The sequence below is a fragment of the Helianthus annuus genome, chromosome 11 (assembly GCF_002127325.2).
Source record: "Helianthus annuus cultivar XRQ/B chromosome 11, HanXRQr2.0-SUNRISE, whole genome shotgun sequence".
Taxonomy (NCBI): Eukaryota; Viridiplantae; Streptophyta; class Magnoliopsida; order Asterales; family Asteraceae; genus Helianthus; species Helianthus annuus.
Genome location: NC_035443.2, coordinates 72,386,333 through 72,458,421, shown reverse-complemented (window position 1 = coordinate 72,458,421; position 72,089 = coordinate 72,386,333). Strand labels below are relative to the sequence as shown.

At 38.9% G+C, this 72,089-nt stretch overlaps 2 protein-coding genes across 2 annotated transcripts; both read right to left on the bottom strand.

Annotated features, from left to right (window-relative positions):
• Positions 1–40,684: 40,684 nt before the first annotated feature.
• LOC118483807 lies at positions 40,685–41,388 on the bottom strand. Its single transcript, XM_035979427.1, has 2 exons — positions 40,928–41,388; positions 40,685–40,800 (listed from the first exon to the last, which is right to left on the bottom strand). The coding sequence occupies exons 1-2, from the start codon at positions 41,283–41,285 to the stop codon at positions 40,772–40,774; spliced, it is 387 nt and encodes a 128-aa protein (XP_035835320.1). The 5' UTR covers positions 41,286–41,388; the 3' UTR covers positions 40,685–40,771.
• Positions 41,389–44,573: 3,185 nt separating this feature from the next.
• On the bottom strand, positions 44,574–47,285 carry LOC110890464 (40S ribosomal protein S21-2). The gene is made up of 4 exons (XM_022138071.2): positions 47,162–47,285; positions 45,952–46,026; positions 45,353–45,485; positions 44,574–44,811 (listed from the first exon to the last, which is right to left on the bottom strand). The coding sequence occupies exons 2-4, from the start codon at positions 45,999–46,001 to the stop codon at positions 44,749–44,751; spliced, it is 246 nt and encodes an 81-aa protein (XP_021993763.1). The 5' UTR covers positions 46,002–46,026; positions 47,162–47,285; the 3' UTR covers positions 44,574–44,748.
• Between the last annotated feature and the right edge of the window lie 24,804 nt (positions 47,286–72,089).

Genomic DNA, 72,089 nt, shown 5'->3' with positions numbered 1-72,089 from the left:
GTTATATCAATCTAAAAGGTGTTTAAAGTGAAGTACAAGCTGTTTCTAAGTCAGTTTCTTAGTTTCCGCCTCTGAAACTGATCAAAACTCCTCTGAACGACTCGTTCAGGTCAGCTACACGATCCTACAAGTGGTATCAGAGCTCAGGAGGAGGAGTTCTGCAGATTACAGCTGGATTTCATTGTGTTTTCTTACTTCTACACTTTCTTTCATCATTTGAACAAGTTTTCACGGTTAAAATCGGCCAAATTTCTCACAGATTGTGTAAAAGTGTGTTTTTACAAAGCCTTCAAAGAATCAGAACGAAATTCGCATTAAAAATGACAAAAATGGACCTTAGACTTGATTCCGCTCGAACGAACAACTTGTGATTCCGCTCAAAATTGTGATATCGCTTGACTGATTCCGCTCCAGAGTGCCTTATTTCGCTTCAAAGTTACTATTTCGCTTGAAAGGTTCAAGCGAAATCAGTGATCTTGTTTCAAACAGATTCCGTTTGAAAGTTTGCTAGTGATTCCGCTTCAACCGTTTATTCCGCTTGAAACAGTATTTTGGGTATTTCGCTTGAAAACAGTATTTTGGTATTTAACTTGAGTGGATTTTCTGTTGAAACTGATTATTTCGCTTGAACAGTGTTGTGTTGTTGAAAAACATGTTACCGAATCATGAGTGAAGAATTTTACAACGCATTTGCCACATCTCCGACTACTCCGGCTTCCATTGCTCAGAACATGAATTTGGAAAACGAGACCGGAACGTTACAAAAGCCCCCGAAACTAATGAGTATTGAGCAATATTACGGATGGAAAGATAGGTTTGAAAATTGGGTTCAAGCTAACCATCTAAGATCATGGGAGTGTATTTTAAAGAAATATGTTCTACCACGTACAGACCTGCAAGTTGAAAAAGAGATCTCGGAACTTAGTGACAAAGAATGTGATATGTAAAAAGCCGAAAAGATGATGATCAGTCTTCTTCAGCAAGCCATCAAGGAAGATATCTTTGTGTTGCTTCAGCATGACAAAACTTCAAAATCAATGTGGGATGCTCTTAGAATCAAGTTTGAGGGAAGTGAAAATATGATTAAGAGCAAAAAGGCATTACTTAAGAAAGAATTTGATATATTCACTAGTTTGCCTGGGGAAGATACAAAGAAGGTAATTGAATGATATTGCCACTTAGTGCGATCCATGTCAATGCTAAGCATAACCAAAGATCGTGAAGAATGGGTAGACAAGTTAGCTGACGCTTTACCTCAAAAAGAGTGGGGTAGTTACTTGATGATCTTGAAGAACACTGGAGTTTATGATGGTTTGACAATTTCTCAGTTTATAGAGAAGATTGAGGGTCAAGATCTGGAACAACAGAAGATTGCAAGGATGAATAATCCGAGTGGTCAACAAGACGTGAAAACGTACTACAAAGGTAATATTCCAGAAGTTGAAAGGAGCCCAAAGATTCAAACTGCTATTAGTGCTGGAGATTCATCTGAAAAATGTTGATCAAAGTTCAAACAAAAGCAGTGGATTCTCTTCATATCCAAGTGTTAATCCAAAAGATACAACATCAAGCTTTCAGCATCAAAATTCTAAAAGTGGAAATGGTTATGTGATACAATGCAACATTGCTTTGAATCTTCCTGATGGTCAAAGTTTCTCTGAAGAAGTTGCGAAAGATCACATGGCATTACTTGGTTCCGTGCTACTATCTTATGAAGGCTTGGTTGCAGGGACGATCGAAAATCCTATGCTAACAAAAGAGGATTATGATCAGATAGACGCTGAAGAAATGGAGCTCATGGACATCAAATGGTGTCTAGCTAGTGTCCTTAGACGAGTAGAAAAGTTCAAGCTGATTACTGGAAGAAATGACTTTCTTGATGCACATGTTTCAACTTTGGGTTTTGATAAATCTAAAGTTACTTGTTTTCGATGCAGGGAGAAAGGTCATTTCAAAAGAGAATGCAAGAATAGAGAAGCAAGTGAAGTAAAGAATTCATTCGGAAAAGATGACTACTATCGGAAAGCCATTTATCAACAGGTTGGTCAACAACAACACCAAGAACCACAAGTGGCTCATGGTAGAAAAGTGATAGAGGATTCAAAGAGAGCATGTTTGGTGAATCAAGAAAATTTTGACCGGGAAAAATACATTTCATCCGACAGCAAAGCATGCTTAATCAATCAGGATGACGAAAGGTTACCTGAAGGATTTAGCTGGGATATGTTTGTGGACGAGAAAGGAGAGTTCAAAGCTTTCATCGCTAAAATTGTGAAAGAACCAGATATGTTTACTGAGTGGATGAATTCCATTGGTGTTAGTATGAAGAATCAAGAAGAAAAGTCCGTTTCATCAGATGAAAGCTCACAGAGTTCAGATGAAAGTTCAGAAAAAGAAGCTGTTTTTGATCAAACACCATCTCATTCTGATATTTCAGATAATAGTTCTGACAAGGCAAAAGAGTTTGATCAATCACCAACTGATGACAGTAGTGATGATGAGGAAGAAAGACATATTAATGTTGCAAAATCTCATCTCTCTCCTGAAAGTTTTCATTTTTATTTTGCAGATCGCCTGGAGAAGCTGAAGGAGAGACAAGCAGCAAAAGAGCAAAAGAAAATGAAGACAGAAAGTATGGTTCAAAATGAAGAAGTTAAGATTGTTGCTGAGGAGATTAATGAACCAGAAAAGGTGATTGAAGTAGAAAAAGTTGTTGAAGTTGAGAAAATCATCGAAGTAGAAAAGATTGTAGAAGTCGTCAAGTCGTGCTTAAAGTGTTCAGAACCTTGTAAGCAGTGTGCAGCAAAAGACGAGAAGCTGGCTGAGCTTGAGAAGATGAAGGAACAATTACTGTTCAATCTCAACTACGTGAAAGAGTCTTATGATGTTTTGAACAAAACAGTAACTGGTCTTCAAAAGACAAACTCTGAAAGAGAACAAGCATTAACCATGATGAATGCTGTGATGATGACAAAACAGAAAGCTATAAATTTCTACATCGAAGAAAGTGCAAAGTGGAAACAAGAGTTGGAAACCGAGAAGATTGAGAATGAGAGAATCAGACGATTATTACAAAGTTATTCTAGTTCTGATTATCTTTTTGATCGAATTTATCCAACTGTTGCAGGTTTAGAAGCTTTTCAGGATGACAAGCCAAAAAAGAAGGATACTGGTAAGAAACCGACTGTTAGCTATAACAAGTGTCCGCCTCCGATCTGGGAAGGGTATTCTCCTAGAAAACCAAATGAGGAGCAACTCCAAAAAGCAGTCAATATAAAGTTAAAAACCGATACAACTGATGAATTGCCAGAAAACATTGACGTCACTTTCACATTGTCTGATACTAATCATGAGTCTGAGTTAATTAAAAAGGTGGTCGATCAGGTGTTGGATACAGATGAGGAGTCAGAGTCAAAGTCTGAGTCTGGAGGTTCAAGTTCATCAGTCAACAGTCCAAAGACATCGGTTAAACGGGCTTACAGTAAAGAATTTTTGTTATCAAAATCGAATTTGAATGATGAAACATTTGAAGTAGCATATACTTTAAATGATTCTGACAAATTATATTCTAACAAAGAGTTTCCAATAAGAAGTGTTAGATTTGAAATGATCAAAAAGGTTTTCAAAATGACAGAAATTAATATTTCTGAAATAAAAGATTTAAATCTTACTGGAAAACCTAAAAAATACACTTCAAGAGTACAACAACGGTTAAACAAGAAAAAAGGTTGCAGTTATGGTTCTGGTTTTCAAAAGAAACCAAACCATAACGGTAATTTCAAAAAGAAAGGACACGGTTTTATTCCACCTGAAAATTATAAAAATGAGAGAAATTCTAAAACAAAAATAGAATTTGTTTCAGAAGGAAGTGCTGAAGATGAACAGAAGAAACCTTTCGGGAGACAATCAAACCAGGAGTTTGTTGCTGAGAAGAAGAGAACAGGAACTGGAGTTTTTCATCCAAAAGAGACTAGAACCTGTTACAAGTGCAATGAAGTTGGTCACATTGCATGGAATTGTTCTAAAGCTTCAAAGACAAAACAGGGAGTTTCTGAAAAACTTAAAGGAAAAGTTGTTGATGTTGAACCACCAACTGAGAAATTCAAAATTTTTTAAAACTCAACTTATGAAGTTGGTGAATGTTCTAAGGAAAATTTTTACAAAAAGAAAGCCAAAGACAACCAAGTGTGGGTTGTTAAGAAGTTTTCTGAAAAAGTCGGCGATGAATCTGGTTTCACAAAGCCAGAAGAGCCAGAGGTTGAGGTAAAAGAAGTGAAAAAGTACCTTCAATGGATGATGTTAGTTTTCCATCATTGAAGAATGTTGGTAAAGTTGAAATCTCAGATCAATTTTACTCCAAGAAGAAAGAGTTTGATATCGAGAAAACATTCAATGAGAATGTTAAGAAAATTTTTGGGAAAATGGTCGAGGGAAAGGCCAAAGGGGTTAAAGATTTTTCTGCAACAAAGAAAGTAACTTATAACCCTACTGAACAAGAGTTAAAAACACCCAAGGTTGGTCAGACTTGGGTGGAAATTCTTTTCCCTTAAAAATCTGACTATGCCAGAGATCCCAAGTTTGTAATCGTGGATCAGGAATCGGCATCACTCTTGTTAAAATAGTTTTTGTAAAAGATTTTAAAATTGTTGAAATTTTTACAGGTTAAATGGACTATGCCGGAGCTTCCAGGTTGGCAAGTGTGAAGCAGGAATCGGCATTTTTATTGGTAACATGATTTAGTGTAGATGATTTATTCCTACCTTTGGTAACAGGTGATGTTGTTCTTACAAGTGGTACAGAGGTTTATTCTGACAAAATGATTCGTAAAGGTCATTAATTTGAACTTGATGTAATCTTCATACAAATGGTTGAATGAACAAGATGATGAATCCGTCCCTATAAGTGGTAAAATCAACAAAACTTATTTTCCAAAAAAATCATTTTGATTAAAACAAACTTAAGTGTTTTGAAATCAAATTGAGAAAATAGTTTATTGAAAAGGGGAGTTCTGATTGTTTATGCCAAGTAGATGGCGAATTGAAGCGATTCACAACAGTTGTCAACTTACTTGTACAGATTGTTTTCAAATTTCTTTAAATGTGTTTGAATTTTAGGGGGGAGTAAAAAATTTTCAGAAAATCCAAAAACATTAGAAAATTTGAAAAAGACAAAAACTTGATAAAATGGAAAAGAGTTTTTGTTGTAAAAAGAGGAAATGATAGTACATTAGTGGACTGTCACAACATGCTAAAGAAATGTAAAGATAAAATGTGATAAACAATCTCACTGTGGATATGCCAGTAGGTTTTTACACATTTAGTAGATTGTGACGAGATAAAAACCTAAATTTCAAACTTGCTTATATCGTGGGTAACATTTCTTGGATATATGGGTAACCCCCGAAATCTTGTTTGAACGGTCCCTCTTTCTGAGATACTAGGTTTTTATGCTTAGTGATATCTGGGGTATTATTCCGGGACTTCTGCTGAATGGAAATTCTGACCTAGTCCCCGTATAATACTTTCTGCAAATGCTTGAAATATAGCGCCACCCTCAGCATAAATAATGATGAAACATTGAAAAATGCTAATCATGTGCTGTTGAAGAAAAGATCCTCTAAAGGGGACACACCGAAAGTCGAGCCGTCATCTCTCTGCTGAACGGAAGTTCTGACCTGAGCTCTCACGGTATCGCATCTAACCCTTTACAGATATCATCTGTAGTATACTCACCTATAAGACTGAATATTGGGATCTGGATACGGGAGAATATTCAAGTAGTGGGACACGTGAATAAGTTTAAATTCTTAAGACATTAATCTCAGATCTCGAAGCAGTTGAATTTTGTGTGGAAATTTAAGTGGATCAATATACTGACAATCTAAGTGAATTGTTTAGAACTTAAAATGTAATGAAGCTTAACGGTGTTAGTGATATGTCTCATAAACTGATATGATCCTCTTACACAAACTCACAAAAATTATTGTTTGTAAATATTTCTTTACTGCATTTCATTTAAACTTAAAAATCCAAAAAGATTTTCGGAGTGTTTTAGCATAAAATTTTGAAAAATTCAAAAAGAGTTTTGACAACTGGTGTTGGAGAGCTGATTTTCAAAGTTCCAAGTGCTAAACATGATGATTTTTTTTTGTGAAAGGGAGTCTGTGTTTGAAAACAAATATGTTTTGATCAAATTTACAAGTGGTTCATCTGGAGTTTAGTTAAATTTGAGGAGGAATCTGATTACCTAAATATGAAATGTTTAAATGTGTGAAATTTATTTTAAGGTAGAGATTGTGCAAGTTTAAGTAGGAGCTGGGTTAAAAGATCCTAAGCTGGATGAGAGCCAGATCACAATCTTGAAATGGATTTTGAAGAGCCAGGTTAATCGATCCTGAGAAGCTTGTGTTTAAAGAGCCAGGTTCCGATACCTGAGGACTCTATGGACAAAGTTTGAGCCAGGAAACGATCTTGAACCTGTGAAAGCCAGATTATGATCCTGAAGTTGATGATGCTGATGAACTTAAGGAATGCCAGCACATCGTTAGGCGGAGTCTGTTGATGCTGATAGAAAGAGTGAAGCCCAAAGACTGATAAAGACTGAAGATGTGAAGACTCGACACGAAAGACTCGTCAACATCTTAGGGGGAGTCTGTTAGTGCATGCATCTGTCGACTTCGTCTTGTATCGAGTCTTGTACTAGATTTGTTAGATCAGGGCACGTTGTACGAGAAAATAGGAAGTTTAAGGTTGAAAAGAATGTGATTTCGCTTGAGAAGGTAATTCCGCTTGAAATGACATTGGTCAGTTTCAAGCGGAATCAGCTAACTCCTTATTTCGCTTGAACTGTTTCAAGCGGAATCTGAACAGTATATATAGGTGTGTTGGAGCGAAATCATTAGAACTTTTCTGATTTTCATACCGAGGTGCTGCCAATGTATTTTCTGAGTGTATTCGTTGTTATATCAATCTAAAAGGTGTTTAAAGTGAAGTACAAGCTGTTTCTAAGTCAGTTTCTTAGTTTCCGCCTCTGAAACTGATCAAAACTCCTCTGAACGACTCGTTCGGGTCCGCTACACGATCCTACACACGCAGAAACGAACTCATAAATTTCCTAAAAAATTATATTTAACCGAAAATGTGAGTTCGATTCTTTCGGGTGCACTTCCACCTAAGCTCCAAGATCCGGGTGCGCCTATCATTTCAATCCAAGTAGGCGATTTTAAAATCAACCGGGCACTTCTAGATCTTGGTGCTAGCGTGAGCATTCTACCGGGTAGTTTGTATGACCAATATGAGTTTGGTCCACTTCAGTCGTCAAACACCACTGTGGTGTTAGCCTATTTGACACCCAAACTACCCCGTGGAATTGTTTCAGATGTGATAGTAAAAATCGAGGATTTTTACTATCCGGTGGACTTTTTGGTACTTGATTATGTGGCCAAGGACCCAACCAAGCAACCTACGGTGATTTTGGGTCGACCGTTCTTAGCAACCGCAAATTCTCAAATTGATTGCAAAACAGGAACGGTTGATATGACATTTGGAAACCGAAGGTTAAGGTTGCATGTTTTTCTGGACTTATGAACCCTCCAGTTGATGATGAATGCTATATGGCAGACATTGTTGACACGACAGTCGTGGATGGGGAAAACACAATGGAGGATTGTTATATGTTTGATAGGTCACAGGTGGAGGTGGAAAGGAGCATAGACGAAGAAGTGAAAAGCTTGGAGGTGCTTGCGGTTCGAGAGGGAAAACCGACATGGACGCACCAAGTTGAGAGTTTACCGGAGAGCGTTGATACTAAATTGAAGCCGTCATTAGTAGAACCTCCGGAGGTCGAGTTGAAGGCATTGCCAAAGCATCTCAAGTATGCTTACGTTGGTAAAGGCAATACACTCCCGGTTATTATTGCATCAAATTTAACCGTGGAACAAGTGGAGAAATTGATGGATGTTTTGGTCACCAATCAGGCGGTGATTGGATGGACCATTGTGGATTTGAAGGGTATTAGCCCCTCGGTGGTGATGCACAAAATCATCACGGAAGAGAATGTGACTCCCGTTCGAGATGCACAACGAAGATTGAATCCGAATATGCGGGAGGTAGTGACGAAGGAAGTGCTGAAATGGCTCGATGCGGGTATCATTTACCCGATCTTGGATAACCAATGGGTGAGCCCAACACAGACGGTTCCCAAGAAAGCAGGAATACAAGTTGTCAAGAATGACACAGGTGAAGAGGTAGCCACTCGGCAGGTAACCGGGTGGCGAATTTGTATTGATTATAGGAAGTTGAATACCGCAACTTCCAAAGATCATTTTCCTTTACCGTTCATTGATCAAATAGTTGAGAAATTGTTGGGGCAAAAATTTTATTGCTTCTTAGATGGCTATTCTGGTTATAACCAAATTGCCATCCATCCGGAAGATCAATCAAAGACCACATTTACTTGTCCCTACGGCACCTTCGCATTTAGGCGAATGCCGTTTGGATTATGTAACGCCCCCGCCACCTTCCAAAGGTGCATGATGAGTATCTTTTCCGATATGGTGGGGAAGTCTTTGGAAATCTTCATGGATGATTTCTCAATTTTTGGGTCATCATTTGAGGCTTGTTTGGAACAACTAGATAAAGTGTTAAAAAGGTGTGTCGAAACTAGTTTGGTCCGAAGTTGGGAAAAGAGCCATTTTATGGTTCAAGAGGGAATTGTGTTGGGACACGTGGTGTCAAGTCGTGGAATAGAGGTTGATCATGCAAAGGTACAAGTTATATCTACTTTGCCGTATCCCATGACTGTTAAAGGTGTTAGGTCATTTCTGGGTCACGCGGGGTTTTATCAGCGGTTTATTAAGGGTTTTAGTGACATAACCAAACCTTTATGTAACTTGTTGTTAAAAGATCAACCGTTTGATTTTAACAAAAATTGTCAAAACGCTTTTAACAAATTGAAAGAAAAGTTAGTTGAAGCCCCAATCTTGCAATCGCCTAATTGGTCTTTTCCTTTTGAAATTATGTGCGATGCAAGTGATTATGCGGTGGGGGCCGTGTTGGGACAACGGGTTGATAAGAAACCCGTTGCCATATACTACGCGAGTAAGACTCTTTCGGATGCACAATTGAATTACACCACTACTGAAAAAGAGCTACTCGCGGTGGTATATGCATTGGATAAATTTCGGTCATATATATGGGGTAGTAAAGTGATTATTTATTCTGACTACAGTTAGGTACCTCATGGAGAAGAAGGATGCAAAACCGAGGTTGATCCGATGGGTGTTGTTGCTCCAAGAATTTGATTTGGAGATACGGGATAAAAAGGGTATTGAGAATGTGGTAGCGGACCACTTGTCCCAGTTGATGGTCGAAGAGGATCCTAAGTCATTAGAGATCAATGAGTCTTTTCCTGATGAGCATATTATGAAATTAGATAAATTATCATGGTATGCTAACATTGTAAATTATCTTGTTACAGGTGACATGCCAGCACATTGGGATAGAGGAAGTGGCAACACTTCATGTCTCAAATCAAGTATTATCGGTTGGAAGAACCGCACTTGTGGAAGGAATGTGCGGATCAAGTGATAAGAAGATGCATAGATGATGAGGAAATTCCAAGCGTGTTGCAGCATCTACACTTGTTTGCGTGTGGTGGCCATTTTAGTGGTCACAAAATGGGTCATAAAGTGTTGAATAGTGGTCTTTATTGGCCTACTATTTTTAAAGATGCAAATGAGTTTTCAAAGAATTGCATAGAGTGCCAAAAACTAGGGGGTATTTCAAAAAGGGATGAGATGCCCATGCAACCAATCCTCGTAGTCGATGTTTTCGATGTGTGGGGTATTGATTTCATGGGTCCATTCCCCAATTCTTATGGAACTTGTACATCTTGGTGGTCGTTGACTACGTGTCAAAGTGGGTCGAAGCAATAGCCACCAAGACAAACGACCATTCGATGGTTTGTAATTTTGTTCAAACCAGTATTTTTTCAAGGTTTGGGATTCCTCGTGTCATCATAAGTGATGGAGGATCTCATTTTAAAAAAATTTCGGTTTGGGAAACTTTTAAAATGGTTTGGTGTTGACCATAGAATTGCTACCCCTTATCACCCGCAAACAAGCGGGCAAGTTGAGGTGTCAAATAGGGAAATCAAAGAGATTTTGCAAAAGACCATGTGGGCGGACCGTAAGGATTGGTCAATTAAGTTGAACCATGCTTTATGGGCCTATCGTACGGCACATAAGACACCTATTGTCACTACACCTTACCGGTTGGTTTACGGTAAAAATTGTCATTTACCGGTTGAACTTGTGCACAAATCATTATGGGCTATTAAAGAGGTTAATGTTCAATATGATGATGCAGGTAAGGAAAGGAAACTCAAGCTATGTGAGTTGGAGGAGTTACGGGAAATGGCATATGAATGCGCGTCTAAGTACAAAGATGGGATGAAGAAGGCGCATGATGCCAAGTTGAGAAAGAAAGAGTTCGAGGTTGGGAAAAAGGTGTGGCTCTACAACTCGAAGCTTAAGTTCTTTCCTGGAAAGCTCCGGAGCAAATGGATGGGACCTTATGTGATCACCCGGGTCGGACAATTGGGTGATGTTACAATCGAGGACCCGAAGGATGGGATACGACAAATGGTAAATGGTCATCGGCTAAAACCGTTTTTCGATGGTAACGAAAAGATGGATGAAAACAAGGAATCGGTGAGCTTCGTGGTAAGCATCCCGGTTTATGAGGTCAAATGAAAAGGACTGGTAACGTTTTGTGTAAAGTTATGTATAATTATTTAATTGTTTGTGTGTTTCGGATATAATGGTTTTCATTCTATACTAACCCCGTGTAATTGTGTGAAGTCCAGACATCATAAACGGGTCTTGAAGACAAAAGGTATGTTTATAGACTTATTTGTGTGTATTAGGGACAATACACGACTTTTCAGGGGGTGGTAGGGCCGTTAACGGTTTCCGTGGTTTTAAAATTCAACTTATAAAAATTCACAAAAATATTTTTAATATTTTTTAGAAATTGTTAATGTACATAGTTCCTTTAGAAAAAGTTCACAAAATTCCTCCTATTTTGTCATATAAAAAAAAGAAAAAAAAAAAGAAAACTGACTTTTGGGGAACCGTCGCCGACAGCTACTCCCTTCGTCGCCCACGGTGCCTAAAATCATCCGTAGCCTATATTTCTCCGTAGACAGCAATATAAGCCGTTGCCAGATTTCCCCAATTCCACACACCGTCGCCGACGGTGATCAGGACCGTCGGCGACGCCCCCCCTAAACTCACCCGACGCAGATTCAAGTTTAAACTTATAACCCGAATTCAATTAGTCTCGTGGGTATCCAAACGTGACCCGACTCAGTTACTGACCACACAACTCACCCAAATTCGATCCCATATCCATCAAACACCTAAAAACCTCATCAAATCAGTATCTACATCACGTTCTCTCTCCTTAATCTCCATCTTCTTCCCCAACTCACCTTAAGAACCCTAATCCTTCTCCTTCTCATAACTCCTTCAAATCTCCACCAAATCGAGTGATTCTTGAGCCTAACTTGTGCAGTTTTTTGAGAGGAACAAAACCCCCTTAACAGTTTCCATCAATTCTTGCTCGTTTGCAAGATTTCTGGGTGTGAGTTTTTAGGGTTTTGAAGAGTGTTCATCCAAGTCTCTTGCTTTGCACTTTTCTTTAGTTCTTCTTGTTATTCAACATCGAAGGTATGAACTTTCAGTAAATTTATGTATGACTTGCATATGTATTAATGTCAATTTCTTTCGAAATTTTAAGCCTAGTGTTTAAGATTAGATTGTTTATCCTAATGTATGATGTTTTAGCATAAATTTAAGAATGTTTGCTTGATTTAGGTGGGATTTGAACATGCTCTAGTCCTTGTGATGTGATTACACTAGATAGTTGCATGATTGAACATAGTTGTGATGTTGAATCTTGTTAAATCCATGAAATTTTGAGAAATCTTATGAATAAACATGTTAAATTGATATGTAGATGTTAAAATGTGCGACTTTGGAAGTTTAAAAAGGCGATTTTACATCTAATTATTAATTGAAATTCAACATTGCATATCATGTTCAAAGTTTGAGATTATTTGAAGATTTGGGGTATACTAATTGTTATTTTCTTTGTCTTTTGATTGTAGCCATGTTTCAAGGAAGCAAGAAAGCAAAAACCTCCAGTCAAGGTTCATCTTCAGGAGCCGGTTCAGGCTCAGGGATATATCAAAGGCGTTGGGAGCAACTAAGCAACGTAGAAGAAGATGATGGGCAACTTTATAGACAAGATTGGGATTGGGAGGAGGCCAAGAATAGTAGGTCGGCCTCAGTATGGAAAGATGAAAAACTAAAGGCTCTTTCCCGGTACCAAAACAAGAGACTAGAAGCGAAGATGTGGAAAATGAAGATGGTCACGCGTATTTCAAAACCCGTACTCGACAGGGCGGTTTGTGAGCGTACGTTAAATGTCGATGAGTTCCGCAAGACGGCATAGTTCAAAGGTTTGAAAAGATTGGTTGGGAGCGAGTGATTGACTGGTGCGAGGATATCACCACCCGGGTATATTTGGGGGCTGTTTGTGAATGGCTATCTACTCTCCGTTTCGAACATTCTGATAGGCCGGCTCATATGTGGCAGTTGATCGGCAACATTGGCAAAAACCAAATGATCATGTCATTTGAGCATATTAATGCTATTGCGAGATTTGACTCGCTTGGGATTGACGCATATGACTACTACGGATATGATCAGTTTTTGGATAATAAAAGAAACGACGCTGATCCGTTGAGAATGTTAGAATACATACAGCCAGGTTCCGGGGGTGCAGGAGATTCGAGAAACGACTTGTCTTTGGAGGGCAAAATACTCCAAGGCATTTCGTTGGAGAATGTTTTGGTGCGGTATGGGGACCGCGGTAAAGTGAAGGCACCCGATTGCCGGGTTTTGCATGCGTTGTTGTATGGGACGCCAAAGTTATCATGGCGCCAAATTGTGATGATTAATACATGGGATACAAGGGAATCATTCAAGCGGAAGATGATCCCTTATGCGAGGTTTATTAGCGCAATGATTCTGCAGCAGAATGCATTGCCTCAGGAGTCACTGTGGGTGTCTAAGCCCATCGATCAGTTCAACTTCGCCACCATGAGGCGACATTGGAAGATAACTGTGAAGGCTTTTGGTCATCTTCACACGGTTGAAGATGAACAAGGAGATAGTTACCGATTCAATGAACAGAGAGAGGGTGATGAAGAAGAAGGCGATGAGGAGATGCCTGATGTTGAGGAGGAGACGGATCCTTCTGGTCCGCGGGGACCGAGGCAAAGGTATAGGAGGAAGCATCGGGAGATTTCTGCCGATGTAGTAGACTTTGTGAACCAAAGGCAGATACCGTCATACCGGTTGTGGACCCGCGGGCAACAAGCGGTTTACGATAATGTATCGGCAGGCATTTGTGAAGGGAGAGAGTACCATGCGAGCAGGAAGGCTTGGGAAGGGGCGTACTCGCAAGAACAATGGGGTTTCCAAGCATCTTTTCGCGAGAGGGTGGAAAAGCAGATGGAGGAACAACAACTACAACAGGCGTTACAACAGTCACAAATGGAACGCTTGTTACAGTTGCAAGAGGAAGAAAGGGCCTACAGACGGGCATGGAAGAAGAGGAGGCTAGGCGTCAAAATGCACAAAGGGAATTGGAGCAACGCCGATGGGGAGCGTTGGCTATCTCTAACCAAATGGCGATTAATAACACCAAGGTGCTCCACGATCAAGAGCGCCATCAAAGAGATTATCAAGCCGGTCTTCCTTTTGCCGAACATTCGGGGTGGACCGATTACCCCAAGCTTCCTCATCCACAAGGCCCATCCGATCCAACCCCTCATTGGCTCCAGGTAGTCGGCTCTAGTTTCATTCCGATTCCTTACCAACCGCCACCTCAGGGAGAGTCAAGCCCACTAGATAACTACAGGGATATGTTTGAGGCCCTCACTGGTTATCCATACCAGCCAAACCCGCCGGTGAACCCTAACGAGAGATATCAGCGGTAGAGGCAAGGTATGTTTTTTGTTGTTGTTGTTGTATATTATTTTTGTTTTCGTTATTTTTGTTTCGTTAATTTAAATTTTTGCCTAGTTAAATGAACGTTGTGGGTGTGTTCCCTATATAACCCTCACGAGACCTCTCGTCCTCCCAAGCTATTGGGGGGTTTAAAAGGGCTTGTTGCATAAGCTAAATGCAACCATGATTCCTACGAAAGTGAGTTAGGTTTGTTGTTGTTGTAAATTATTTTCCACATAAATCAAAGTAAAATAAAGTATGACTTGGTAATAATTTCATAAAAGTGGTAGAACTAGGTAACTAACAAATTTTAATGGTTGTGAGATGCATGCTTCTACACAAGGGTTAAGATTTGTAGGTACAGTGGGTTCATGGGACAACCACTTTCATGAAGAGAAGAGGAGCACACTAGGAATGAGCTCAGAAATCAGGTGCATACGTTTCTTTTTACTTCTGATTTTTAGTTAGCAAATAAGTGGAATGTAAATTGTATATTATTTTTTTTTCGGGGTGAAATTTTGGGGGAATTAGCCGTGTCACATCCCTTTGTGTTTAATACTCTAGTTCTTACACATTAAGGACAATATATACTTCAAGTGTGGGGATGGGGGAGTAGTAAAAATTTTCGTTTTTGACCCGTTCATTTAAACACTACACATTGAGGACAATGTTTACCTCAAGTGTGGGGATGGGGGAAAATTTCAAAAATTTTTCAAAATATCTTGTTTCAAAAGCGATCTTAAAAGCACAAGTAACTAAGTTAACAAGGGATGTCACAACCCATTTGGTCTTTTATCATGGTCAAGTTCAAGTTAATAGCATGACGAGTATTTAGCGGGTGGTTATTTGGGAATAATCCGCCTAAGAAACTAGTAGTTTATGCATGTCACATACCATACCCTTTTAGATATGTGAGGTTTCGAGCCACTTTTATATCATAGATTACATACCTATGTTTCTTTGTTTGAGTGGACCATTAGTCATATATTGTAGAACTTTCAACTTTTGATACGTTTGAGACTATAGACCGAATACAAGCACGAGAATGATTAAGGCATTAGGTAAACCTTTTCTCTTAAAACCATTTATCTATCCTTACCCAAATAAATCCCCTAGTCGCCCATTTTGAGCCTAAACCTTTCGTTTGATCACCCTATAGCCCATAACCGTTAAACCTTTTCTTTTAAACCCGTGTGATGAAAATTCGATTATAGGAATCATATTTGTATAGGTGTCCTTGATTGTTGTAAAAAAAATGTTATGAAAAAGAATTGAAAAAGTATTGAGAAAAACACAAAAAGATTTGTTAGTAGTTGATGAATAAAAGGGTGAAAGATTATTGCCCATAGTTGATGTTTATATTTAGTTTTGTTTAAGTTAGTGGTTTGTAATAAAAATCGAATTTTCATCACTTTAGCCACTTTAAAATATCCTATTTCCTACCCTTAGCCTAGCCCCGTTACAACCCTTATAAAGACCTTATGACTTGTGCTTAGTATTCGTGATCAATGATGGAGAATGATTGAGTTGCAAGCTTATGTGGGTATGTGTTCTAATCGGCTTTGAGTGAATATTCTTTGAAGTGCTAATACATTATAAACATTAGCCAATTTACAAGCCCAGTGGATAGAACATTGTGAGGGATGTGCATGAATTGTTGGTTTCACGGGCGGGTTAATCTTGGGTAACCATGTGTGTATGTGAAATCACATTACCGTTAAATATATTGAAAATTGTAAAGAATTTGAACTTTAGCATGACATCGGACCTTAACCTTAGTCTCAGGAATGGGGAGTGTATTCATTGTTCGACCTACGTGAAAGTGAAAAACAGATTTGCTTGAGGGCAAGCAAAAGACAAGTGTGGGGATGTGATACGTGGTCGAAAACCGGTGTTTGTTTAAGTCTAAGTTCATGTTTTTACTTAACTTTTGATCTCGAATAGCCTACTTGTAAAAGGATTTGTGTTTTGCAGGTCTTGTGAAGTTTAAGGAGCTAATTGGGAGCTAAACGGACCACCGGGACGAAAAACGAGCCACTAGGACGCGAAACGGGTCAACCGGACTCAAGAAATGAAAAAATGAAGAATCACACTTGGGGGCACCGTCGCCGACGCCCTTAAGGGCCGTCGTCGACGGTCAGTGCATTTCTCCGTCGCCAGAACTGCCGTAGACAGCAAAGCAAGCCATCGCCCAAAAAGTGAAAAACCATGCACCGTCACCGACGGACACATCCACAGTCGGCGACCGCTTCTCAATATTGCCGACATGTTTTGTTGACTTCCTGGCCTGTTTGACGAATAAAGAGGAGTTTTCATCATGGAATTCGGGAGTTACACTCTTGTTGGAGTTTGAAAAACATATCTTGGAGCCAATACTCATCATTATTCACCTACCAATTCCATATATCATCGATATACAACCCAAATCAAGAATCACCTACCATCACCATCTTCACAATCAATCCATCATCCACAAACCCTAATCCTTCTACCATCATCATCTTTCACCAAACATCATCATTCACCATTCTCAAGGCTTCAAGATATTCAATTTCGAGTTCTCAACATCCGGTGATCAAGCTTCTTCAACCATGAGCGGCTGATCATCTCGGTTTCACCCCAGTGTAGGTAGTTGTTAACTTTAGGGTTTCGAATTGTTCTTGTTTCAACTTAGTGACAATTTGTGTTTGATTTTTGAAACCTTTGACAATAGTTTGCATTTGTTTCGTATTCGTAAATTGTCGAACGATGTTAAAAGTTATGACTTTACGAAATGGTTATGTGTAGTATGCATTGTCTTGGTTAGGTTTTACTTGTGTTGATCATAAAGTGTATTCTTGTCCGTTTCTCAAAACGTTGATAGTTATTAGCACCTAAGTCACGGTACACTAAATCCGCTAATCATACACAATTGAGTAGGATCTAAAAACTTGTAGAAACCCTAGGTTGACAATTACCGAAACCGGGTGTGAACCCTTTTTCGCATTACTGTTTATTAATCAAATTTTTGTTCAATCGTTAATTTTTAGTTGTCAATCAATTACACCAATTTCTTTAGATTAAATTCACATCTCTCAATTAAACAAAAATACAAAAACATTCTAGTAAGCTTCATAAATTGTGACACTTTTGATAAGTCAAGCGAATCCATTCACAAACCACATACTCTTCATGGTTCGACCCCTTGCTACCACTAACTATTTGTTAAGGGTAATTTGGGCTTATAAATATTATCTTTGACCGGGGCGCGACACTTCGATCAAATTTTGGAGCCGTTGCCGGGGAGTGCGTGCGCTTTGTGTTTGGATATTGTTTGAATTTGTGTGATTAATTGTTTAAATTGCATAATTTCTTTTCTTGTACTTTGTCTTCTTCTTTGTTACGCGGGGTGTGTTACTTGTGCAGGTTACAGGTAGTGCATGCATACGCGGAACTCTGGGAGGACTTTACCTTTAGTGTATGAACCAGAAATAGAAAGAGTCGCAAGGAGAAATTTAGCAAGCCGGTTAGAGGCAACACTTGCTTCTAATCAAGCCACCACAACATCACCACTCACACCGACCGTTGAAACCGATTCAATGGCAAACCAAAACTCCAATCAAAACTTCAATCAAAACCAAAACTCTAACCAATTCCAATAACGAGTAACCTTCAATCCCGCCCAAAACGTCCAACCTATACCTCAAGAGCAACCGGGTGGTAACATCAACTCTAGACCACCCATACCATCCTTCCGAACCCAAAATCCCAATAACACCCAACAACAAAACCTTCATCGACAAGCTTCTTTACCCATCAACCTTGATGATCGGAATGTCAATTCCGACCGTAGAGGTAATCGTGATCGCAACAATCCCGCGAATGAAGACCAATTCTTTAACATCGATGACTTGAGGAATGCAATCCCTGATGACGAACCTTATAGTGTTCCCGGTTATCACTCGCCGGAACATGTGAGTGTTCATACAGAAAATTCGGATGATGGGGGTTACTATGATGATCGGGTGAATGATGATGAAGATTGGGGATACATAAATCGGTGTAATGGCTATAATGCAAGAGGGTATGAAGATGAAGAATTTGGCTATCAAAATGCCAATTATGTTGGGGAAGACGATTACGGGTATTGTATTTCACACCTGGGTCACTGCGACCTTCAAACGAATACCAAGCCAATGAAATATTGTATTTCATACTTGGGATCTGTATAAATATGTGTATCTTTTGCACATATCAATTCTTGTTCGATTTCAAGCTCTGAATCGCTTTCTAGAAGGTTATACGCGCACTGATGCGTAAATATAACCAGTTTAATGCAACGAACACTCCAGAATAGTGAAATAGGCTTAACATACCACGTTATCTAGGCTCAGTGACGAGTCGTAGTTTCGGCCAAAATGCGCATTCTTGCGTATTTGTAACCAAACTACTCATAGGTATCAAAACCGTTTGTTTTGATACCAAACCTGTTTTCTAAACTTAGTTAAGCATGTTCTAACATGCTTAGCTCATCACTTTTAGTTTAGTGCTTATATAGGGTCGTAAGGTAAGCGATCTAAACAATCGCTTATACTTTCGAACCCGACCCATTTGGTCGATCATTAGGATCCGACCAAACGCATTAGGTGACCATAGTTGTATAGGGAGTAACATTTCGAGGTTATACCTTATGGTCACGACGTTTATTTAGTTGTATGATAGGTAGTTTATATGCCTTAGGTAAATTACCAAAATACCCTTTGAACACCAAAATTCATTTTAAGCATATGTAACATAACTTTTGATATCTAAACTGATTTGGCAACAATATTAGACATGTTAAGGCATGTTTTACTTATCATAGGGCTAGTTAAGCGTTCCAAACGCGTTTCACGCGAACGACGCGTTAAAGTAGCATAAACTACCTAAACGGGTCGTAATGGGTCGTAAGCACTTAGGTTAGGTTTCATTTTAGTATGTGGGCTTTGTTAAACCATATTACATGAGTTTCCATACTCGTTTGGTTTACAAACCCTCATTCTATCCAATCCTCCGATTTAGGTCCGGTATATTAACATAGTTACCTATATTAGGTGTCGTTTGATTTGCGTGATCTCTAGCATTGTTTGGTTGTTACACAAGGACTTCTAAGCAATCTCAAGTGAGTACATATACCCCTCTTTTACTGTTTTTCAAACTGTTTTGGGGTGAAACACATGTGCCTAGTTGCTACTTTCATGCTTTTCATGCTTTCATATCATATGCTTGTTATGTTCATTAGTACATTATAGTACACGATTTCATTACATTTTATGCTATGTATGTCCATTGTGTGCATACTTAGTACATCGTTTTACATTACATTTCATGCTACGTATGTCCATTGTGTGCATACTTAGTACATTGTTTTACATTACATTTCACGCTATGTATGTTCATTTGATTACATACTTAGTGCGTTGTTTTCACATGCTTACATTTTTGGTATGACATTTGGTTTGTTCAAATGGGACAATATACATTCATTAACATTAGCTACGCCGTTCGTTAGTAGGTAGTAGTACCATAGGACTTGACAACTCCCATTCCTGAACCCTAGGTTTGTTTGGGTGGAAGGAATGACCGAATTCGATAAACATAACACAAATAGACCTTTAATTTGTTTAAAGGTCTATTACCACAGTCACAAGGCTTGAATGTATGCATTTTCACAATACCGCATAGATGTTTATATCAGTATAGCATGCATTTGTTCCACAAAACATAACTTTGATTTAAACCATGTTTTACTTCAATACCTTGTTTTTGTGCATTTTACATATGGTTTAGTTGATATATTTCACTTACCCTACATGATATTTTGGATACACATTACATGATTTACATTAGACATAAACATTTTGACATTCATATACACAATTCATGATTTACATTAAGCATAAACATTTTGACATTGATATACACAACTCATGATTTACATTAGACATAGACATTAGACATGGTTTTCACACAAATATTTTGACATTTGATTATACATAAACATTTTACAATGGTGGTTTCATTTGAGTAAGTGATTTAAGTAACGAGGCGTGTGTAATATGATACAAGCATGGTGGATACGCCGCTGGTACTTCCTATATATAAGTGCTTGTATGGTATTACATATCGTAGCGTTATTTGAATCATTTCAATTTGAGACATATAACATTTTATTCAAATAACATACTTTTCACAATACATTGTTTACAAACAACTTATCTAATCAAACTCATTTTACTTGGTTATTTACTTAACCATGTATTATTTCTTTTATACTGTAACACCCCAACCCGGAAGGGCTGACGTGTCACAATAACGGTAGCATAACAAAAGTCATAATTCCATTTATTTATTTGATAAGGATACAACCATACGATTATTAAAATTTATACACAAGCGGAGATATTCATCTTAATTAACTTAATAACTTCAGATTTATTCCTATGCTTTATTCTTCTCTCTTTTCCCCTCCCAAAGTAACCTGTGGGCCTGTATGTACAAAAAGTTTACGAAATGAGCCGAATGCTCAGTACGGAATTATAGGCTCAAATAACAAATAAATGCTTCATATGAAATCTTATCCGGATGGAACTTTAGGCGAAAATGATACGATGCAAGAACAAAATTTCATAATCATATCTTACGGATGTACCCATGAGCAAACTTAAAACGTGACAATACACAGGTAGCTACTCCTGCATAGTTATCACATGAGATGGCGAATTGGCATACCCGTTATCCACCTCCTTATACTTAAATCCTAGGATCGATCCATACGCCTCCTAATAGCCTTATGTACCACACTTGTACTTAAGAGACGCCGTGAACTGATCTCTCCGTCACGGATGGAGCACATGATGTTGATGCCACAACAACATGCTCGTGGGACACTCCACGAGAAGCGATACTCAGGGTATCAGAGTACAAATGGTCTTATTCACATAACTTATAAAACTTATTTTCATAACAAAACGGAACATATATTGGAACATGCGATAATGAGTATAACAACATAATACTATCGCATGACATGAAAGCTAAATCAAATGATAGGAATCGAATGGACTGTCAAATGAATCGATAATCAAAGACGTGAGGAGTTTTTAACAGATATAGTAATTTAGTGGTTTTTGAATATGAAGCAATAAAGAGTGGGGTAAGGATCCGTACCTTAATAACTTCAAAGTGAGCTACCTTATGCTAATATTTTAGATTTATATGAGCAGAGTTTCGACTATTGATTAATCTTTTAACCTAATTTCACCATAATGCACACAAAACAGAGTTAGTGATCAATACAACGATTACGAAAATTCCCCGAGATCAATTTGTACAATGAATGTCCAAGTGCAATACTTCGGCTCATTTATCAAAATGACAAACGATAAAGTACAGTACTTCGGCTCATATATCGAATCATCGACAACGATAAAGTACACTGCTTCGGCTCAGTCATCGGATTACCGACGATAGATGAAGCATAACCCAATATGGGCGGCACTTAGACATTCTTTGGATATATTGATTCCGGAAACTGAATCGTAATAGCGATCGAGTTATTACCCTGATTGCGGCAGCACTTCGTGATTCGTGTGTGTTTGTGTAGTATTTTGGCTATAACTCAGTGTTTATAACGAATTTCTTCGTCGTTTTTGTGCCAGAAATCAAGTCCCAAACTGCTCTATTTATACCCGAAATTTGACCCTGTCGCGTAGCGCGAGGGGTATCACTTGTAGGCGTCGCGCTACGCTATTGGTAATTTATGTTAGGCGAAATTTGTCCCTGTCGCGTAGCGCGAGGGGTAACCCTATACGTGTCGCGCTACGCGAGTGGTCACCTATTTTCTATAGGTAGCTTCGTGTCTAAGTAGCTTAGCTGAGTTGATAAAATTGTAAAATTCAAAACGGCCAGCAAGTTATTTAGATAATCGTAACTAGGGTTTTGCCCCCCTTGAGTTTTAGGGGCCCTGATCCTGATTCCGATTGTTCTAAAAATTTTTAGGGTTCATGCCAATTTACTTGGGTGTCTCATTTAGGGTTTCCTTAATAAATAATTACTATTATTCTTTTTATTTCTATAAAAATGATTTTAAATTTATGGGCATTACAACTATTACCCCCTTAAAAGAAATTTCGTCCTCGAAATTTTGCAAATAAGAATATAACCTATCGTATAAGTAACAGAAACGAAACTTTCCTAGCAGAGTTACTAACTTATATAACCCGAATTTTCTAACTACACATGGATAGCTAAGGTTATGACTATACTTGTCAATTACTTTATATATGTGCGTTAATGGTCCTTCTTACTAAGATATCTTACCGTATGAAAAGTTTAATAGAGATTTTCAGATACTTAGAGTGACTATTAGTACTGAAATTTCCTACATAGATATACTTAGTTATAGCTAAAAATATCTTCTCATAAGGTAAAGCATAAATGACCGTAAACAGAAACAAATGAACATATATCAAATAGCAAGATTTACCGTTACTCGACTAAAATTCTATTGCGAGAATAGATTAGGGTATAGAGAACGAATTGATTCTTCGGATTCCCATGTTGCTTCGCGTTCAGAGTGATTTTTCCAAAGGATTTTAACGAACGGGATTACTTTCCTACGTAAAACCCTTTCTTGTCGATCTAAGATGGCTTCTGGTTCCTCTTCGTAGGACAAATCTTCGTGAATTGAAAGTAACGGATAACTAATGACATGGAGTGGATGATAATTATATCCTCTTAAAGAGGATATATGAAAAACGTTATGAACGTGAGAGAGTTGAGGCGGTAAAGCCAGTCGATATGACACTTCTCCAATTCTTTCAAGGATTTCAAATGGACCGATGAAACGGGGACTAAGTTTCCCTTTAATTCCAAATCTACGAACACCACGCCAAGGTGATACCTTTAAGAATACGTGGTCACCAATTTTAAATTCGAGGGGTCGTCTATCTTGATCTGCATAGCTCTTTTGTCTACTCTGAGCTTCTTTCAGTTTTTCTCGGGCTATAATGACTTTTTCATTTGTAATCTGAACTAATTCTGGCCCTTCAATAATCTTTTCTCCGACTTCATCCCAGCATATGGGTGCACGACATTTCCGACCGTACAAAAGCTCAAAGGGTGCCATGCCAATACTTGCTTGCCAACTGTTGTTGTAAGCGAACTCAACAAGACATAGATATTCATCCCAGTTTCCAGACCATTCAAGTGCACATGCTCGGAGCATGTCTTCCAAGGTCTGAATCGTACGTTCTGACTGCCCATCTGTTTGTGGATGGAAAGCCGTACTAAACTTTAGTCGTGTCCCCCAAGCTGCCTGAAAACCTTTCCAAAATCGTGAGGTGAAACGTGGGTCTCTATCGGAAACAATGGAAGATGGTGTACCATGGAGTCGAATAATTTCTTGAAGAAACATTTCGGATAACTTATTAACCGAAAATCCTTGCTGAATTGGTAGAAAATGTGCGGACTTTGATAATCTATCGACAACAACCCATACAACATCATTCTTCTTGAATGTCTTAGGTAAGCCAGTAACAAAATCCATTGTGATCTCATCCCACTTCCATATGGGAATATCCAATGGCTGCAACAGACCGCTTGCTCGTTTATGTTCAAGTTTCACTTGTTGGCAAGTGAGGCATTTACTTACGTATCGAGCAACGTCTTCCTTCATTCCATTCCACCAGAAGTTCTGTCTTAAATCTCTATACATCTTGGTAGATCCTGGGTGAATCGAAAATGGTGAGCTGTGAGCTTCGGCTAACAATGACTCACGAAGGGTGGAGTCATCGGGTACACAAAGTCTTTTGCCGCACCAAATCACCCCCTGATGGTCTATACTAAATTCAGATTGCTTACCCACCTCGAGATTTTGCACAATTGCCCAAAGTTCTCCATCTTGCTTTTGTGCATCTTTGATCCGCGATATGAGGTCGGGTTCAATCTGCATTCTAGCTAGATATCCATCAAATTTACTAAACTGGAGCCAAATGTTCATCCTTTCAAGATCCCTCCTAATATGAGGTTGAATTTGTAGGCAAGATATAGTCCCGGAATTCTTTCGGCTTAATGCGTCAGCTACAACATTGGCTTTGCCTGGATGGTATTGAATATTTGCGTCATAATCTTTTAAAAGTTCTAACCACCTTCTTTGCCTCATATTTAGCTCTTTCTGCGTAAATATATACTTGAGGCTCTTGTGGTCGGTAAAGATGTCACAACTTTCACCATACAGATAGTGTCGCCAAATCTTAAGTGCAAAGACGACTGCGGCTAGTTCTAAATCATGTGTAGGATAGTTAACTTCATAAGGCTTCAACTGACGGGAGGAATAAGCGATAACCTTCCCATGTTGCATTAGCACACAACCTAATCCTTTCTTTGAGGCATCACTGTAGACTTGGTAACCTCCTGATCCAGAAGGGAGAGCGAGTATCGGAGAGGATACGAGTCGTTTCTTTAATTCTTCAAAGCTTTTCTCTTGTTCCTCATTCCAGGAGTACTTCACCCCTTTTCTTAGGAGTTTTGTGAGTGGTAAAGCAATTACCGAAAATTTTTCAACAAATCTTCGGTAATAGCCAGCAAGACCCAAGAAACTTCGTATTTCGGTAACAGAAGTGGGTCTTGGCCATTTTGTAATAGCTTCAACCTTTGTTGGGTCTACCATAATTCCCTTTGCTGATATGACATGACCTAGAAATGACACTTGGCTAAGCCAAAAGTCACATTTGGAAAACTTCGCGTACAACTTCTCATGCCGCAAGGTTCCAAGTACTATATGTAGATGTGCTTCATGCTCTTCGCGACTCTTAGAATATACCAGAATGTCATCGATAAAGACAATAACGAATTTGTCTAGGAATTGGTGAAATACGCGATTCATCAAATCCATAAAGACTGCGGGTGCATTAGTTAGCCCAAAGGGCATAACCAAAAATTCGTAATGACCATATCGAGTACGAAAAGCGGTCTTGGGAACATCATCATTCTTGACCTTTAGTTGATGGTACCCAGACCTCAGGTCGATTTTTGAAAAGAACTGAGCCCCCTGAAGTTGATCAAAGAGATCATCAATGCGAGGCAGAGGATACTGATTACGAATAGTAATCTTGTTCAGCTCTCGGTAGTCAATACATAAACGCATACTACCGTCTTTCTTCTTCACAAATAAGACCGGAGCACCCCAAGGTGAAACACTGGGTCTTATAAATCCTAAATCTAACAATTCTTGCAATTGTTCCTTCAACTCCTTCAGTTCCATCGGGGCCATACGGTATGGAGCTTTAGAAATAGGTTCGGCACCAGGGATCAAGTCGATGGTGAATTCTAACTGACGGTCGGGTGGTAATCCCGGGAGTTCATCCGGAAATACATCAGGATATTCACGGACAACGGAGTGGCTATCGATACTCTTAATACTAGCAGAAATATCCTTAATTGATGCTAGGAATCCAGCACAGCCGTTTGATATGGATTTTCGAGCCTTAAGTGCAGAGATAATTTTAAGAGATTTATGAGCTTGAGTTCCCTGATATATAATATCAGGATGATGAAGATTACCGAAAATAACACGGCGAGAATGACAATCTATAGTTACCTGATGTCTAGACAACCAATCTATTCCTAGAATAACATTAAAGTCACACATATGTATTGGAAATAGGTCTGCCTTACACACAATAGATTCAATACGGATCGGACAATCCTTATATACGTAAGTGATTACGGACGAAGTTCCTATGGGAGTGGAAATGGTTAAAGTATGATCTAAGAGAGTTGGTCTTATCGGAAGATACTTAGTAAACGAGTGGGATACTAAAGAATGAGTCGCTCCTGTATCGAATAACACATAGATACTACGTTCACCAATCTGAAGGGTTCCAGATACAGTACCTGGAACATTAGCAGCGTCAGTAGCAGAAAGTGCGAAAACTCTTCCTCCAACATTGGGTTGATTATTCTTCTTAGTATCTTTCTTAGGACATTCCTTGATCATGTGTCCAGTTTGGCCACATCTAAAGCAGGCTCCTGTACTTCGGTGACATACGCCTTGATGTCTCTTACCACAAGTATTACATAGAGGGTATGTAATCTGATTCGGGTTTACTTGTTGATTTAGTGGTTGAGCTCTAATAGGTTCTGCATACAACTGAATTTGGTTTTGAGCAGGCCTCGGGTTTTGAAGTCTAGGTTGCCATGGACGTGCTTGATTTCCAAAGTTTGGATTTCCTTGCACTTTGCGAGCTTGATGTGGTGGTGTAGTGGACGATTGGCCGATTTCCTGCTTAAATTGGCCTTCCCTATTTCTCTTCTTATTATCCCCAGTTCGAGATAGGAATTCTTTCCTTTCGAATTCAAAAGTTTTGATTGCATCAGCAACTTCGGTGATATCCTTAAATTTTATGTACATGATCGACTTCCGAATTCGATCATTAACTGCCCACTTGCATTTTTCAGCCTGGACTTCTGCTGATCCTGCAACATCTCCTACAATACTAGCCAATCTTGCAAATCGAGTAATGAACTCAGAGGCTGGTTCATCACTCCCCTGTCGAATCACTGCATACTCCCTGATATAAGCTTCTTTATCAGCGGTCGAAAAATATTTATCGTAAAAGATATTACGAAAGTCGACCCATGAAAGATTAGCGTCAAAATCATCCCCTCCTTTGACTTGCTTATATCCTTCCCACCAAGTTTGTGCGTCATCTTCCAATTTGTAGGTAGCCAGTCTAACTTTGTATTGCTCCGGAACTCCAAGAACTCCGAAGATCTTTTCAATGTGAGCTATCCAGTTTCTTGCTTCGACTGGATTAGTAGCGTGACTAAAGGATTTCGGTTTTTGTTTTTGAAATTTACTAATCCATATGTCTATAGTATAAGTAATATTGTTCGTGGTATTCTCACGGGTTTGACCACCAGAGATTGGATTAGTGTTAGTGTGTTCTGGATGACGAGTTTGTTGAATAACGGCCTCAGCTGTTTGGGCAACAAGGTTTGGAAGCAACCCAGCAACAGCCTGGTTGATAGCATTAACTATGTTTGGATCAACTGGAGTCTCATTCGAAGAAGTGTTGTTACGTTCATGGTTAGTACGAGTATTCCTACGTGGCGGATGACGAGGAGGCATCTATAAGAATAGACATAGGAGTTAAATCAAATAAGAGATCAAGTTGAATCCTATCATAGATATCTACCCATTCCTCACAGGTCTTAATTACTATCTTCAAGTTTTCTACAGGAAAGAGCCTTTGCTCTGATACCATAGCTGTAACACCCCAACCCGGAAGGGCTGACGTGTCACAATAACGGTAGCATAACAAAAGTCATAATTCCATTTATTTATTTGATAAGGATACAACCATACGATTATTAAAATTTATACACAAGCGGAGATATTCATCTTAATTAACTTAATAACTTCAGATTTATTCCTATGCTTTATTCTTCTCTCTTTTCCCCTCCCAAAGTAACCTGTGGGCCTGTATGTACAAAAAGTTTACGAAATGAGCCGAATGCTCAGTACGGAATTATAGGCTCAAATAACAAATAAATGCTTCATATGAAATCTTATCCGGATGGAACTTTAGGCGAAAATGATACGATGCAAGAACAAAATTTCATAATCATATCTTACGGATGTACCCATGAGCAAACTTAAAACGTGACAATACACAGGTAGCTACTCCTGCATAGTTATCACATGAGATGGCGAATTGGCATACCCGTTATCCACCTCCTTATACTTAAATCCTAGGATCGATCCATACGCCTCCTAATAGCCTTATGTACCACACTTGTACTTAAGAGACGCCGTGAACTGATCTCTCCGTCACGGATGGAGCACATGATGTTGATGCCACAACAACATGCTCGTGGGACACTCCACGAGAAGCGATACTCAGGGTATCAGAGTACAAATGGTCTTATTCACATAACTTATAAAACTTATTTTCATAACAAAACGGAACATATATTGGAACATGCGATAATGAGTATAACAACATAATACTATCGCATGACATGAAAGCTAAATCAAATGATAGGAATCGAATGGACTGTCAAATGAATCGATAATCAAAGACGTGAGGAGTTTTTAACAGATATAGTAATTTAGTGGTTTTTGAATATGAAGCAATAAAGAGTGGGGTAAGGATCCGTACCTTAATAACTTCAAAGTGAGCTACCTTATGCTAATATTTTAGATTTATATGAGCAGAGTTTCGACTATTGATTAATCTTTTAACCTAATTTCACCATAATGCACACAAAACAGAGTTAGTGATCAATACAACGATTACGAAAATTCCCCGAGATCAATTTGTACAATGAATGTCCAAGTGCAATACTTCGGCTCATTTATCAAAATGACAAACGATAAAGTACAGTACTTCGGCTCATATATCGAATCATCGACAACGATAAAGTACACTGCTTCGGCTCAGTCATCGGATTACCGACGATAGATGAAGCATAACCCAATATGGGCGGCACTTAGACATTCTTTGGATATATTGATTCCGGAAACTGAATCGTAATAGCGATCGAGTTATTACCCTGATTGCGGCAGCACTTCGTGATTCGTGTGTGTTTGTGTAGTATTTTGGCTATAACTCAGTGTTTATAACGAATTTCTTCGTCGTTTTTGTGCCAGAAATCAAGTCTCAAACTGCTCTATTTATACCCGAAATTTGACCCTGTCGCGTAGCGCGAGGGGTATCACTTGTAGGCGTCGCGCTACGCTATTGGTAATTTATGTTAGGCGAAATTTGTCCCTGTCGCGTAGCGCGAGGGGTAACCCTATACGTGTCGCGCTACGCGAGTGGTCACCTATTTTCTATAGGTAGCTTCGTGTCTAAGTAGCTTAGCTGAGTTGATAAAATTGTAAAATTCAAAACGGCCAGCAAGTTATTTAGATAATCGTAACTAGGGTTTTGCCCCCCTTGAGTTTTAGGGGCCCTGATCCTGATTCCGATTGTTCTAAAAATTTTTAGGGTTCATGCCAATTTACTTGGGTGTCTCATTTAGGGTTTCCTTAATAAATAATTACTATTATTCTTTTTATTTCTATAAAAATGATTTTAAATTTATGGGCATTACATATACATATATATCATTTGGTTTATTTTTCACTTTTTAAATGATTTACAAGACAAAGCAAATTACAAGGTTCATGACTAAACATTTTCTTAAACATAAGTCATGAATCTTATTTTCACAAAACCTATGTATCTTACAGGCATTTTTATGCTGACGTACCTATTTTCACATGTGTTTCAGGATATGATGCATAGGATTTATCAAGATACACTTAGGCGGACTTGGGCCTTAGTGACAATAAAAGATGCAAGACTAGTTATTTATGTTTTTACTTCTTTGATTGTCAAGACATTGTAACTCTTTCATTCAATAAGACAATATTTCAATTTCCATGTGTTATGAAACAATGATTCTGTTACAACACCCCCCTACGTTTCCGCCATGTTTTGTTGTCCCACGTGGTCGGGGTGTGACAGAAAAGTTGGTATCAGAGCCAATGGTTATAGGGAATTAGGTTATTAGTAATACTTTGACCTAGTCTATAACCTTCTTAGGACCCTAACGCGAGTTTACGTGCGTTTAGTCATAAAACGATACCTTCACCTATCCTTAGGTGATAACCACAACGAGAATATCAATTCCAAATCCGCTCTGAAAATTAATCATCTGTTTTTTTGATAATTGATTACTAGGTTTTGAACCCTCTATTATAAGGTTTTGAACCCTCTATTATAAGGTTTTGAACCCCTTTGAGTTTTCAAAATCTCGTCAAAGTTTTGGGTCCTAAATAATGTGAACACGTACAAACTGGAAGAGTGAATGCCTGTACCCTGAGTTTTCTGTCTAAGGCCAGAGTGTTCGTACAAATCCACATAATCGGACCAGTCACTCTTACCTGGGAACTCTTGGGGTGAGTATCCACTTATAGGCGAGCATGTCTTCGTGATACATTATGAGGATCTATTTGCTTTGATTCAGCCTTTGTGTGTCATTTGTTTGCTTCGTGGTTCAAATAAATGACCATCACCCATGATTTTGGTCGGTAATTGTAACATCCTATTCTTTCCCAATGCCATTTCATTTGTTTTCTCTCTTGTTTTCCCCTTTTAGAATGCCTCCACGATGCGAAAATCAGGTATCTATTGAAGAGCTGGCAGCTGTCATTACATAGCAAATGACTGCTGCATTCCCGAACATCATTGCTCAATGTAACCAAGCCCTCAACAACAATAATGCCCCCTGCAACTTCAAGACGTTCAACTCGGCTAAGCCATCAAAGTTTTCTGGGTCTCAAGGAGCGACTGCACTTCTGCAATGGTTCGAGAGTTTAGAGAGCACCTTCAGACATGTTCAATGTCCAAATGAGCGAAAGGTAGAATTCGCATCTAGCGTCTTTGAGAAACGAGCTTTGACATGGTGGAATGGTGTGATGAGAGATAGGGGTGTCGATGTGGCACTGGCTTAAACATGGCAAGAGCTTCAAGCTCTGATGATGAAGGAATTATGTCCTCGTCACGAGATCAGGGCCTTAGAAAGGGAGTTCGACGATCTTAAGCAAGTTAGCGGTGAGCATCGAGCCTACACGGATCGTTATGAGGAGTTAAGTTTGTTATGCCCGAATTTGGATAAGGCAATCGAAAAGTACATTGATGGCCTCCCTGACTCAGTACAAGACATTGTGACTGGTACTAATCCCACTATAGTTAGACAGGCCATTGAGCTATCTGCAACCTTGACTGAATCGAAACCAATCGAGGAAAGGTAAACTTTTCCGAAAAGGTGGCAAGAAACCGGTCAAGGAATCGAAACCAATCGAGGAATCAAAGACCATGATTGAACAGACTGAATCCCCTAAGAAGTCAAAGAAGCGAAAGGCTTCTCAGAACTTCGCCGTGGTCGCTCACAATCGTCAAGCCATCCCCAACCAACCAGCTCAACCCCCTACTAGGAAACCATACAATGGAACTGCACCCTTGTGCAACCAATGTAGCCTCCATCATCATGCCAATGTAAAGTGCTGCAAATGCCAAACTTGTGGACTTATAGGCCATAAAACAAGAGTCTGCCCAGCTGCAGCTGCACCAAACCAAGCTGGCAACAATCCCGCTCAAGGTCGTTTCCTACCAGGTTCTTGTTTCAACTGTGGCGAGATGGGTCATTTCCGAAGAAATTGCCCAAATCTTGCTAATGCAAATCCAGCACAGGGATGAGCATCTGACCGACCAGAAGACAACATCGTTTAGAAATAATCACGTCTTATGTATTATTTTCTTTTGTTGTCAAGGTCCATGAAACAGTTGTTATCATTGTTTATAAATAAATCTTTTATTTACATTACAATGTATTTATGTGGTTGTATATATAAAGAACATATCCCCTACAATACCGACAAGCGAGGAATCGTATTCCTTGAAAAGCAAACTACCCCCAAAATTTTTCCATCTTATGATCTCTTGCGCTTCCCACGAAATTCATAAGTACCCGTTTATTCTAAGGAAACGAAGTACAAGGCGCAAGTTACAACACTGGACGAATACCCAGAGTACCACTATAAATCCTTAATAGGGTACCTAAGGGTATTTCCGTAAGTCCTTAATTGTTGTATACCTTAATTTGAATGTGGTGATTCCTTGTAAAAAAATCGAATTTTTGGAAGATCTTTCTATCCTCATAGTTAGATTCTTGATAATGTTTAAAGTACCAAATGAAATCCACGGAATGGATTCCTAGTGTGCTTTAAATGCATGTCCACAGATAGCAGAACAAATTAACAAAATGACAACAAATCTAAAATCAAGGTAAACAATTTTGTGGCTATGTGACTATGTGTTTATGCATTTTGTGTTTTCTTTTATGCATTTTTCTGTGTTTTTGTATACTCTGGATATTTGTTATCCAAATCCTCGAAGAATCTTCCATATCATTCGTATAAGGGATTCATAGTAGGATACCCAAAGGTACTATATAAAATCCTTAATGGACTTCTACGTTGTAGTTAAGTCCCTTGGATTATAAAGTACTACTCCATAATTAGACCCCTTGAGTGGTCTAGTTAAACAGATTGATCCAAAAATCTGGTTAGGAACATCATGTGATGATATAGCTGAAAGGTCTCCTTGGTGGCCTAATTAAAAAGATCATCTGTCGATATAATTAAAAGGGACCCTATGGTAGTCTAGTCACCCTCATCACAGGTTTGATTTTCTTCCCCTAAACATTACATGACGAACTGTGCGGACTGTGTAAGGAATTACGTAATTATGGATGCATACATAATTATGGAATTTAGTGCACAGAAACCACAACCATTGAAAATGACTCCGTCAGTTCATTTTCGTTTTTGAAGATTGTCCGTTGAGGAAATGAATATCCGTTTGTTTATCCTTATCATTTCCATTTCTGAGGAAGCAACCGTTGAAAATGACTCCGTCAGTTCATTTTCGTTTCTGAAGATTGTCCGTTGAGGAAATGAATATCCATTTGTATATCCTTTCATTTCCGTTTCTGAGGAAGTACCCGTTGAAAATAACTCCCTCAGTTCATTTTCGTTTCAGAAGATTGTCCGCTGAGGAAATGAATCCCCGGTTGTTTATTCCTTCATTTCCGCTTCTGAAGAATACTCGTTGAGGAAAATGACTCCGCTTTTCGTTTTCATTTCTGAAGAATGTCCGTTAAGGAAATGACAGGATTATGCCTTGCGTATCTCTGATAGTTATTTGACATAAAGTCACAGATAGACTCTTACGAATAAATTTCGGGGCGAAATTTCCTAAAGTAGGGGAGACAGTGACACCTGGGTCACTGCGACCTTCAAACGAATACCAAGCGAATGAAATATTGTATTTCATACTTGGGATCTGTATAAATATGTGTATCTTTTGCACATATCAATTCTTGTTCGATTTCAAGCTCTAAATCGCTTTTTAGAAGGTTATACGCGCACTGATGCGTAAATATAACCAGTTTAATGCAACGAACACTCCGGAATAGTGAAATAGGCTTAAAATACCTTAAATAACCTTTACATAACTTAGAAATAAGTTTTGAAGGATTTGGTAGGGCAAAATCAAGTTTAATCGCTTACAGGGACTAGATTTGACAAACTGCGAAAGTATGCCGATTTGAACTGTAACAGACATTCCGGAACATGACCATAAGTTAAACATACCATAAATATCCTTTACATAGCTTAGAAATAGGCTTGGAGGTGTTCGGTGTGCTAAAATAAACTTTTGAGTCATTCAGGGACTAAAAGTGTCAAAAAGTGCACAAGTTTGCACTTTCGCGCATAACTTACGTTCTGAATACATCCGGACATCCAAAAATTTATGTAAGCACTAAAATATTTTATTTTAGTGTTTGGCATAAGAAAAATCCATTCGTCGTGCAATTTGGATGGTTTTTCGCGCTTATGCGCATACCGTCGTAATTAAGCGAACATCGTAACCGTGCGGCCAAACGAACCGACACCCGAGATATTTTCAAGCATATTTCATGTTCCCTATGTCTTAACATGATTGTGGGGCTTGAAATTGGGTTTGACGGGTGTTAGAAGTGCCGTTACGCAACGAAACAAGCTACAGGGACCAAAATTGTAAATCTGCCAAAGTTGATGGCTTACGGACCGTAAGCCATGACCCATACGGTCCGTAAGCAGGGGCCAGATGCAGCAAAACGTTTTAACTGATGTTAACAGCCTTTCAGCACTCCAAAGGGCAATGCCTCTTGCCAATCTCTGGGGTTGGGGTCAAAATGAGTTACCATAACATTTCGACACTTGTACGGATGAGATTCGAGCACGTAAATCGATAAATGATCCTAACGGTCTTGCATATCCTATAAATACCCCCCCCCCCATTCTTGCAAAAACCCACAAATCTGATCTAAAAGCTCTAAGTTGAAGCCATTGCTTCATACCTGAGCTCCTGGATCAAGATTAGCTTTCAGGGACCTTTCCTAAGTGTTCTTTCGTTCTTTTATCGCTTCTCGAGTCCTAAAGTCAAACTTTGTTTGAATTTCTGCATTAACGAGTTTATGGTCAATGCGAAGTTCGTTTGAACTTCATAACGTGAGCGTGATCACGATGGTTATAGTCCATAGTGACTATACCTACTGATTACCACGTTATCTAGGCTCAGTGACGAGTCGTAGTTTCGGCCAAAATGCGCATTCTTGCGTATTTTGTAACCAAACTACTCATAGGTATCAAAACCGTTTGTTTTGATACCAAACCTATTTTCTAAACTTAGTTAAGCATGTTCTAACATGCTTAGCTCGTCACTTTTAGTTTAGTGCTTATATAGGGTCGTAAGGTAAGCGATCTAAACAATCGCTTATACTTTCGAACCCGACCCATTTGGTCGATCATTAGGATCCGACCAAATGCATTAGGTGACCATAGTTGTATAGGGAGTAACATTTCGAGGTTATACCTTATGGTCACGACGTTTATTTAGTTGTATGATAGGTAGTTTATATGCCTTAGGTAAATTACCAAAATACCCTTTGAACACCAAAATTCATTTTAAGCATATGTAACATAACTTTTGATATCTAAACTGATTTGGCAACAATATTAGACATGTTAAGGCATATTTTACTTATCATAGGGCTAGTTAAGCGTTCCAAACGCGTTTCACGCGAACGACGCGTTAAAGTAGCATAAACTACCTAAACGGGTCGTAATGGGTCGTAAGCACTTAGGTTAGGTTTCATTTTAGTATGTGGGCTTTATTAAACCATATTACATGAGTTTCCATACTCGTTTGGTTTACAAACCCTCATTCTATCCAATCCTCCGATTTAGGTCCGGTATATTAACATAGTTACCTATATTAGGTGCCGTTTGATTTCCGTGATCTCTAGCATTGTTTGGTTGTTACACAAGGACTTCTAAGCAATCTCAAGTGAGTACATATATCCCTCTTTTACTGTTTTTCAAACTGTTTTGGGGTGAAACACATGTGCCTACTTGCTACTTTCATGCTTTTCATGCTTTCATATCATATGCTTGTTATGTTCATTAGTACATTATAGTACACGATTTCATTACATTTTATGCTATGAATGTCCATTGTGTGCATACTTAGTACATCGTTTTACATTACATTTCATGCTACGTATGTCCATTGTGTGCATACTTAGTACATTGTTTTACATTACATTTCACGCTATGTATGTTCATTTGATTACATACTTAGTGCATTGTTTTCACATGCTTACATTTTTGGTATGACATTTGGTTTGTTCAAATGGGACAATATACATTCATTAACATTAGCTACGCCGTTCGTTAGTAGGTAGTGGTACCATAGGACTTGACAACTCCCATTCCTGAACCCTAGGTTTGTTTGGGTGGAAGGAATGACCGAATTCGATAAACATAACACAAATAGACCTTTAATTTGTTTAAAGGTCTATCACCACAGTCACAAGGCTTGAATGTATGCATTTTCACAATACCGCATAGATGTTTATATCAGTATAGCATGCATTTATTCCACAAAACATAACTTTGATTTAAACCATGTTTTACTTCAATACCTTGTTTTTGTGCTTTTTACATATGGTTTAGTTGATATATTTCACTTACCCTACATGATATTTTGGGTACACATTACATGATTTACATTAGACATAAACATTTTGACATTCATATACACAATTCATGATTTACATTAGACATAAACATTTTGACATTGATATACACAACTCATGATTTACATTAGACATAGACATTAGACATGGTTTTCACACAAACATTTTGACATTTGATTATACATAAACATTTTACAATGGTAGTTTGGTTTGAGTAAGTGATTTAAGTAACGAGGCGTGTGTAATATGATACAAGCATGGTGGATACGCCGCTGGTACTTCCTATATATAAGTGCTTGTATGGTATTACATATCGTAGCGTTATTTGAATCATTTCAATTTGAGACATATAACATTTTATACAAATAACATACTTTTCACAATACATTGTTTACAAACAACTTATCTAATACAAACTCATTTTACTTGGTTATTTACTTAACCATGTATTATTTCTTTTATACATATATATCATTTGGTTTATTTATCACTTTTCAAATGATTTACAAGACAAAGCAAATTACAAGGTTCATGACTAAACATTTTCTTAAACATAAGTCATGAATCTTATTTTCACAAAACCTATGTATCTCACAGGCATTTTTATGCTGACGTACCTATTTTCACATGTGTTTCAGGATATGATGCATAGGATTTATCAAGATACACTTAGGCGGACTTGGGCCTTAGTGACAATAAAAGATGCAAGACTAGTTATTTATGTTATACTTCTTTGATTGTCAAGACATTGTAACTCTTTCATTCAATAAAACAATATTTCAATTTCCATGTGTTATGAAACAATGATTCTGTTACAACACTCCCCGTCGTTTCCGCCATGTTTTGTTGTCCCACGTGGTCGGGGTGTGACAACTTCAAATGTTTCGTCATTCAAATTGGATTTCGACAATAAAAATTCTTTACTATAAACCCGTTTTCCCGACGTTTTTGAACTTTTTCCAGACGAACTCGAACTCCTGACTGACAAACACGAACTTTCGGACTCGGACTTTGACTCTGACTCCTCATCCTTATCTAACACCTGATCGACCATTCTTTTTATTAATTCGGACTCATGATCTGTGTCAGACGCTGTGAATGTGATGTCAATGTTGTCTGGTAAAACATCGGTTAACTCGGACTCTAACTCTATGTTGACTGCCTTTTTTACTTGTTCCTCATTCGGTTTTCTAGGCGAGTACCCTTCCCAAATTGGAGGCGGACACTTATTATAACATACACTCTGTTTCTTACCGGTATCCTTTTTCTTCTTTGGTTGTTCGTCTTCAAATGCTTCAAAACCTGCAACAGTTGGATAAATTCAGTCAATTAAGTAATCAGAACTCGAATAACTTCTTAGTAATCCTCTGATTCTTTCATTTTCAGCTTTCTCAATTTCCAACTCTTGCTTCCATTTCGCACATTCTTCAATATAAAAATTTATCTCTTTCTGCTTCAACATCATTGTTGCATTTATCATTTTCAAAGCATCTTCTCTTTCTGAATTTGTCTTTTGCAAATTGTTCACTGTTTTGTTCAACACATCGTATGATTCTTTTAAATTCTTAACATCAAACGGTAACTTTTCTTTTAACTTTTCTGATTCACTAAACCTCTCATCTTTTTCTTCACATTGTTTGCAGGATTTCAAACATGTAAGACACAGTTTTGTGACTTCAACAATCTTTTCAATCTCCACAATCTTTTCTACTTCAACTATCTTCTCCACTTCAACTATCTTCTCAACAATCTTGATTTCTTTCATTTCTTTTGCAGCTTTTCTCTCTTTGAGTTTCTTCAGTTTATCTACAAAATAAAATTCAAAACTGTCAGAAGATAAACGAGTTTTTCCAACATTTATCTGTTCAATTTCTTCATCATCATCACTGCTTTCTGTTGAACTATTTTCTGAAGAAACAGATTCTTCATCTTGACTTTTCTCTTCATCAGATAACACAGCTATCCATTCCTTCATCAACTCTGGCTTTTGAACAATCTGAGCAATAAAAGCTTTAATATTTGAAGCAGCTGGAATGTACTTGTCCCAGCTAAAACCTTCAGCCACTTTCTCATCATCTTGATCAATAATGCCATAATAAGCTTTCTTGTTTGCATCTTCAATCATTTTTCCATGTGCAGTTTGTGAATCCTTTTGTTGATGCGGATGATTAGTGATTTGTTGATATATAGCCTTTCTATAATAATCATCCTTTCCAAATGGATTCTTTGCTCCACTAGTCTCTTGATTTTTGCACTCTCTTTTGAAGTGACCTTTCTCCCTGCATTTAAAACAAGTAACTTTAGATTTATCAAAACCTAAAGCTGAAAGATGAGCATCCAAAAAATTATTTCTTCCTGTAATCATTTTGAATTTTTCAGCTCTTCTCAAGACACTAGCTAGACACCATTTGATGTCCATGAGCTCTAATTCTTCTGCATCGATCTGATCATAATCTTCTTTGGTTAGCATAGGATTACCAATTTTTCCAGCAATCAGTCCTTCATAAGATTCCAAAGCAGTAACCAATAATGCCATATGATTTTTAACGACTTCCTCAGAAAAATTTTGTCCATTTTGAAGATGCAATGCCACATTGCACTGAATCATATGCCCATTTCCAACAGTTGCACTTTGAACACTTGGAGGATTAACATTTGAAAATCCACTAGTGTTGACTGAACTTTGACTAACTGATCCAGATGAATTTCCTGCACTAAATGCGGTTTGGATCTTTGGACTTGTTTCAACAGTTTGAACATTTCCTTTGTAGTATAGTTTAATATCTTGTTGATTGCTTGAGTTGTTCATTCTGGCAATCTTCTGTTGTTCAAGATCCTGTGCCTCAAGCTTTTCAATAAACTGTCCGATTGATAATCTACTAAACTCTCCAGAATTCTTTAAGATCATGAGATAAGTACCCCATTCTTTCTGCGGTAAAGCGTCAACTAGCTTTTCAACCCATTCTGCTGGAGTTTTAGTAATTTTCAACTGAGACATGGTACGCACAAGATGACAATATCTCTCAATGAGAGTCTTTCTAGTCTCACCAGGCATACTACTAAACAACTCAAACTCCTTTTTTAGTAAAGATGCTTTACTCTTGAGCATCTCTTTACTTCCTTCGAATTTCTTATCAAGTGCTTCCCAGATTGAAAACGCACTCCCATCATGCTGAAGCAAAATAAAGATGTCTTCTTTGACAGCTTGTTGTAGAAGACTAATCATCATTTTCTCTCCTTTATAACTGTCTCTCTCTTGGTCTGTGAATTCTGAAATGATTTTATCAACTCTCAAAGCAGTGTGTGGTCTAACATACTTTGTTTCAATACTTTCCCAAGCTCTTAGATGGTTTGCCTGAACCCAATTCTCAAAACGATTCTTCCAACCATGGTACTCCTCAATTCCCATAAGTTTCGGGGGTTTTTGTAAAGTTCCAGTTTCGTTTTCCAAGTTCATGTTTTGAGCAATGGCAACTGGAGTACTTGAAGATGTAGCAAACGCGTTATAGAACTCTTCTTCCATGATTCGGTAACAAGTTTCACAAATAAACACTTTTAAATAAGATTAGGTTTCAAGCTAAATTACTTCCAAGCAAAATCAAAAATTCAAGCGGAATTCCAGTGCAAACGGAACCACTTGTTTCAAGCGGAATCAAACTTGTGTTTCAAGCGGAATCAAAATTTTCAAGCGAGATTAGTACTTTCAAGCGAAATAACTAAGTTATTTCAAACGGAATTACAATTAGAAGCGGAATCAGGCTATTTGAAGCGGAATCACTGATTTCGCTTGAAAATCTCAAGCGGAATAACACCTTTGAAGCGAAATCAGAAAGTGCTCGTTCAAGCGGAATAACCTTTTTAGTCCATTTTTACCACTTTTAATCTGAATTTTGTTCTGAAACTCTCAAGGGTTTGTTAAAACACAGTTTTACACAATATATTGAAAAATGAGCCGATTTTAACCGTGAAAAGTTGTTAATTTTTAAAAGAAGGTGTACAAAACAGAAATTTAAAGCTGAATCGGTAAGAACTCCTCCTCCTGGGCTCTGATACCACTTGTAGGATCGTGTTGCGACCCAAACGAGTCGTTCAGAGGCGTTCTAATCTGTTTCAGAGGCGAAAACTATGAAACAGACATCGAAACAGCTTGCAAATCACTTTAAACAACTTTCTGATTGATATAACAGCAAGTACAATCACTGGATAAACCGGCAGCACCTCGGTATCCAAATCAAGAACTATTCCAATGATTTCGCTTGAAAGACCTTTATATAGACAAAGTGATTCCGCTTGAACATGACATTGTGCATTTCAAGCGGAATAAGGTTTGATGATTTCGCTTGAAACTGACACATGTTATTTCAAGCGGAATCAGCTCATTCAAGCGGAATCAGCCTAATTTACACTTAAATCTGCTATTTTCTCGAACAATGTGCCCTGATCTAACAATCTAGTACAAGACTCGATACAAGACGAAGACGACAGATGTATGCACCAACAAGATTGAAGAAGAAAATGTCATGTGCCATTAATTGAAGTTATTTACAAAACTTAGATAAAGATAAAAATAAAGATAAGTGATATCTATATATTAGTTATTCAATATTAGAGTAAACTGCCATTTTGGTCCCCGATGTTTGGTCACTTTTGCCACTTTTGTACAAAACTCAAACCTTTTGCATCTAGGCCCCTGTGGTTTCAGTTTTATTGCCATTTTGGTCCAAAAGTGAAATCAGGTCACATTTGTCTTATAAAATTCTACTATTTTGCCATCTTCCTTAGAGGCAAAATAATCATTTTTATAAAACTGAAAATAAACTATTTTAAAAAAATCTTAATTTTTTGTAAAACCCACCTCCCCCACCACTACCACTTCCTCCACCGTCAATCCACCACCTCCACAGTACATACATTTTAAAAAAAATCTTAATTTCTATTAGATCACACCAAAGAATGCATCTCAATTGGCCACCAATTGTAACACCACAAACACAAATCTAACTTGCAGATAAGGTGCCATTTTCTCCCAAATTATCTTAGGCATATACCCTCGTGTGATTCTGTCAATTCAATAAACACCACAACAATCGTTATGTTTAATTAAATTAATACTAAATTTAACAACTGAATTTCATTATTTGACATGTGGTGGACTATGTTGGTGTTGTATCTGGCCACTGGAGTTACCTTTTCTGATAAGAAAGATTGAAGAAGACGGGGTGTTGGGTGAGATGGTGGTGGTTGCCGGAGATGATGACAATGGTGAAGGAGGTGGTCGGCGGCTTCCGGGTCTCACCGGCGGGTGTGAGTGTCGGTGATTGGGTTGGTGGCTTCTGGGTCTCACTCCACCACAACACGACATCACCCCAACCTCCACCGCCAACACCACCCCAACCACCACCACACAAACACTCGAACCCACCACCACCATCTCACATCCGCCACGTCTCACCTCCACCCCCGAGTACCAAAACACCCACCAACACCGAAACCCACCACCACCAACAAACACCTCCACCACCGGGCAGGCCATCACCACCGCCATAACCACCACACCAGCCTCGTCGCCCCTGATGCATCACACCGCCACAAGCATCGCCCTCCACCAAAGGACGCCACCGGAAAATAGATCTGAGATGGGTGGTATATTGTTTGGTGGGTAAAAGAGAGTTTTGTTAAGAGAGGGTTTAGAGATCTGGAGAAGAAAGGGTTTAGAGAAAGAGTCTTTGTTAAGAGAGAGATTGGGGCTTAAATATATATAGAGGGTTTAGAGAGAGAGTTTTTTTAATTAAAAATGACCATTTTGCCATTGAGAAAAAGGATAAAATAGCAGGATTTTATAAGACAAATATGACCTGATTTCACATTTGGATCAAAATGGCAATAAAACTGAAACCGCAGGGTCCCAGATGCAAAAGGTTTGAGCTTTGGACTAAAGTGGCAAAAGTGACCAAACCTCAGGGACCAGACCAAAATAGCTGTTTACTCTTATATTTATAGTCATGTCTGAGAAAAATAACACATAAACATACAACACCATCTTCACATGTCTACTTTTGCTTGTGTGTTATAATTTTTTTCCTTGCTAATGTCAACTAACATGAACCTGATACACTACCTACAGTCATGCCGACTTTAAACTTGCATTCATTTAAAAATCAAACTTGATGTGACAAATAATGATAATACATAACACAAACTTAAGTGGAGGGAGTGCTTGCCTCCCAAGACGCACTTGCAACAACTCTTCTCCGCATCAGATTCACCACTCTTTGTCACTTACCTGCCATAACTTCCTAAATCATAACTCTACCTGTAGGGGGCGCTAAGAGTGGGTTTTTTTTGGGCCATAACGCCCCATAGCGCCCCGCACACCGCAACGGGCGGCGTTATGGGGCAAAAAAGGAGGGAGGCGCCACGCATTTCACGGTGTTATGGAGGTTCCTTTCAAACTTTTGACCAATCACAAACAAGCAAGGTTTTTTATAATTAATTAATAAAATTGAAAAATAATAATTAGGTAATGATGGGTAGGGGCTTTATGACTACGGGTTCTAGTGATATAACGCCAGATAAAGCCCCCGTGTGACGTGGCATGACACGTATCGCATAACGCCCCACAAGGGTCTTTATGATTACGAATGACCTAAGAAATACGTATATGGGTTTAATGTTATTTTTGCTATTTTTCAAACCCTTCGCCTCTTTTGGTTGGTGAAAATAGATGATCACGTGCATTTTAAATCAGCGTTACATGAGCACCTACAGAACACAGACTACACCTAGAAAATTGATTTTTTTTCTAAGATAACCACTACGTGTAACATACTAGTAGTAAAATGACTATTTTCTTGATTTCTGTTATTTTGTTGTGTAGCAAAATTGTATTTTTCAGAACAAATGAGTGTGTATCAAGCAGCCGTTTGACACGAATAAAAATTACACCAAGTGAACCGGTTAAAACAAAACACTATGTGGCATGAATAAAAATTACACCAAGTGAACCAGTTAAAACAAAACACTACCATAGTTTTGTAAAAAAAAAAACTAAAACGATCGCATGAATGTAATTTTACACTGAGGGCAAAATCGTAATTTAACAGAGGAAAAAACAAAAAAAAATGGTAAAACTGCAAGTTTAAACTAAGGGCAGAATCGTAATTTAGCTGGGAGGGAAAAAAACAAAACCAATGGTAAAACATTAAATTTAAGAAGGGCAAAATCATAATTCAGCTAGATCAATAGGAAAGGATCAGGCAGCTGCCTGACATTATTCCCCGCCACCCATATTAGCCAATGGCAGGGAAACACCATTCCATGTCATGGCTTTTGTTGTTGTTATATGTTAATATAAAATAAGGGTGGAGATACAATAGGAAGTTTATTTGGCTAGGAAGGATAGGAAGTGATCTTGACCATCCATTAAGTTAATCAAGGGCTAAGATTAAATCAGGGAAATTGAAAGGAAGAAAAGAGGCACGTGAGTTTGTTCAAGGGCATTCTAGTCAATCCAAGCCAATAGTTTCTCTCTCCTCCAATTCCCCCCCATTTTTTAAACATTAATAACTCTTTCATACGACATTATTTTTTTATAAAAATTGCACCAAAAAAACGAGCGTTTTTTTATCTTTAAAACGAGTATACTATTGCTATATTTAAAAAAAAAAAAATTAAAACCCAGTTGCGTAAAACGCAATAGAAAAACCACCAGTTACGTAAAACGCAATGAAAAAAAACCTAAAAAATGACATTTTTCTAAAACGCAATGCACAAAAAGCACAAAGAAATGACTTATTTGTAAAACGCAATGGCCAGAAAACACACAGAAATGTCTTATTTGTAAAACGCAATGGCCAAAAAACACAAAAAAATATGTTTTACCTAAAACGCAATGCACCAAAAACACAAAGAAATGACTTATTTGTAAAACGCAATGGCCAGAATACACTTAAAATGTCTGTTTTCTAAAACGCAATGGACTGAAAACACATAAAAAAGTGTTTTACCTAAAACGCAATGCACCAAAAACACAAAGAAATGTCTTATATGTAAAACGCAATGGCCAGAAAACACTTAAAATTGACTCATTCTAAAACGCAATGGACTGAAAACACCTAAAAAATGTGTTTTACCTAAATGAGCCAATTTATGGAAAATTAATTTTTCTGATGTGTTTTTAGTACAGCAATTTAATCGAAAAAAACAGCTCAACCCCAGCCAGGGGCTCTGTCCCTTGGACCCCCGCAAAGATCGTAAAATGCAATGACTAAATCAAAAACCCAGATCATGAAAATGAAATTAAAGAATTTCTTACATGGATCGAAGCCGATTTCTTCATCAATTGACAAAATTTGAATGATAGAAACACTTATCAACGCTCGAATCGAACGAATCGAGTGATTATCTCCAAAATCACCGGAAAAAACGAGATTTTTTTATGAAATTAAACTGGGTTTTCTTCAAAAAAAAGCTGAAGAACACGTTGATCGGGTTCTGAATCATTGATTGGTGATGAAAATCGCACTAAAATGTAGTGATTATTGAGATAGAAAGTGAAGAAATAGTTGAAGATGGTGGGTTTTGAAAATGATGGGTTTTGAAAATGGTGGGTTTTTGAATTTACTGGGTTTTGAAAAAGGAAGAAGAAGGAGTTGGATTGACTAAAATACCCTTTCTCTTTATTTTAAAATCTGCCACATGTCATAATCCTATGGCTTCCTATCCTTCCTAACGAAAATCAACTTCCTATTTGATCTTTTCCCTTGTAAATAAAATAAAAATAACTTCCCAAAGGTTAAAAATTGACTAGGATGCTTGTTATAGTAAAACAAACTTCAAAACCACTAACATGAATGGTGAAATAGCGCTTAGATTGTATGATTAATGGTTCAAACAAGATCCAAATTAAACCTACAAACTTGATGCAACAACATCCCTCATGCTTCTAGTGATTGAAACGAAAACTGCTGTTTAACATCATGGAACAAAACACTAAACCAATAAAGTAACTACTGGCGAGTTTCGACTTTCTTCCTCTGCCACAGCCTGTCAAGCGCACTATCGGCATCACCCTGCAAAAACAGAGTTCCACAAACACATTGTAAGACCTCTAAATTGCTATCACATCATATCATATGCATAATAAAGCATACAGACTTACAAAAGAGTTAATTACTGTTTTCGTGCCTGTGGTTTGTCAAAAATCACTATTTCAGTCCATTAGTTTAAAAATTGTGATTTCAGTCCCTGTGGTTTCACTTTCGTAACCATTTCAGTCCCTGTAGTTTCACTTTCGTAACCATTTCAATCCATTATTCTGTTAAGTACAGGGACTGATATGGTTATGAGGTGGACTGAAATGGTTACAAAAGTGAAACCACAGGGACTGAAAATGCAATTTTTAAACTAATGGACTGAAATAGTGATTTTTGACAAACCACATGGACGAAAACAGTAATTAACTCTTTACAAAAACTTTCCGCAAATAAGAACATATTTTACAATAAAAAATCGCTAAAACTAGATTGGTATCGTTTTAAACATGCAATCCATGACTAAAAAAACCATTTGACTATTGACGATTTAATAACTAACCAAAATGACAAAACCTACCTGGGCACGTACAAAACCACAGAGGGCAAAAGTGGAAAACTGGCCAGTGTAAAGGCCAGACTCATCCAAATGGCCAACATTAATCTGAACAGACGCGTGATCCTTTGAAGTGATCAACCTGTTAGTGGCAGAGCTGCAGGAACAATAACATGTGGTAAATCAGGTTACTCAACACATTCAAACAGATAACAAAAAAGAGACCTTTCAAACTTGGTTTTAAAATGTGTGTAGCGATCGGATGCGTTTTGATCCAAAAACCCGATGCGTGTTGCGCAATGCGCGAAGCGCACGCTTCACGTATGCAAGGTGTTCTTTACTTAAAAATATTAAAAAATATGTATAGCTAATATTTTAACTTGTGAACTTTTAAACACTTAAATATAATATATTCTCATCATCTATAGTCAGAATTGTTCAATAAAAGATCTAATTTGTTCAAATACCGGTCAACTGCATCAGGCGCTAGAATAGACGACATCATGTGATGCGCGCATCTTGGACTCGCAACATGCGATGCAACCTCATGACTGCATCATATGATGCGCGCATTATGTGCTCCTGATGCACCGCATTTTAAAACCAAGCTTTCAAATACATACCACTTTCGGGGGATGTAAAGATCCATGTTTTGTCCCTCTTCATTCTGCATTGTTGGTGATTTCTTGAAACAGCAACTGGTTTTATAAATCAAAAGGTGTTGATTTAGATTACAAAAACATTACAACAAGCTGGTATACTTACAAACACACACATACACATCCCCTTTCCAACAAAAAACAAACTATACAAATACAAAATTATATGCTATACAAATTTACAACAAACATCAACGAACCAATATTCAATGACCACTAGCACACCACTAATACTCGACAAATAAATCAGAAATCAACATCTAGAAAGTCAAAAAAAAAATGCATAATATGGTTCAACTTATGAAGATGACACTGAAAGTTGTTTTCTTGCAATTTACATATTCCAACCTTAAAAACAGAAATTAAATCTCTCTTCAAAGCTTATAAAATAACAAGGTTTAAAAGAACGGAAACGAGTTTTAAGGCGTTTTCCCTTCGCCTCACGAGGCGTAAGCCTCGAGGCGTAAGGCCGAGGCGGTATTAATAAATAAATATAAAAATCATCAAAAACACACTTAAAAAAGACATGAAATGCTTGAAATTGACACAAAAAGTCAAAAACATCAAAACCGGCTATCAAAATCCCATGAGGCGCAGCTTTCTTAGCGCCTCAGCCCCTCTGAGGTGCATATACATTAAAAACACGATGAGGCGCGCCTCAGACTCGTTTTTTTGGCCGTTTCGCCTGGAGGCGCACGCCTCAAAACGTTTTTTAAAACCATGTAAAATAGTTTCATCGTCTATTGTCTCTCATAAGATAGTAATTTCTCTCATGACAATTCCCTTCAGTACCATATAATCAAAGTGTTCATCTGCTAAACCTAAAACTTTCTTATCTTTATTTCCAGCTAGAATTAATCAACCAACTATCGTCGTAATGACACTACAGATCAAAACAAATCATATTAAATTAAACTGATCTCTTTCCTGTAACCAAACCAAATCCACTCATCTGCAAACCTTACTTAATATCTAGAAACCTAATTTGAATCTCTCTGATTCTAATTTTTTACAGTCAACTTGATGATTTCTAAGTCCGAGTGTTGTTCATAAACAATGTTTCATCGACGAAACACCAAAAAAAATTGTAGATGAACAAGGGAATATCAGAAAGAACAGATTCAATCACAAAACTGAATTATAGATATAGAGATCGGAAGTGAGATTAACAAACCTAGCTCGGAAGTAAATCGGCGATATGAAAGCTCTAGCAGCTGCTGCGTGTTTGACGAGTGTAAAACCCTAAATCGTTTTATAAGATATAGTACTATCATTACAAGTTGAACCACATTTTATCATTGGGTCAGTTTTTTTTTTTTTTTTTTTTTTTTTTTTTTTTTTTTTTTAAATGTGTGAATTATTCGCGAATGCCGTGTCATTATCATCACGCGTTGTATATTCAAGTTGTTGTTTGTTATTTTGTGAATGATTTTGATGATAGAGATGAGTATGTGGTGAGTGATGGGCATTTCCACTAAAATTCATCATTAGTGATGGAATAATGTTCGATGACATGACGGAAATTGATTTGATGTTGTGAGTGATAGGCGCCCCTATCCCCTAAGAATACAAGGGTAATACTGTCATCACAAGTTGAATCACCAGGTTAATGGATTTTTAGAACACTCGTTTACCTGTTTGGACATCCCTTTATACTTTTTTAATTTCCAAGAAATACTTGATTGTGTCATATTATGTTCGATACGCCTCGTGTAGGTTTATACGGGGCATATCTACATGCCACGTATAGATTTATATGGATGCATATTTTTCTAATACTACATTTCCATCGTATGGGGGGGGGGGGCTCCTGTAGCTTTTTAGTTTGTTTTGTCTTGTTTTTAGTTTAAGCTAGGAAACTAAGTTCTAAATTTTTTTGTTTTTACAAGTTTACAACCGATATCACCGTGATAAAAAGAACCGTATGAGAAAAATTTATAAAAAGGCATGATAATCTTTTTAAAATTTGATTGTATATATATATTTTTTCACACTTTTGATCCTTTCCTACAAATTGTAAGTTTTGAGCCTTTACCGAGCATTCAATATCATATCTTTACTAAATGCACGCTTTTCATTTCTTGTGTGAATAACTCATACGGTTCTCACGAATCTAGAACTTGACAAGACAATACATTCCTAATTCTTACCAACTAATCCAAGTAAGTAAATGATTGAGGCATTAGAACTATAAACTTTTTTTTTTCTTTTTCAACCTTATTTTCTTTATATCTCCCCAAAAACAAAATTTTCTCCTAGTTAACCCTTTTGAGCCTAAAATCTTCCACTTGAAAAAACCTGCAAAATACAAATTTTTATAAATCACCCATCACCCAAAATCTTTTTATTTTTTACATTCTTTGTTTTGGTAAAAGTTGGTTCTTTTAAAAAATTTAAAACATGTGACTTACTCTCTCTTGTGAATATTCTATTATCAAAAAAAAATTGATAGTTGATTGAAATAAAATAAGCAAACTTGTTGCTTATAAACCTTTAGTTTGTACTTAAGTAACAAATAAATAAATTTTCAAAAGAAAACCGACATGTTACGCCTTTAGCCATTTTTCAAAAAATTCTACCCTACCCGTAGCCAAAACCTACAATTTTTAAAGTACTCTTGATATTTACAAAGATTATGATAAAAAGGAAGAGATTTGATTACTTGTCAAGCATATGGTAGGAGTAAGTTCCATACTGGGACTGAGCGTTTCACTTGTACAATTTTCGGCCGAGTGTTGAATGATCACTTGTGAGGTGTGTGAATTTGTATATAGCTTAATAAAATTTTAAAAGGCATGTTATGCCCAAAAATATTTATTTTTCTTAAAAAGAGTTCTTAATAAACCGTGTCAAATAGGATTGTAAATAAAATAAAAACAAAAATAAATAAAACTTGGATCCCGACACTCTAAAGCAAGACACAAAAACTTCTTCTCTACCTATTCCATTTGGGTGTGTAAGCAATATTAAGTGTGCAGGTATTTGATATGCACCAAATGCAACATATAAATTATATCAAATAAATTATAAAATCAACCCTTTTTAGTACTAATGTTGGAAAAAAGTGTGTTTCTTTGTATACTTTTGATTTTCAGGATTAAGAGCTAAAATGTACAAAAAGAACAAATTAACGGCAAAAAAACCAACATGAATACAGAAGAAGAGAAGTTAATGATACATCATACCGACCCTTCAAGCTTCACCCTAAGACCAAAAACCACAAATCAGAAGACAAGCACAGGGCCGTGCCACCAAGGCATGGGGTTGTGCCCCACTTAAGATTCCAGAAAGAAAAAGACAAACAGATGCAGATAAGAGACACGGGGCCGTGTCCCGTGGACACGGACCGTGGTCAACTCCCAGATTTGCAGAATCTTAGATAGTACAGCAAGTACAATGGCCACGGGGCCGTGTAAGCATACGGACTGACACAACTCATTAAATACGGGGCCGTGTAAAGCGTCTGTTTCCAGCTATAAATAGGGGTGCTTGGTTCAACTGCAAACCATCCCTTGGCAAACAACTTCTCCTACTTCTCCTATCCTTTGGCAGCCTCTTCTCACCGCTCCAACACCATCATCCACCACAACCGTTAGAGTTTAGAGTGTCTAATAGTCTTGGGATCCAAGATTGATCGTAAGAGCCCTTGTCAAACTATGGCCATGCTTGGCTAATCTCTTACATCACTTGGTGAAGACAAGTCTTTTATGTATTACTTTTGATTTCCAAGTTAACTTTTTAATTGGGTTTGTATTAATGACTTTAATATCTAGTTTTTTATATTGAAAGTGAACTTTATTCTATCATCTCTTCATGTTTAGTTGATTCACTCATTCGTGTCTTTGCGGTCTATATAAAGCGCGTTAACTGCCTGGAAGGGGGTTAGAAAGGTGGTTTGGATAAAGTTCTTGTCGGGTTCAGTGTATAGATCCTGCGAGGACTTGATTCAAGCTTATTAGGACTTCCTATGAGGCAGATAGCATCAAATCGGGGGGAAGTAAGAACATATTGAATCCCTTATAAATAAACTACAATTAAAACTTTAAACCGGCCTTGCGGGACTATATACCTATTGACTCAGACCAATATGGCCGAGGGTAACGTTACCTCCAAAAGAGGGAGATACCACATTTTGCATTAATAACTTACTTAATTGTCTTTCAATATTCCGGCCTTACGGGATTGTATCCCTGCTGACTCAGACCAATATGTCTGAGGGTAGCGTTGCCTCCAAAAGAGGGACATGCCACTATAACTAAGATAATCTCTTATAAAACCCAAAGTGCGGAAATCATCAAATGATACGTAAAAGATAAGTCGGAACCAAGTGATTCTATCTTATCTATTTGTTTCTTTTATTACTTTAGTTTCTTTCTTTATTTTACTTTTATAAATCTTTTCTCAAAATTTGGTGACCTCGGTATCTTACCATCACTATACTACGCCAATGATGGGTGCACTTACCCTAGCGTGTTGTAAATAGTGATATTGTTATATCGTGTTCTATAAATTTAAAACTTGATAAACGAGTAAAAAGTGGTTAAAAGTATATTAAAAATCATACACCCTCACCTCACGTCAACAGTTATCCATCCAAATTAAATTATTACACTCATCCAGAATACGAGTTTTGTTTGTCTTATCATTGTTCCAGGTAAACCAATTAACAGTTAATAATCGGTTCTTAGACAACCTAAACCTAAAGTCTTCCCACCACAACCATCTTCTTCTACCTCCTCCACCGACACAATCAAATCTGCATTGCTTTTATCATGGTTAGTAATTGGCCTCACTTTAGCAACATCTTTTTCAACAATTATATCATTTTTATCGATCAAGCCATTATCTAGATGAGGAGTGGGCATTGGTATATAGTTTTTAGAATGTGGTGGTGGAAAAAGTTTTATTTCTATAACAAATTTGTCTTTGTACCCAATGTCATCCTTTACATATGTTGGTCTTTGACAGTTTTCAATGTCCACCAAAGCTTTCTTGCTGACATTCCATTTGTATATTATACTTGCAATCTGTTTGTTTCATTTTTATCTTTCTCAAGCTTTTCATTTAAATCATTTATTATTAAATCTTTTTGATAAACAATTTCTTTTAAAGTTTGCATTTCAGCGAGAGTTGCGTTTAACTTTCTCTCATATGATTGATTTTCTTTTAGCTCATTGTTAAATCTTAAAAAACGTCTTCCTTTCCTTTTATAAGCAGTTTGTTGGTGGACTTGTAATGTGTAACAATTCTAACACATTGAGGTGTGCAGAGTTGACTTTTAAATTCATAAGGGATGCTATTTACTAAGTCTTTCTATTCTTTCTCCTTGCTTGACTCTGTCTTCTTTGCTTGAGCTGGAATCTTCTCCTCTTTCTTTGCACTAGCTTCGCTGTATCCTGCATTCATCTTCTTAACCTGCTTCACATTATGAGCTTCTTTAGCAACTTTTTTCATTTATTAGTTGCATTCTTTTCGACGTTCAGCAAGCTTTTGAGCTCGGTATCAACTGCATCAACTTCTTTGGGAATACTTTGCAGTTTTGTTGCTAAAAAAGCTTCAAAGAAGTGATGTTGAACCAGTTGTAATTTTGACCATGAGCGCCCCGTTGACATCAACTTTTGCTTCAGTAATCTCTTCAGCCCAATCATAATCTTCAACAACCAACGCCTTTGGACCCTCGTTCTTCGTAGCTTCAGTTCCTTTTGTGATAGCTACCATCCTTCTAGCATGTATGGCTTCATTTGTTGCATTCTTGAATAGAAGACACTTTCTTTTGAAATGAAAAAGGTTCTTGCAGTTATAGCACCTCAGTTTTGATTTATCGAACCAAGCTTTATGCAAAAAAAAGTCTCTTTCTCGTCTTATCTTGGGACTTTTTCAGCCTTAGAGTGATCATACCCATCTGCCACTTCAAATCCATCTCTTCCATGTCATCCAGATCAACTTGGTACATATTATCAAGTGTGAGCATTTCCCTTTTCAGATCTCCTGCCATAAGTGTTTCATAACTGCTCATAAACGTGTTGGAGGGTGCAACATTTTTAGTTAAGATTTTGAGGGCTTGCATATCAGGAACAACCAAGGCTTTACCACTTAAAGAACTTGCTTTTCCAGAGCTCGAGGAAGAACTGTTGGGACTTGGCACATACATTGATGAAGATCTTGATACAGATACGTTGATTGCAGCCACAAATGCCATGGTCTTTAGAGAATCGGATTAGATGGGTTTAGGAGTGTATCCGACTTGATTCATCTCTCTTTTGGTCATCCCCGTCTCGAATGATTTCAAAGTGTTGATCAGATAGGGTTGTAGGGTCCTAGTTGTTCAAAAAAAAAACTTTCTTTATCATCATGCATTGCAAACTCCACTCTTTCCAGAGAGAGTCGAGGAGTTTCATGATAAATGCATGATATGTGACATGATTTCCTCCTTTCTTCATTTTCGTTAGCATGTTCAGAAAACGGTTGATGTGTTCAGTTAGAGTTTCCCATGAATGCATCCAAACATGTTGTATTCTTTTTTAACTATATCCATCCTGTTCTAAATCATTTCTTCATTGCCTTCATAATAATCAACCAGAGCATTCCATAATTCATCTGTAGTGGTGTATTCTTCAAACATGTTGCAATCATCAATGGTCAAGGCCATGGGAAGTGTTGCATATGCTTTGTGATCACGTTGAAGCAATGCCTTGCCATTTTCAATGAAAGTAGAGGGGTCATGGCTGACTGCATGACCGTTGTCTATGGTAACAGTTGGAATGTGGGGTCCAACAGTAATAGAAATCCACTATGTGTAATATGTGAAGTAGTAAAAGGATTTCATTCAGTTTTTTCAGTTTCCAAAATCATGGGCACCCTTAGTTTTGGTGGACAGTTTGTAGTTCCAGTTTCAAGTTATGCTTGTGCAATGGGTGTTAGTCGACTTAGTGACATTTTTAAGTTTTTATTACGCTTGAAAACACTGACAAGTACGGCTGATAAAAATGCCGTGAACGAAGACGCTGAAGAACAATTTAGACACGCTGATTAAATAAGCCGGTAAACTAAAAGCCAAAATAATGACATCGTGTAAAAACACAAAAACAATGTGATAAAGTCGCAACAAACTTTAACACTGTCCCTAAAGTCTCCTTTAGATAAGTACGCCGAAAAACCACAAATACGAGGAGAACAAAACGCCTAGACTGTTGAAGGCTATCTTCAACAAGTACGTCGGAAGATGAAATAACTAGGTTGCCCAGACAGAGTTTTCAAAAACCCAAAACTAACCAAACAATCAATCTAAACAGATCTAAATCCATCGCAAATGATATGAAAATTATTCCAAACTGATTTAGAACACTTTTTGACAAATCCAAACCATAATACTGACTAATTCAAACCATTTTCACCTAAGATTTTTGAAAAACCCAAAAGTTTCAAAAATTTCAAAATCAACAATCAATTAAGAGCACTAAGGCTCTCATACCAAACTGTATATCCTAATTGTAACACCCCGTGTTTTCGAATGTCAAAGTCTAAGTCAACTTTGACTTTCTTTGACTGTAGATAGTCGATTTTATGTTTTAGTTGTATTATGTGGAGTAAGTGTTGTAATCAGCAAGAATCGAAGTAATCGAATGTGTTTTAACGCGAACCGATCTACGACTGTGAATGATAGGAAGTAACAATGCGATAAAGTTGACTAATCAGTAATCAAACTGATTTAACAATCATCGAACTCGAAACTCGAATTATGCGAATTTTGGTATTGTTATACGTGTGTGTGTGCCTTATGTGTTACTTGTGCGTGTTTACCTTATGTTTGGTGTGATATTCAAGCAAATCAATTGAAGATCAAATTGAAACTCGAAAAGCAATCGAACTCAATCGAAACCGACATCGAAACGTGACTTATAGAAGATTGTATGTTAGATATAGTGGTTGGGATTAAAAGTAATTTGACTAGGAACTCTATCGTATTCGTATCAGCGTCTATCGAAATCGAAACGTCAAAAATCGTCGCGAAATACTCAAAGTGTGTCGCGGATCGAACAGGAAGCATCCTGATCGAACAGGCCAGCCGATCGGTTAGCATCTTGCCAGCCGATCGAGCAGCCCACTCGATCGGAGCTCCTGGCCGATCGGCTGCCACTTTCCTCTTTTGGAGCCTATAAATAGGGCTGTCATTGTCATACTTTCCATTTTTGGAAAGCTCTGACCGAACCAGCTATCTTCTTCACCTTTTCTCAGATTTCTCTTAATCCCGGTAAGTTTTCACTCTAATTCTTGTACGTTTTTTATCATTACTTGATTCTACACCTTTCTATCTTTCAAAACTTGGATTCTAACCGTGAAATCACCAAGATCTAAGTGTTCTTGGGTGATGTCATCATGGAGTTCTTGAAGAACATCATGTTTTGGCCTCATTCCACTATGATTAGCTTAGATCTAACCGATTTCCACATAAACAAGTTAAGATCTATCAAAGATCTAAACATCCACAAGTTGTGAAGGATTGAAAGAAGGAATTCCAACCTTCTTTCAACTCTTTTACACTCAATGCCTTCAAATCAATAGAAACTGAGCTTGAACCGGCTAACTAATCATTCAAATAGTTAAAAGGTTCAAGATTCGGGTTCTATGAACAAAGTTCACCGATTTCGGGTTAAACTCTAAACCGACATTCCGAACCGTTCACCGGCCGGACTTGGGTGATTCCTGTTCGAGCCAAGGAAACAAGTAGGAACGGAGGTTATCATAGTTCAACACGTTGTCAAGATACCTTAAAAGAATGACAAATAAATAAACAGCCAGGTGTTAGACGAAAGGCCGACCAGGTCAGAAATGCTGGCCGAACGGCTAGGCTGTTCGAACAGCCCAGCCGATCGGACATGCCAGCCGATCGACCGGGCCAGCCGATCGGCTAGCACATGGTCCCACACTTTCAAATTTCATGAGGTATAGTATTGACAAAGTAGTGTTCGATCAAACATGGCACTCGATTGGTGAACATTACTGTTCGGATCATGAGATACTATGCTTCAACACTTAATCGTTTTCATAACTCATTCGTAGTAGGGAATGCCAGCCGATCGAACAGACTGTTCGATCGAATGACATTCAGTTGGGGGACTAACCTTGAAGCTCCTAGCCGATCGAGTGAGCTAGCCGATCGAACGAACCGTTCGATCGATCGACTTGAAAGGTAGGAACACTTCAATACTGCAACAAAAACTTCAAAAGTTCAAATCCTCAAACACAAACACACCAGAGGAAGAAACAATCCACTCGAATGGTCCAGCCGATCGAGCCTACCGGCCGATCGAACGGGACTGTCCAATCGGATAAACCAGCTGATCGAACGGACCGTTCGATCGAACCTGCCGTTCGATCGACCAGCCCATTCGATCCATCCATACTTGTTTACTTTTCCGCTTTACTTATCGTTATGCTATCGAACTATTCAGGCTAATCATACTCTCAGCGCTCCCTTCAATCAACAATCAATCACTGTGAGTATACTCGATCCCTTTTTGCTTTTAGCACTTTTGGGTGTTACATACGTTACCTATCAAATCACAATCAAACACAAACTATTTGAACGCTGACCATTTGCATGTGCTACTTGACTAAATGAATGCTGTTTATTATGTTTACAGGTGGAGTGCTATCTACCTGCCTTAGCAACATAGTACTATAGTTTGGACTCAGCACCCGTTCACACGGGGGTTGTTAAGGACAATTACTTGCATGGATTACGGTGGTAATCATGTATTGCGAACCGTCTCGGACGGTCAACCCGCAGTCGTTGGTATCGATGGTCCCATGTCGATAATTAACATGCATCGTTTTCCTCTGTGTACGTGCCTGGTTATGCGTAAACTATTCAAACTCTATATGCTATTATCAAACTTGTGTGCTCACCTTTACATTATATGTATTGACTTTATTTTAACGTATGTGACAGGTGCTTAAGATGCTAGGATGCTTAGGCGCATGGTGATGAAATCGAGGCTAGGGAGTCTAGAAATAATAAACACTTGTCTGTAATAATTAAATCTGAGTTGTCGGAACGGAATTATTTGCCTAGTTGCTTCTATAATAACTTGTTATTTATTTGGGACACGGTATGGGACGTGTCATGTAAACTGAATTTATATAATAGTTGTTGTGGAAACTTCTGGACAATCTGTTTCGCTCAGTGCCGCGCCCCGATGATTCCGCCATCGGTTGGGGTGTGACAGATTGGTATCAGAGCCATAACTATAGGGAATTAGGCAGACACGACCTAGTCTGGGTCGTTGTCTTAGACACCTAGACTATAGCTAGGAACCATCAGGCCAAGTTTATGTGCTTATTCTGCAATCCCCCACTATCACTGCAATCGAATTTTCCAACAAAGTCGGTAGATTTAGTTTGGAATAGGTGTGAAAGCCGCAAAATCCTGACCAAACTGCCTGACTTATGCTGATTTCATTCGTTTATTCATGCTTATCTCATTATTTTCACCAACAAAGAAAGAAGGTTATGCCAAATCTGGAGTGAAATCCATACTTTGACGAATAATCTCCTTCAGTTTATTAAAACCAGGAAGAAATTGCTAAGCCAAGGGGTGAAACCCTGACCTTGGCAGTTTGTTCTGGACTTTATTTATCTCACCGAGGCCTCGATGGACTCCAACGACCTGAACTCACAAGTATGACCTAGGGAACGCGTGTGGAATGCCCAAGAATCGAGGCAGAAACACGATCTCTAGAGTCGAAAGTGATGACAAGTCCACTGCGAATAGTCGAGTTGCCCTAGGTAGTCGATGTCTAGTAGCCGCAGGCAATCTATCTCTCGATTTTAAGTGTTTCGATTCTGAGAACCGCAACCGTGTACTCTGATGACTCGTTGATTTTATATGTTTATGTGAGCTTTCTCTGTTCTGTGCTTATATTTGCTCTCTCTGCTTTTTTTGGGGATGTTATTCGATTATGCTACCATATCGATCGACACACACAACTCGCAATTGCTGTTCTATCTCAATTCGACATCCAGTTATCGCAACTCTAAGACGATATCATACTATACTATGTTGTACGACTAAGTTAGGCTATACTATACTATACGATGCTATTCGATACGATATTCGAACGACACGCGAACTTTGAAGGATAGGTTTCTGTTTTCTGACTACCTCAGTGATTAAGTGCCTAGGCAATTTACGTGTGTCTGTGTTTTGTACTTCTGTGCTTCTGTGTTTTATGTGCTTCTGTGTTTTATGTGCTTCTGTGCTTACGTGTATCTGTGGTTATGTACTTATGTGTTTATGTGATAGGTGTCTCGACGTGATTCTAAGCTTTAGTAGTAGACGTGCGAGGTGAGATTCGATTTCGTTGTGTTGAGTCTCGTGACGATGTCTGTTGCAGACCATGTCGTCGCCTGGATCCCGACACCGAACCCCACTTACTCGCCAGGAAAAGAGGGACAGACGTCTCGCTGCCATCATCTCCAAAACTGTGGCGAAACCTGTGGGTGAGGTGTATGAAAACGCTAGCAAGTCGTCAGAAGAATCCCGAGCTGAAATCCCTAAGGATTCAAGCAAGGCTGCTTTCAGCTTCAAGCAGTTCAAAGCATGCGGACCAAAAGAGTTCACTGGCGAAGATGGTCCAACAACCATGTTTCACTGGTTCGACTCGGTCGAAGTCACTCTGCGCCAGAGCGGATGTCCTAAACATCTCCGCACTCTCAATGCTACAGGCGTCTTCCAGTCCCGTGCTCTAGACTGGTGGACGGCCGAACGAAACAAGCGCGGAAATGATGCAGCTTACGGGCAATCATGGAAGGAGTTGAAAGCGATTATGATCGAAGAATTCTGCCCTCCTCATGAACGCCAAAAGCTGGAGGATGAGTTCTGGGGAATCAATGTCACACCCCGATTTCCACGTGTCTCACCGGTGGGCCCGGTGGGGGATTTCCGTGACGTAGTTGGCAACAATATAGTCAAACCACACAATATATATGAATGCACAGCGGAAGCAAAAGATAAATATATTATATTCCGAATAAAAGTAATATTTAAGTATTACAACGGAAAGTAAGGGATCCACAGGCAGATCTATAAACATTGTTCTACAGACTTTAGACGCCTAGAACTTGCAAGATTCCTTATTAATGTCCTGAGCAGCTTCCAGCCTATTACGTACTTGCACCTGTCACTTAGACTTTTGAAAATACGTCAGTTTTCACTGGTAAATACACTCAGCTGAATCATTTGAAAAGAGTTTAGGAAAATTGATTTAGATGCACCAAGCACAAATTATTTTGACACTTTGATTTAAAATGCGCAGAGGCAAAATTAATCTTTTATAACTTGAGACAATCATAATTATGATCTTGTATACAGATTTACATGTTCGTTGTACGTTCAGGGCCCGATGTAGAAACCGAGTCAAGATTAACAGACACGTCACAAGTATAGGCCCACTGAGCGTGAGATACTGTTTCCCTTATGCAACTGTCAGGTGTATGCCTACACCCCGTGCATAAGGCGTGACCATTTTATAATACAATGATGTCGAGGATATCCGGGACATGGTCATTAACCCCTAAAGGCTTTTATTTCAAAAATACAGATCAAACCGGGTTACCTCAATAACTTAATCACAATCCGATTAAATATTTAATACCCGACCAAGCGGTATTATTATACCGTATCCCAAGCCCGTATAGGGAAAATAAGTTAAGAGTATTTACCTGAGCTAGCTCCTGTCTTAAAATAGCAAGAATAATAACTCAGCCATATTCACTTAAGTAAGCGTAGGTACAATTTACCGGAAGGCTCTAGTCTGGAACGATGGTATAAATAACCAATTAGAATGCTAACGGGTCTTTAATTAAGCCTAAGCTTAGACCGGTTAGTCTTAAAGAATTGTTACGGTTTAATCGCGTGAAAGGCGAAAACCGTGAATGGAGTGTGATTTTGACCCAACAAGTTTGAAGACTTGTTTCATATGGGTATAACAATCATACTCTAAATTTTGGGGTTAAAACAATATAGTTTGACCCGTTTCGGCTAAATTATGTAAACTAGTTACATAAGCCGAACCGTGCGTGCAAAAGACGCAACGGGAATCCGTTAGAGTCCTACACTGCTTTCCTAAGTCAATACACTTTAAAGAGGTTGTGGTATCAGTAGGATACCTTCCATAATGCCCGTAACGAGTTTAAGTTAATAATATGCCCCGTAGGGATATTTCGGTCTTTTTAAAGATTATTAAAGAGGTTTTAGAGTTCTACAGGGAATCTGAGTTTCCTAATCAGTTTATAAAGTCTAAAATACTTTATTTATTATTTAAAATCAGTAGCAACTGGAATCGGGTCAAAAGACCTTATAGAACTCGATTTATGGCCGAAAAGGGCATATTCGGTATTTACCGAACCGTAGCCATAACCGCAGGTTATGAGCAAGGAAAAAAAATAATTAAAAATCTTTAAAAATCCCAAAATATTATTTTACATCAGTGAGTAAAAGGTTTGGTGTCGAAATCCGGGTTTAGATAGGCATTATGCTAATTGCGCTATTTATTTACTAAAGTTTCGCAATTTGCGCTAATTGGCATAACTCTTATTCTGGACCTCAGATTGACATGAAATTTTAGGGACATGCTTAGATTCAGTAACCAAGGTCATGATCCGTTCACATGTCCGAAAACCTCGTTTAAATTTATAAAGGGCGTTACGGTCAACTTTTAAGTAATTAACGGAAATGTGTAAAAGACTTGGACAAACAACGATTTCCACATAAACAAGTTAAGATCTATCAAAGATCTAAACATCCACAAGTTGTGAAGGATTGAAAGAAGGAATTCCAACCTTCTTTCAACTCTTTTACACTCAATGCCTTCAAATCAATAGAAACTGAGCTTGAACCGGCTAACTAATCATTCAAATAGTTAAAAGGTTCAAGATTCGGGTTCTATGAACAAAGTTCACCGATTTCGGGTTAAACTCTAAACCGACATTCCGAACCGTTCACCGGCCGGACTTGGGTGATTCCTGTTCGAGCCAAGGAAACAAGTAGGAACGGAGGTTATCATAGTTCAACACGTTGTCAAGATACCTTAAAAGAATGACAAATAAATAAACAGCCAGGTGTTAGACGAAAGGCCGACCAGGTCAGAAATGCTGGCCGAACGGCTAGGCTGTTCGAACAGCCCAGCCGATCGGACATGCCAGCCGATCGACCGGGCCAGCCGATCGGCTAGCACATGGTCCCACACTTTCAAATTTCATGAGGTATAGTATTGACAAAGTAGTGTTCGATCAAACATGGCACTCGATTGGTGAACATTACTGTTCGGATCATGAGATACTATGCTTCAACACTTAATCGTTTTCATAACTCATTCGTAGTAGGGAATGCCAGCCGATCGAACAGACTGTTCGATCGAATGACATTCAGTTGGGGGACTAACCTTGAAGCTCCTAGCCGATCGAGTGAGCTAGCCGATCGAACGAACCGTTCGATCGATCGACTTGAAAGGTAGGAACACTTCAATACTGCAACAAAAACTTCAAAAGTTCAAATCCTCAAACACAAACACACCAGAGGAAGAAACAATCCACTCGAATGGTCCAGCCGATCGAGCCTACCGGCCGATCGAACGGGACTGTCCAATCGGATAAACCAGCTGATCGAACGGACCGTTCGATCGAACCTGCCGTTCGATCGACCAGCCCATTCGATCCATCCATACTTGTTTACTTTTCCGCTTTACTTATCGTTATGCTATCGAACTATTCAGGCTAATCATACTCTCAGCGCTCCCTTCAATCAACAATCAATCACTGTGAGTATACTCGATCCCTTTTTGCTTTTAGCACTTTTGGGTGTTACATACGTTACCTATCAAATCACAATCAAACACAAACTATTTGAACGCTGACCATTTGCATGTGCTACTTGACTAAATGAATGCTGTTTATTATGTTTACAGGTGGAGTGCTATCTACCTGCCTTAGCAACATAGTACTATAGTTTGGACTCAGCACCCGTTCACACGGGGGTTGTTAAGGACAATTACTTGCATGGATTACGGTGGTAATCATGTATTGCGAACCGTCTCGGACGGTCAACCCGCAGTCGTTGGTATCGATGGTCCCATGTCGATAATTAACATGCATCGTTTTCCTCTGTGTACGTGCCTGGTTATGCGTAAACTATTCAAACTCTATATGCTATTATCAAACTTGTGTGCTCACCTTTACATTATATGTATTGACTTTATTTTAACGTATGTGACAGGTGCTTAAGATGCTAGGATGCTTAGGCGCATGGTGATGAAATCGAGGCTAGGGAGTCTAGAAATAATAAACACTTGTCTGTAATAATTAAATCTGAGTTGTCGGAACGGAATTATTTGCCTAGTTGCTTCTATAATAACTTGTTATTTATTTGGGACACGGTATGGGACGTGTCATGTAAACTGAATTTATATAATAGTTGTTGTGGAAACTTCTGGACAATCTGTTTCGCTCAGTGCCGCGCCCCGATGATTCCGCCATCGGTTGGGGTGTGACAGATTGGTATCAGAGCCATAACTATAGGGAATTAGGCAGACACGACCTAGTCTGGGTCGTTGTCTTAGACACCTAGACTATAGCTAGGAACCATCAGGCCAAGTTTATGTGCTTATTCTGCAATCCCCCACTATCACTGCAATCGAATTTTCCAACAAAGTCGGTAGATTTAGTTTGGAATAGGTGTGAAAGCCGCAAAATCCTGACCAAACTGCCTGACTTATGCTGATTTCATTCGTTTATTCATGCTTATCTCATTATTTTCACCAACAAAGAAAGAAGGTTATGCCAAATCTGGAGTGAAATCCATACTTTGACGAATAATCTCCTTCAGTTTATTAAAACCAGGAAGAAATTGCTAAGCCAAGGGGTGAAACCCTGACCTTGGCAGTTTGTTCTGGACTTTATTTATCTCACCGAGGCCTCGATGGACTCCAACGACCTGAACTCACAAGTATGACCTAGGGAACGCGTGTGGAATGCCCAAGAATCGAGGCAGAAACACGATCTCTAGAGTCGAAAGTGATGACAAGTCCACTGCGAATAGTCGAGTTGCCCTAGGTAGTCGATGTCTAGTAGCCGCAGGCAATCTATCTCTCGATTTTAAGTGTTTCGATTCTGAGAACCGCAACCGTGTACTCTGATGACTCGTTGATTTTATATGTTTATGTGAGCTTTCTCTGTTCTGTGCTTATATTTGCTCTCTCTGCTTTTTTTGGGGATGTTATTCGATTATGCTACCATATCGATCGACACACACAACTCGCAATTGCTGTTCTATCTCAATTCGACATCCAGTTATCGCAACTCTAAGACGATATCATACTATACTATGTTGTACGACTAAGTTAGGCTATACTATACTATACGATGCTATTCGATACGATATTCGAACGACACGCGAACTTTGAAGGATAGGTTTCTGTTTTCTGACTACCTCAGTGATTAAGTGCCTAGGCAATTTACGTGTGTCTGTGTTTTGTACTTCTGTGCTTCTGTGTTTTATGTGCTTCTGTGTTTTATGTGCTTCTGTGCTTACGTGTATCTGTGGTTATGTACTTATGTGTTTATGTGATAGGTGTCTCGACGTGATTCTAAGCTTTAGTAGTAGACGTGCGAGGTGAGATTCGATTTCGTTGTGTTGAGTCTCGTGACGATGTCTGTTGCAGACCATGTCGTCGCCTGGATCCCGACACCGAACCCCACTTACTCGCCAGGAAAAGAGGGACAGACGTCTCGCTGCCATCATCTCCAAAACTGTGGCGAAACCTGTGGGTGAGGTGTATGAAAACGCTAGCAAGTCGTCAGAAGAATCCCGAGCTGAAATCCCTAAGGATTCAAGCAAGGCTGCTTTCAGCTTCAAGCAGTTCAAAGCATGCGGACCAAAAGAGTTCACTGGCGAAGATGGTCCAACAACCATGTTTCACTGGTTCGACTCGGTCGAAGTCACTCTGCGCCAGAGCGGATGTCCTAAACATCTCCGCACTCTCAATGCTACAGGCGTCTTCCAGTCCCGTGCTCTAGACTGGTGGACGGCCGAACGAAACAAGCGCGGAAATGATGCAGCTTACGGGCAATCATGGAAGGAGTTGAAAGCGATTATGATCGAAGAATTCTGCCCTCCTCATGAACGCCAAAAGCTGGAGGATGAGTTCTGGGGAATCAATGTCACACCCCGATTTCCACGTGTCTCACCGGTGGGCCCGGTGGGGGATTTCCGTGACGTAGTTGGCAACAATATAGTCAAACCACACAATATATATGAATGCACAGCGGAAGCAAAAGATAAATATATTATATTCCGAATAAAAGTAATATTTAAGTATTACAACGGAAAGTAAGGGATCCACAGGCAGATCTATAAACATTGTTCTACAGACTTTAGACGCCTAGAACTTGCAAGATTCCTTATTAATGTCCTGAGCAGCTTCCAGCCTATTACGTACTTGCACCTGTCACTTAGACTTTTGAAAATACGTCAGTTTTCACTGGTAAATACACTCAGCTGAATCATTTGAAAAGAGTTTAGGAAAATTGATTTAGATGCACCAAGCACAAATTATTTTGACACTTTGATTTAAAATGCACAGAGGCAAAATTAATCTTTTATAACTTGAGACAATCATAATTATGATCTTGTATACAGATTTACATGTTCGTTGTACGTTCAGGGCCCGATGTAGAAACCGAGTCAAGATTAACAGACACGTCACAAGTATAGGCCCACTGAGCGTGAGATACTGTTTCCCTTATGCAACTGTCAGGTGTATGCCTACACCCCGTGCATAAGGCGTGACCATTTTATAATACAATGATGTCGAGGATATCCGGGACATGGTCATTAACCCCTAAAGGCTTTTATTTCAAAAATACAGATCAAACCGGGTTACCTCAATAACTTAATCACAATCCGATTAAATATTTAATACCCGACCAAGCGGTATTATTATACCGTATCCCAAGCCCGTATAGGGAAAATAAGTTAAGAGTATTTACCTGAGCTAGCTCCTGTCTTAAAATAGCAAGAATAATAACTCAGCCATATTCACTTAAGTAAGCGTAGGTACAATTTACCGGAAGGCTCTAGTCTGGAACGATGGTATAAATAACCAATTAGAATGCTAACGGGTCTTTAATTAAGCCTAAGCTTAGACCGGTTAGTCTTAAAGAATTGTTACGGTTTAATCGCGTGAAAGGCGAAAACCGTGAATGGAGTGTGATTTTGACCCAACAAGTTTGAAGACTTGTTTCATATGGGTATAACAATCATACTCTAAATTTTGGGGTTAAAACAATATAGTTTGACCCGTTTCGGCTAAATTATGTAAACTAGTTACATAAGCCGAACCGTGCGTGCAAAAGACGCAACGGGAATCCGTTAGAGTCCTACACTGCTTTCCTAAGTCAATACACTTTAAAGAGGTTGTGGTATCAGTAGGATACCTTCCATAATGCCCGTAACGAGTTTAAGTTAATAATATGCCCCGTAGGGATATTTCGGTCTTTTTAAAGATTATTAAAGAGGTTTTAGAGTTCTACAGGGAATCTGAGTTTCCTAATCAGTTTATAAAGTCTAAAATACTTTATTTGTTATTTAAAATCAGTAGCAACTGGAATCGGGTCAAAAGACCTTATAGAACTCGATTTATGGCCGAAAAGGGCATATTCGGTATTTACCGAACCGTAGCCATAACCGCAGGTTATGAGCAAGGAAAAAAAATAATTAAAAATCTTTAAAAATCCCAAAATATTATTTTACATCAGTGAGTAAAAGGTTTGGTGTCGAAATCCGGGTTTAGATAGGCATTATGCTAATTGCGCTATTTATTTACTAAAGTTTCGCAATTTGCGCTAATTGGCATAACTCTTATTCTGGACCTCAGATTGACATGAAATTTTAGGGACATGCTTAGATTCAGTAACCAAGGTCATGATCCGTTCACATGTCCGAAAACCTCGTTTAAATTTATAAAGGGCGTTACGGTCAACTTTTAAGTAATTAACGGAAATGTGTAAAAGACTTGGACAAACAACGAACCGGTTACAGAGGTTTATACTATCATGTAACCTGGTCCTAAGAGAGTCCTAAGGCATATCTAAATCGAACTTTAACGGGTCAGAACTGAAGTCAATGCAAAAGTCAAACTTTTGCGACTCTCGGTTCCGAACCGGGTCAATATAGCAAATGGTCGGATAAAACATGCGTAGACTAGTTTATATACTTATTATCGTGTTTTATGATCATCAAAACAGGTTTCATAGCATCTATATTACAGATTATGTACAAAATCGCAAAATGGCTTTCTGTTGACTTTTTAAGTGCACGTTTGACTCGACATTTGAACTAGTCAGAGTGGTGATCAGGGGGAACCCTTTTGAGGGTTTATTACCCACATAAATACCAACACATAACTACTTTTGATTCGACAATTCACTGGACCATTCGTGATTTATCGCAAAGTCAATCGTTAGTTACGACGGATTGACTTTTGGGCTAAAACTATGGAAAAACTAAACCACAAAGGGTTAGGCAACTTACAGAAGCTTATGCACGACTTAGGAAGTTAGAAGAACAGCTTGAGAGCTCCAGGAATTATCAGGAGATGTGTTTTGAGTTGTGATTCATTTGTGAACTTAACATGGCCTTTTATAGTAAAGTTTTCACCACAACTCTTTGACACACAAGTCCCCCAACTAACCACAACCTTCCAACATGTGTTCCTAATGCTTTGGGGTTGTTTAGGGGCCAATTGGAAGGGTTTAAATGCATCCTATGGCGTTTAGAAGGTTGAACAGCCAAGTTAAGTATTTTTTTGCATCTGGGACCTCCACGCGGCCCGCATGGGAGATCAGGCTGCCTTGTACGCGGGTCGCCTGGATCCTCAAATCAGGCACGTAAATACAGCAGGCTCGCGGCCCGCGTAAACTAACCCAATTTCTTTACGCGGCCCGCGTTAGATCAGTTTTCCAAGATTTTTTGAATCTTTTATAATCATGACAAAATCTTGGTAATTAATAACAAAATCTTTAGTAATTATTAACAAAATCTTTAGTAATTATTAACAAAATCTTTAGTAATTATTAACAAAATCTTTAGTAATTATTAACCTGACCTTTCGGGTTTGAAGGGGTAACTTTGCGATTTGGTCCTTGATTATTTACAACTAAGGGCCTCGTGTTATTTACCCGCATTGTTAAGTCCCCGGTTAGTTTGTTAATTATTTGGAAAGCCTTAACTTTCATTGTTGACGCTTATAACCCTTCTCGTACGAATTTGATCATAACTTTCTCGTTCTAGAACGGAACTTTGCGAAGTTTATATAGTACATTTTAGTGAGCGTATTTTACTGTTACAAAGCCTCGGGTTCGTCAAAGGGCCACTCAGAGGTATAATTAAACATGTTGACACAGTTAACCCCTGCAGCTTGTGATCTCTCACTTTCTTCCGCGTTTCGCTTCCGTACGATCCATGATTTATTCGTTTGAAGGTACGAGCATCGTTTAGGGTTACTATACAGTATATTTACCCTTTGTTGACATTTATAACCCTCGAATTTACATACTTTCAAGGTTTGTCAACTTTAGTCCTTTATTGAATATCTAATGCCACGTGTAAACTAATGACACGTGTTGACACATTATTGGACACAAAATTTTGAGGTGTTACAATCAAGCAGAAGGATGGAGACAACGCTGCTCTCACTGCTCGCTTCAAGCAGCTTAGCATCATTTGTCCTGATCAAGTCAAGACCTCAGATCAAGCCATCAAGAAGTACATCCGAGCCCTACCTGACTGTGTAGCCGACTTTGTTCACGCCGCCAAGCCAGCAACGATCGAGGAAACCTACCTACTCGCCACTGAGATCAACGATAACCGAGTCAAGTCTGGTTTCTGGGATAAGCAAACCAAGTCTCTGCACCAAGCCACTGCAACACCCACCGACTCATCTGCTCAATCCTCCAAGTCTTCAAGAAGAAGGAAGAAGAACAACAGCTCCAGCAACAAGAGCTGTGCTGCCACAACCACTGCCACTCCACTCCAAGCTGTACCAGCTCAACAGCAGCAGCACCAGCGCTCAGCTTCAGTGATCAATGCACCGCCAGCAAAGCGTGCATACACAGGCCCTCACCCACTCTGCCCGACATGTTCGTATCATCATCCAGTGGGTCTAGCTTGTTGTTTTTGTGCCCACTGCAACCTTTACGGTCATTTCACTGCGAACTGTCGCTATGGTCCTCGTCAAGCCCCAGTTCAAGCTACTGCCACCCAAGCTCAACTCCCCGCCCCTCAAGGCCAACAAGCAGCTCCAGCACCTGCAGTCAATGCTCGAGTCTACTTTGCATGTGGTGACCCTAACCACTTTGCAAACAGGTGGCCGAACAGGGTGGTTAAGCAAGAGCCCCAGCAGCAACAACAACAACAGCAGCCTCAGCAACAGCAAGCAGCCCATGCCCGAACCTTCAACATCAGTGCCCGTCAGGCTCAGGCGGATAACAACATGGTAAATGGTACGTTCCTTGTGAATGGTATTTATGCATCATGTTTGTTTAATACTGGAGCCGATAACTGCTTTGTGTCATTTGAATTCGAGAAGCTCCTTAGTCGTAAGCGCTCCTATCTATCCTCGTCATTCGAAGTCGAAGTCGCTACGGGGAGAACTATTGCCGTCAATTCAGTACTCCGTGATTGTACTCTCGAACTCAACAATCACATCTTCCCAATCGACCTTATTCCGATGCAACTCGGAAGTTTTGATGTCATAATAGGCATGGATTTTCTTCGCGAGAACCATGCTGAAATCGTATGCTTCGAAAAGATGATTCGATTCTCGCTCGCAAATGGTGATCTTCTGTGTGTGTACGGTGAAACAACGTCGAAAGGTCTCAAGCTCATGTCGTGTATTCAAGCCAGCAAATATCTCCGCAAGGAATACCGAGCCTTCTTGGCCAACATTGTAGTAGCGGAGAAGGGAAAGAAAAAGAAAGTTGAAGTCAAAGATGTTCCAGTGGTTCGTGAATTTCCTCAGGTGTTCCCTGACGATCTTCCCGGACTACCACCAAGTCGTGATATCGACTTTCGTATCGACCTCATTCCTGGAGCTAACCCCGTTGCCAAAGCCCCTTATCGACTCACTCCATCCGAAATGAGGGAACTCTCGAACCAACTCCAGGAATTACTCGAAAAAGGCTTTATTCGCCCAAGCACCTCTCCTTGGGGCGCGCCAGTCCTTTTTGTCAAGAAGAAGGATGGATCGTTCCAGATGTGCATCGATTATCGGGAATTGAATAAGCTAACCATTAAGAACCGATACCCATTACCCCGAATTGATGATTTGTTTGAGCAACTACAAGGTGCAGCATGCTTCTCTAAGATCGATCTACGTTCAGGGTATCATCAGCTACGAATTCAAGAGGAAGACGTTCCAAAAACTGCTTTTCGAACCCGTTACGGCCATTACGAATTTGTTGTTATGCCCTTTGGTCTAACCAATGCACCCGCGGTTTTCATGGATCTGATGAATCGCGTGTGTAAGCCTTATCTTGACCGTTTCGTCATCATGTTCATCGACGATGTCTTGATTTATTCCAAATCGAAAGCCGAACACGCGCAACATCTACGTTTGGTTCTCGAGTTACTCCAGGGGAACCAACTCTATGCCAAGTTCTCCAAGTGCGAATTCTGGTTGAGGAGGTTCAATTTCTGGGTCACATAGTGAATAGTTGGGGTATCCATGTCGATCCTGCGAAGATTGAAGCTGTCAAAGGCTGGATTACGCCTAAGAACCCGTCAGAAGTTCGTTCTTTTCTCGGACTAGCGGGCTATTATCGGCGATTCATCGAAGGATTCTCTAAGATCGCGGTGCCGCTTACCGCTCTTACCCATAAGGACAAGCCTTTTGTGTGGGGAAACGCACAAGAGACTGCCTTTCAAACTCTCAAGCATATGCTGTGCAACGCTCCAATTCTTAAGCTGCCTGACGGAAGCGACAACTACATTGTCTACTGTGATGCTTCTAACATTGGTCTCGGCTGTGTTCTCATGCAGCGAGACAAGGTTATAGCCTACGCATCTCGTCAGCTCAAGATCCATGAGAAGAACTATACAACCCATGACCTCGAGCTAGGCGCGGTTGTCTTTGCATTGAAGATTTGGCGACACTACCTGTATGGCACTAAGTGTACGATCTACACTGACCACAGGAGTTTACAACATATCTTTAGTCAGAGAGAGCTTAATATGCGTCAACGCCGATGGGTAGAACTTCTCAATGATTACGACTGTGAGATTCGTTATCACCCAGGCAAGGCGAATGTGGTTGCTGACGCGCTCAGCAAAAAGAGTTACGTGCCCAGTACTCGAAACATCAAAGCCCAGCATAACCTCGAAACCCTTATTCGCGAAGCTCAACATGCTTGCTTTAACGAGCGTACATTGAAGAGAGAGAGAGAGAATCTATCACGATGGAGCTCAGTTAGTAAGCAAATCAGATGGGATATTCTATTATCTGGACCGAATTTGGATCCCTAAGCGGACTGATTTGCGAAAGATTATCATGAACGAAGCCCACAAGTCCCGATATTCTATTCATCCCGGTGCAGACAAGATGTACCAGGATCTTCGTTATAAGTACTGGTGGCCGGGTATGAAAAGGCATATCGCCCTATACGTTGGAAGCTGTTTAACTTGTGCAAGAGTCAAGGCTGAACATCAAAGACCTTCTGGCTTACTCGAACAACCGCCGATACCTATATGGAAGTGGGAGAGTATAGCTATGGATTTCATAACGAAACTCCCGCCCATGCCATCAGGGCACGACAATATTTGGGTCATAGTTGATCGTCTAACGAAATCAACCCACTTTTTGCCGATACGAGAAGACTACAAGGTGGAACGACTAGCCCAAATCTACACCGACGAGATCATTCGTAATCATGGTACGCCTCGTGACATCATTTCAGATCGTGACGCTCGGTTCACTTCGCGATTGTGGGAAACGTTTCAAGCGGCCCTTGGTACGTCGCTTAATCTGAGTACTGCATTCCATCCTGAAACCGACGGACAGACTGAAAGAACGATCCGTACTCTTGAAGACATGCTCCGAGCATGTGTCATAGATTTTGGCGGTAGTTGGAACAAACACTTGCCATTGGTGGAATTCTCGTACAATAACAGCTATCATGCCAGCATCCAAATGGCACCTTTCGAGGCTTTGTATGGTCGAAGATGTCGATCGCCTATTGTGTGGCACGAGATCGGTCACTCGCAACTAACCGGTCCCGAAATTCTACAAGAAACGACTGACAAAATCCACCAGATAAGAGACAACTTGGTGAAAGCTCGGAACAGACAGAAAAGTTACGCCGATAAAAGACGCAAGCCCCTTGAATTTGAAGTTGGTGACTACGTACTCCTGAAGGTATCACCTTGGAAGGGTGTAGTCCGATTCGGCAAGAAAGGGAAACTCGCGCCTCGATATGTTGGACCTTTTAGGATTCTGGAAAGAATCGGAAAAGTCGCCTACAGACTCGAATTACCGGAGGAACTCAGTAACGTCCACCCGACTTTCCACGTCTCTAACCTCCGAAAATGCCTTGCTGATCATGATTTAATCATACCGCTCGACGATCTTCAGGTCAACGAAACGTTACACTTCGTGGAAAAGCCTGTCGAAATCATGGATCGCCAAACCAAGCAACTCAGGCGCTCTCGCATCCCGATCGTGAAGGTCCGATGGGAAAGCAAGCGAGGCGCGAAGTTCACTTGGGAACTCGAAAGCGACAAGAAGGCCAAGTACCCGCAGTTGTTTAAATAAATAGATCTGAAGCATCAAATTGGTAAATCACGGTGTTGTGTAGCCTTCGAGCCTAATTTCGGGACGAAATTCCCTAAACAGGGGGAGGCTGTAACACCCCGTGTTTTCGAATGTCAAAGTCAAAGTCAAAGTCCAAGTCAACTTTGACTTTCTTTGACTGTAGATAGTCGATTTTATGTTTTAGTTGTATTATGTGGAGTAAGTGTTGTAAAAAGCAAGAATCGAAGTAATCGAATGTGTTTTAACGCGAACCGATCTACGACTGTGAATGATAGGAAGTAACAATGCGATAAAGTTGACTAATCAGTAATCAAACCGATTTAACAATCATCGAACTCGAAACTCGAATTATGCGAATTTTGGTATTGTTATACGTGTGTGTGTGCCTTATGTGTTACTTGTGCGTGTTTACCTTATGTTTGGTGTGATATTCAAGCAAATCAATCGAAGATCAAATCGAAACTCGAAAAGCAATCGAACTCAATCGAAACCGACATCGAAACGTGACTTATAGAAGATTGTATGTTAGATATAGTGGTTGGGATTAAAAGTAATTTGACTAGGAACTCTATCGTATTCGTATCAGCGTCTATCGAAATCGAAACGTCAAAAATCGTCGCGAAATACTCAAAGTGTGTCGCGGATCGAACAGGAAGCATCCTGATCGCACAGGCCAGCCGATCGGTTAGCATCTTGCCAGCCGATCGAGCAGCCCACTCGATCGGAGCTCCTGGCCGATCGGCTGCCACTTTCCTCTTTTGGAGCCTATAAATAGGGCTGTCATTGTCATACTTTCCATTTTTGGAAAGCTCTGACCGAACTAGCTATCTTCTTCACCTTTTCTCAGATTTCTCTCAATCCCAGTAAGTTTTCACTCTAATTCTTGTACGTTTTTGATCATTACTTGATTCTACACATTTCTATCTTTCAAAACTTGGATTCTAACCGTGAAATCACCAAGATCTAAGTGTTCTTGGGTGATGTCATCATGGTGTTCTTGAAAAATATCATGTTTTGGCCTTATTCCACTATGATTAGCTTAGATCTAACCGATTTCCACATAAACAAGTTAAGATCTATCAAAGATCTAAACATCCACAAGTTGTGAAGGATTGAAAGAAGGAATTCCAACCTTCTTTCAACTCTTTTACACTCAATGCCTTCAAATCAATAGAAACTGAGCTTGAACCGGCTAACTAATCATTCAAATAGTTAAAAGGTTCAAGATTCGGGTTCTAT

Bases quoted from the DNA above. Each gene is read 5' to 3' on its own strand.
- LOC118483807 (XM_035979427.1), bottom strand. From the start codon at position 41,285: ATGGCGGTGGTGATGGCCTGCCCGGTGGTGGAGGTGTTTGTTGGTGGT. The intron at 40,801-40,927 runs GTAACTCCAGTG...TTGAATTGACAG, and splicing joins AATCTTTCTTATCAGAAAAG to AATCACACGAGGGTATATGC.
- LOC110890464 (XM_022138071.2), bottom strand. From the start codon at position 46,001: ATGCAGAATGAAGAGGGACAAAACATGGATCTTTACATCCCCCGAAAG. The intron at 45,486-45,951 runs GTATGTATTTGA...TTGTTCCTGCAG, and splicing joins CTTTACATCCCCCGAAAGTG to CTCTGCCACTAACAGGTTGA. The intron at 44,812-45,352 runs GTAGGTTTTGTC...CTGTTTTTGCAG, and splicing joins GTGGTTTTGTACGTGCCCAG to GGTGATGCCGATAGTGCGCT.